The sequence below is a fragment of the Podarcis gaigeae genome, assembly GCF_964106915.1.
Source record: "Podarcis gaigeae genome assembly, chromosome: 5".
Lineage (NCBI taxonomy): Eukaryota > Metazoa > Chordata > Lepidosauria > Squamata > Lacertidae > Podarcis > Podarcis gaigeae.
The window spans coordinates 59963670-60015417 of NC_139681.1; the positions used below are offsets into that span (position 1 = coordinate 59963670).

Consider the following 51748-nt stretch of genomic DNA (forward strand, 5'->3'; position numbering starts at 1 on the left):
ATTATATATTACAATGTTTAACACCATTTGCAGGGAATGTGGGACACCTATGCAGATGAGGGGCAGGCAGCAATCACACAAAGACCTCTTGGGAAACAAAGAGGACATTGCTGCTGCTAACAGAAGGAATTTGCACCGTTGACAAGTGTGGTTTTTGAAGACTTTTTCTCAAAGAAAACTGAGCTCCAAAAATGGTTGTTGGGAGGTTCTAAAAGTTGAAAGTAATTTGTAAAAGATGAGCCTCTCTTTCCTATATCTTTAATGCTAGTTTCACTGTGACTGGTTTTACATGCTGTGTTTTCCAAATGAGTTCTCATCTGCAGTAAATTAATAAGGTAGGAGGATTCCCTATCTTTTCCAAGATATGTAATCTGGAAATTCTGAAGCCCGAAAGGCTTTTGAGTTGGGTTATCAAATAAATTTGTGGCTGATCAAGAAAGCCAGTGTGGTGCAGTGGATAGCCAAGGTCCCTTTATATGACTTTGGGCAAATCAGCCTCAGTTCCACATCTGCAAAATGTGACTAATAAGGGCCTGCATCTTAACACTGTTGCAAGGCTAGCAAGCATTATACAGATTACAAATCCTGCTTTGCTTACAACTATAAGGCACTTACCAGTAAAAGTGGTATATAAATTATTGCACTGTATAATGGCTTCTAAATGATCATAGCTGTTAACACTGGTGAATACTTGATGCGTGAAATTGCTGGGATTTGGGTCTCCCATCCAAATGGCTTCACACTGTCCTCATATGAGCCAATATAGTTGCACCTACAGTTCAGAATATCAGAGGGAGGGGCACAAGGTTGTTATTTTGGCTTTTTCTTTTTAAATAGAAGGAAACGCGACATACTGGAAACATTTGAAAAGTTAATTCACATATCCAGGAACCTTAAAAGCATCCCATGAAAGCCTTCCATACCCATGATCAAAATATTCAGTGGCCAGCAGAGGGCAACATGGTCTTTCTCATTCTGATGCAACTGAGGAGCACAAGTAGTCTGAGGTTGTGCAAATGCTATACCTATAAAGCACATTTGAAGCAGATTCTTTCCTTCTAAGGATTCTGGGCACTGTAGGTTACTTTTCACAGAGTTACAATTCCCAGGAAACCTTAAAAAACTACAGTGTACAGAACTTTATACAGTGGTACCTCTGGTTGTGTACTTAATTCGTTCCGGAGGTCCGTTCTTAACCTGAAGCACCACTTTAGCTAATGGGGCCTCCTGCTGCCGCTGTGCCGCTGCTGCATGATTTCTGTTCTCATCCTGAAGCAAAGTTCTTAACCCAAGGTAATATTTCTGGGTTAGCGGAGTCTGTACCCTGAAGCGTATGTAACCTGAAGCGTATGTAACCCAAGGTACCACAGTACAGGACTTTCATTGCACTATGTGTTTGATTATGGCCATTGCATTTACCATTTTTACGTATCTGAAAACTGATGTTGATTAAACTTAAAAATAATACTTGTTGGGGAATATACATAAAATTGCGCACATTGCACTGTGTGTGTATCTTGATGTTGTCATATATATTTTAGCAAGCAGCTTTTAAAATTATGAAGGCTGGAAAAAATGAATTGTGACTTGAACCAGCACAGAATTAGTTCCTTTTTTTGGAGGGGGTGAACTTGAATGGTAACTAATTCCTTTTAGGAGCAGGTGAAATGGAATGAATTTCTTGTTAAAATGAACTTTCCAAGCACTGATCTTGGTAGTCTTGAAGGAATATTTTGGTGTTATATTTTCTGGTTCCTCCCTTCAATCACTACTCCCCCCTGACCTTTTCCCACCATGACAAGTGTATAGGTATTTCTGTTACCTATGCATGCACATCATAGACCAGAAGGCTCCAATGCCTGCCCACCCCTTTCTAGAAGAGTTTTTTTTTTTGTCCATAGTGCAGTTAAATACTAGCCATTTAATAAACAAGAAGGTTTAGGCTCATTTCATGTTTATGGGTATCACAAGAGATGGATCTTGGAAAGTTCATCAGTCAGCCTTGTTGACATCTCATGTTCGATATCTCCACCAGCTTTCACCCAGCCGAGGTCTGCCTTCACCGCGGCGTCTCCCATTGGGCAGCTCGTGGCACAACCTTCTTATGCAGGGCTTTACTGTTGGGGACCCTGTCAGAAGCCTTTTGTACACGAGGGCTGTCCACAGTGCTCTGTCTGAGTTGGAAATGCACCTGGAAGAGAGAAGACCACGCTGCCATTCAGTGCAAAGCCACCTCCTGTATCATGTGATTCCTGCATTGGTTACTTGATTAATTACTTAATTAATCCAAAACAGGTGTAAAATTAATCATCCCAAGATAGGATATGTCCGTTTAAAGAGGAGCAACTCAGCAATGTCAGAGGTGCTGATACTAGGGTGGCCCTGTGTCCTATTTGCTGTCCTCTAAATGGGCTGTGCAAGTGATGCCTGGGCTCTGAGCTGAGAGGGAGCCATCTCAAAGCCCAGTCAATGAGGCACTGGGCTTTTTCAAGGATGTGTGAGGTTCTGACAGAGTTCTGGAGTCCTGCCACCTCCTTTTCAAAGTCTAATCAGCACCTTCCCAGCTTTGGGAAGAAGATGGGAGGGCTCTAGCACCCTACCAGAGCCTCACACCTTCTTCCCATGCAGGGGACTTCCTTATTTGCCTTTGGGAAGGCAGCGCAAGGGCTGGACGGGGGGCCTCCAAATTTTGGCCTCACACAGACCATCATAGTATTCAAATCCACCACTACACAGTCCATGATTCAGTGATGGCCTCAAATACACGAAATGCTATGTTTCAAATGCTTGAAGCACAAGAACATGGGTGACAAGGTCTGGCCAGTAACAAAGCTCAGTGAGTTTAAGGGGGAAAGTGTTTATTTTACTCTTTGATGGGACATGGATGTCTTGGCTAGGGATCCAGAAAGTCAGCAATAGGTTTCCATCTCTCCTTCCACCAGCAGGTGGCTCAGCCGAGCTCTGATTCACAGCACTGCCTCATCGCTCCACTCCCCGCCCCCAATACGCTACACCCCCTTGCAGGGTGAGGGTTTCCCTGGCAGTGGAGCCTCTCAGTAAATCATCAGAAATGCATTAAGAGCATTCCAGAAAATCTGGCTGTCTCCTCTCTTGAAATGGGGTGGGGCTAAGCTGAGGAAGATCTGAAGCTCACAGAGAAGACGGGCACCTCCACAGAGTCACAGGAGGGCTGCAGGCTGTTTGAGTGGCAGAATGCAGCCTTAAGGCCCAGGAGGTTGGCAAGCTGTGGAAGGCAGCTCAGTGACTATCCTGAAGGGGGTGTTAGGCTGCCTTTGCTTCCCCAACATCACAGTTAAATGCCCCTTGAAGTATATGGCTCATTTCACTGAGATCAGTCTGGGCTTCCTAGTCCCAAAAGCCCAGTCCTGTGCCAGCCCCAAGTCACAAGGGGATGGTAAACAGGGACAGTTAACGCAGAGAAATGACCGTTCTAGCACCTCAGGACAAAAAGAATGCCCAGCCCCCACACTCCAGCTCTGCCAAAAATGGAAACTTGCCAAACTTCCTTCTTTTGTATGGAATATGGTCGCTGAGTTAAAACACAACTGTGTTACACAAGGTCCCAAGGACAAATAAATAGCAAAGCAAAAGGTCAGGGGTGAAGAACATATCTAGAGATTCTCCAACTTTCCATTGCAGACTGGCAGGAGGCCTTCATTCTCCCTAACTACACCCCCTGCTTCAAATACAGTTTTCCAAAGCAGCTTAATAGAATTTAGAGAGGCTATTTGCTACTTGTAGTTCTACGGAACAACAGAATTAGAGCTGAGGTTAAGAGCGCTGTGTAACTAAAAAGCACCCACAGCCTTTAATCGGGGTGGGCCAAGAAAAGATGCAACAACTATTTTATATCTTTGGACAGACATTACTTAGCACTCTACCAGTTCCAGATTTGGGGCTGGGTATTTCTAAATGGCAACAAGAGTGCTCTGAGCAGCCAGTTTAATTTCCTACAATGCCTGAAGGTATCACTATGTGGGGAGAAACGTGGAAAATTTAAATGGTGGCTAATATCAGCCACCTGGCTACTTGGAACTCTGGGATAGAATTAATATTTTTAAAAGGGGGGCATGGGGCAGTGTCAGTGCTGGAGAACTGGGGCCTTGGCCTAAGGCTGTCAGGTGCTGACATGGCCCCAGGTAGCACAGCTTGAGGAGTAGGAGCTGCATGGTTTTCTCTGCCAAGGCTCTAATGGGGCAACTGGAGCACAAAGAGATGCAACCTAACATGAGTGGTCTGCTTTAAACTACCCATCCTGGATTTCTGTACATCCAATGAGCAGGTCATAGACAGGGCTGAGTAGGGCAATAGTTAAGGGAAATGCTGGGAGGTCTTCTCCTTACCAGTCCGGAAGAGAAGGTGAACTTCTGAAGCTGGGCTGGGCTAATGCTTTCCCATACTCTCAATGTTTCCACATTTTCATTAACCATAATTCCATGACCCAACTCTCATAGGGGTGCAGGGAAGGTTTCTTCCCACTATCTCCCAGGCGGCCCTACTCTAATTCAGGCCTGAAGGCCCAGCTTAGAAAAACCTGGCACCTTTAACCTTTCCCTGACACTCACCACCGTGGGTGCAGCTGGGCCCACCGTCACCGTCACTGTCTGTGGCTGGTATCCATCCGCTGATGCAGTGACTGTGTAAGTCCCAGGCAGCAGCAGCCGGAAATAGTCACCATGTTCTCCTACCAGAGAGAAAGAGGGGCTGAGAAGATACAGAGAGCAGAGCCAGAGGACACCACTTGGGCTTGACTTGCCTGGCCTCAACCACACAATTAGGGAGTCTTAGAGGGGGGGAACCCTGGCCAGAATCAGGGTTCAGTTGGTCCTGATTGTTCCTCTAACAAAGTGCTGAATTATGTATCTGCCCGGTGACACTCACTATGAACACAGCTCAAACTTGCAATGTGCTCTGTGCCAGGCCAGAGAACAAGTTTATATGTTTGTTTGTTTGTTTGCTTGCTTGCTTGCTTGCTTGCTTGCTTGTTTCACAATATTTCCACTTACGGAAATCACTGATACTTCCCTGCAGAAAGTGCAGGGAAGGGCAGGGGTTAGCACCCCAAAATTTCAATGGGGGGGATTCTTATTGAGCTCAATGGCCCACTGCTACAGCAGTAGATTTACTGCATCAGTGTGTGTGTGTTGGACTAGATGAACTCTTTGACTACTAAGATATTGAAACTGGCTGCCTAAGAGACCATAAAGCTATAGGCATAACCAGTGCTTTTTTCTGGGGGTACACAGGGGTATGCATACCCCTATACATTTTGTGAATCTTTGTACTTTTGCCATTTATTGTATTTATTTTTCCCAATTTGAACTATAAAATGGTGAATTTCTTGAGTCAAAATGAGAGTACCCCTAAACATTTTTTTTTTTAGAAAAAAAGCACTGGACATAACTCATGGCCTTTTCTATTTTGTTTTTGCTTGTTTTTATATGAGAAGCTTATACCCTTTATAGCCCCTGCGTGGGGCACTTGGTCACAAGGAATAGATGTCTTCACAACAGACTCTCAGAACCCCTTTTAGTTTTCCAGAATGACTCACTGCGAATGTTGTTAACGTAATGCAGAAAGCAGAAGAGAGTCACTTTCAAAGCAAAAGTAGTTTTATGAAGGTTTTTCTTTCAGATTATAAATGTGGGACATACAAATACAGCAATGCCATTTAATTACCACCTATGATAATAGTCTGGCCTGTGTCAAGCTGGGTACCGACCTGAAGTGACATCATGGGCAATTCCTTTGACTGAGATGACAGCACCTGCGAGCCTGTTGTTGTTGTCATCGGACACCAGACCTTTGATGCCCTGGTGAACCTACAAAACACAAATACCAAACAAATAAGTGGATACCCTTAGAACTGGCGTAAGGGAGTCCACACTGCCTAGATCCAGAATGCAGTGGTTTGGCTTGCCTAGCTCTGTGAACCTCCCTGAGACCTCCAGGTATTGGGTGGTATATAAATTCAATGGAGAAGAAGAAGAAGAAGAAGAAGAAGAAGAAGAAGAAGAAGAAGAAGAAGAACTCCCGAGAACAGAGCTTGACCCACACCCCACAAGTGATGCATTCTAGCTCAGTGATAAAGCACATGATGCAAATGCAAAAGACCCCAAGAGATCCTTGGTATCTCCAGATAAGGTTGCCAAAAGCCCTGCCTGTAACTTTCAGTACAGTGGTACCTCGGGTTAAGAACTTAATTCGTTCTGGAGGTCTGTTCTTAACCTGAAACTGTTCTTAACCTGAGGTACCACGTTAGCTAATGGGGCCTTCCGCTGCCGCCACGCGATTTCTGTTCTCATCCTGAAGCAAAGTTCTTAACCCAAGGTACTATTTCTGGGTTAGCGGAGTCTGTAACCTGAAGTGTCTGTAACCTGAGGTACCACTGTACTGAATTGGATGGACAAGTGTTCTGACTTGGTCGTGATCTGGTGTAACCAGTGCTTTTTCTGGAGGGATGCAGGGGTACGCATACCCCTAAACATTTTGTGCATCTAAGTTTGGCCTTATTGAGGGGCAGTATTTCAATATGAGTAGGAAAATTAAAGCACCCCTAAATATTTTTTTTTAAGAAAAAAAAGCACTGGGCATAAGGCAGCTGCCATGGAGCACTGGAGGTGAGTCTGGGGAACTAAGGCAGGTAGTGCTGATGAGAAATTTAGCTAATGGGCAAAATAAAAACTGACAAATTGCCAGATCAGCGTCCGCACCATATTTTTAAAATGGATCCAGGGGGAAATGAGACAACTCTGTAGAGGGGTTGGGCAGGATTTCACCCTGGCAGCTTTCTTACCTCCTCTATGTAGGTGATAAGTGCTTCAGCATTTTTCCGCCACTCAAACACCAAACTGCTCTCTGGTGGGAATTTTTCGCAACTCAGTTCAAGGGTAATCTCAAAGCAATTGGTGTGCAGATAATTGAAATCTTGCATCCCTGCAAGGCAAAGAGATGAGGATATTGATTTGTTCCACAATGGGGCTGAATGCAGTCCTCTCAGTCTGACCCTTGGGACTCTCCCCAAGCCACACCCCTTCCTGGCTCTGCTTGGTTGGAGAACATGCCCTTGTCCTCTGATGATGCCTCTTGCTTACCTGGACGGAAGATGGAGAGGGGCGTGCGAGTTTGTGCAGAAACCAGCCTGCTGTACAAAGGTAACATTTATATCCAGTGCTTTCGCACCCACTACCAACATGCATAAGAAGAAGCAAGTTTCCCCTCCCCTGTTTGATAAAATCACCTCAGCCCCTTGCTGGATTGTGGGGGCCAGGTAAAGAGACGTGCGTAAGTTCTGGTGTGTACAAATGTCTGAGCTTTGCAGGGCTGGAATGTTTTCCACGTTACAAAGGTAAATTTCACATCCCTTTCTGTGCTCACTTTGACTCTGGCCCTGTGCACCACTGAAATGTGGCCTTCAGAAAGGTGCCCATGAAGGAATGTGCCCCTTAGAGTGAAAAAGGTTCCCCACCCCCACATTTCAGGAACAGATGGAAAAACAAATATATTACAAAACAGGCTTCTTTAGGCACAGGCACCATTGGCTCTTCATCTCCTCTTCCAGTGTACAGAATTTCCATATGGGGTCACATGTATTGTTTCTTCCCTCCAGAATTACCTAGCTGAGTCTCTCCCTTTCCTCTTCTCCCAATCTCTCCATCCCCCATTCCTCCTACATGGGCTATTTTGAATGCCCCTGCCTTTCCCCCTTGGCCTTACCCTTGCTGAGCGAATACCAGGAGGCTCCATTGGTGATGCCATCAGGAAAGATATCTCCACAATTTGTGCCTTGGTGCATCGTTCCATGGGCATATGAATAGCTTTTGGCCAGCTGTAAAGAAAGTGCCAAGCTAGTCATAGATTCCTACCCACTCAGTTTCATACGCATTGCAGGGCACAGGCAGAATCCAGATTCAAATTCATTAATTTGTGAACACACTTTGCAACATCAGTTCCCTGTGCTTCCCATCAAGAAGACCTACACTCCAGCACTGTTCAGAGCTAACAAAATCCAGCACCCAGGGAAAGTGTCGTGGCTATTATGTCTGCTACCACTCACCTTCTGGAAGAGGCTGTCATCGGGAGTGGGGCTGTTCTGTGCTTGCCAGACGCTCCGGCTTCTCTGCTCTTGGGATTTATCATATGGGTAGTTGGCAACGACGGCACCACCATGGAGATTGGCCGAGAGAATGAAATTGTAGCTTTTCATCCACTGAATCACAGCAAGAGTCTCTGGTTCCACCTGCGAAGGGGGAGAAGCAGGGAAGTCCAGGCAAGAACCACGTCCTTATTTCCAGCATTCCCAGTTTGGTACAAACATGGGGCAGAGTCCTGCTAGGACCATACCCCTTCAAAATGTAGAGGTAGACTTCCATGACTGAGTGCTCTGCCATGTCAAGTCACCTGGTGTTGGAAAGCTATCATATCAAGGAGAAAGGTTCTTGCATGGCCTTCCCCTTAATGTGTTCATAGCCAGGTTTTTGAGGGTGGCCTACATAAAACACCTTCAGTGGTCTTCCCCTCCAGCCCCCCCCCCCCATGTTTACTATATGGTGATAGCAGATGTATTGCATCCTGTGGAAATTAAAATGGAGGCAGGAGTGAGTCCTCCCTAGTAGGCCATAGGTGTGTGCCAGGCTGGAATGTGCCACTTTTATATGGTCTGAGGAGAGGTTTTTATGAAGAGGATCTTCAAATATGTGATTACCCTATCTGCATTGTGAAGTGGTACAGTCCAGGAAGTACATGCTTTTCCTGAATGGGTAGGTTGGCTTCTAGTGAAAGACCAAGAGAATGGCTACTCACACAGAGGCAATTAAGGTTTGGTAGACAGCCAGAAGGTCATGTGAAGGAGTAAGTCTGCCTGGTGATAACAGAACAAAAAAAATTTCCTTCCAGTAGCAAAAAAATTTTTTTTGTTTGTTTTGTTTTGACTATGGCAGACCAACACGGCTACCTATCTGTAACTGGTGATAACAGAGACATGGAGATAGCTCCCTGATTGGTCAAGCTCTCTCAAGGGAGTTATAATTAATGGCCTACTAACTGGAATGTGTTAGTTCAGTATTTCAATCGTTCAGTGTGTCAGTGAGTGTAGGAGTTGTGAGTCGTGTCAGAGACAGCTAGCTAAAGATCCGTGTTCTGTTCCTGTAAATAGTCCACTGTGTATAATAAACACCTAACTTCAAAGTTCCTGGTTCCTGCTTCGTCTATCCTGTCTGCATCCAAGTTGCCAGTTGCTTCCGTGGATTCTGTGTTTATTCTGCTAGGTCTGGCTAAGGTCCTGCAACTAGTCAGAAAGTTGCAAAATACCAATAGGTTTTGCCAATATGGCAAGGGGAATAAATTTTTCTTCTGCATCACTGCAAGAAATGAACCTTGTGGACTTCACAGCCCTCACTGGTCGGATTGGTGGGTGGGATGAAACCCAAGCACCCCATATGTCCGGCTGCAGCCATGGGTCGGTGGCACTAAAACAGAACATCCAGTGTGCTGGATATTGGGAGTAAACTGGGAGGTGGATATTGGATGTAGCAACACTGGAACTAATGTGGGAGTTGAGGCAAAAGAAGAAGAGAAGGATCATAGAGAGGGGAACCTGAACTGCCACAGCCCTGGAGGGGTGTCCTAAAGCAAGTGTTGTTTTTGTGAAGCACACCCAGGCAGACAAGACATTGAGTGAGTCTACAGTAATGTGTTACCTGACTCCTCCAGTTGTCTGGCAAGGGTATATGGTGGTTGGGTCCACCCTGTTTCTCATTGTAGTACATGACAGTATTGAGGTCAGGAAAGTTTCGGTTAAGGTCGACTCCATTGGCATTGTTTCTCCCAACGAGGTATCCTAAGGGACTTTGGCTCTAGAGAAGAATGAATGGTAAGCATGTGAGTTCTAGGCATGGCTAAGTGCACACCAAACCCCACCTTGCCACTTTTGTTGGTATATGTGTCAATGAGATTTTCAGGAAACACAAGGATATACAAAAATCTCTGGGCTTCTGAGTGTTAATCCCAGCTGGCAGGCATCTTCTGACCCTGTTTAACATTATCAGCAGCCACCATCATTTAAATTAGATTAGAGTTTGATTTATTTGCTGCTTTCCAACAGACTGTTGCACTCAAAATAGCTCAGAATCCACAGAATCCCCTGCCTCCCCTCCCAGCAGTGAATCCTCATATTTTTATGGTCAGAAATTCTTGCATCTATTTGTCCCCTAGACAACGGAACGGGGAAGCCCAATAAAGGAAAAAGTAATGAGAAGAGCAGCATGACCAATCTGGGTCTCCAGTGAGATTAAATACTTTACTAGGCAGTGCTCCAGGCCCTGTTCAGTACAGTTTCTGTTTTGGCATTTAAAGGCTAGGAATTACTGACAGTACCAGAGATGAAACCAATGCATTCAAATCAAGGAGCTCTGGGAATATATATTGACACCGCATGAGTTTCATCAGAAATCCAGTGAGAGTGGAAATAAATCAACGCAATAGCTAGACCAATAGCTCTGGGGCTTGCCCATGGGGCTTTGCTTTTAGTACCACTCTTGACAGATGAAACAAGTCCAGTATCATTAAATGGGCTTTCTAAGCATCTCGGTCTGCTTTGGTTGCCCATCACCAGAATGCAGTGGAAGGGCACAGAACTTGTCTAGAAGCCATGACTAAATCAAATCCCTAAGAAAAAAACTCCAGTACTACTAGCTTGGCTATTACTGTGCTATGAAGGGTCAATGTGTAGGCTGACCACTTAGGCAAAAGCATTGCTAGGTACTTTAAAAAAATCTTGGGGCACAGACTCATGACACTAATTTGCCTCTGGGCAAATTAAGAGGGAGGGTGACTGTGGTCTCACCAGCACTGTGTTCTGCAAAGTGCCCAGTAAAGCAGAGGTGGCTGACCTGAGGCCCTCCAGGTGTTGTTGGACTTCAGTTCCCATCTGCCCCAGTCAGTCTTTCCAATGGTCATGGATGATGGGAGTTGTAGTCCAACAACATCTGGAGGGTGATAGCTTAGCTACCCCTGCTGTAAATAAAGTAAATACACACATACACAGAACCTTTTAGAAGGAGTAAAAGATCCAGCAAAAGACCAGGAGCTCAGGACCCTAACAAAACCCATACACTCATTCATTTAAAAGGGACATTAAAAAGAGGGATTAAAGTGTACATATACTAATTCATATCTATAGATGCAACTTTAGAAATAATTATAGTAATTTAAACATGAGTTGGATCCAGACTAAGTTAGTTGAACTTAGTTCCCATTGAAATAAATGTGACTTAAGTCATGATTATCTTAACCCATTGATTTCATTTGGATCCAAGTTCAATGATGGGTATGAGCTGCTAGTGGAGTCTGATAGACTTGTCCTCCGTGACCCCACCTCCTGCATGTTTCCCCCTCTGCTATTCCTCCCTTTGCCTCCCTCAAACAACCTTCTTCCATCATCACCATGGCTACTGAGATAAGGAAGGGATGCTTGCCTGGTACCTGGGCAGCTGCCACCTCGTATCCATCTGGGTTCATGGTGGGCAAGAGGTGAATGCGCGTCTCATGGATGAGCTGCGTGACGCGCTGGTTGCCATGCCGATACTGTTCACACAGGAACTCTGCGAGCTGGAGCAGCAGTTCCCGGCCCAGCACTTCATTCCCGTGCATGTTTGCCACATACTTGAACTCCGGCTCCACTGGGAAAGTGAGAGATTTGCTGATATTAGAACAGTGGCTGGAATAATACCCAGGGTTGGTTGGTGCTCTGGAAGCGTAGACACTGGGAAGAAGGCGGGGGCGCATGTTCCCCGTTGATGTCCCACAGGGATTAAACTCTAGCTGTGCCCTTTTGTGCTGCTGTGAAGAGTCTCTCTGTGGGGGTCATCCACCATCTACTGCAGGCTTCCCCAACCAGTTCCAGCCAGCACAGCTGATGAGCGTTGGGGTCTAAAACATCTGGAGGGCACCTGGTTGGGAAAGGCTGATCTAGTGTATCACAGAGTCACAGACAACTGCTGATGCCTTAGGCCATTTCGTGCCATTGGTCAGCCGAGCTTGATGCTGTTTACATGAACTGGTAATGGCACTGACTGGGGATATTCTGGCATGCAAAGCCATTGACAATGACAAAGCTCTGTCACTGAGCTGTGGCTCTTCTCCACCTTGCTGAACCCCGCAAAGAACTGTGGAGTCAGGGTGGCGCAACCCCTGGGAATCTGTGCCCCAAGAGAGTTGCAAGAAGCAATGGGAGTGGTGTAAATTTTGGGGTGGGGGAGAAGCATTTTCTTTGATTCAGGACTGATGAGAGGGTCCATTCAAATCAGAAAGGTCAGGTTCTCTCTATGCCCTTATTTCGTACAGCCAGTTCCCCCCCCCCTTCCCAGTTCCTTCATCTCCTCTCACTGCTATGTCACATTCCAGACTTCAAAAGCCTTGAGGGGTTTTAGACTGAACTGCAAAATCAAATCAATCCTTCATCTTGTCCTGGCCTCAAATTCTTTTCTCTAAAACCACTCCCCCCCCCATAAAGCGGCCCCTTTAACTCCATATGCAAGACAAGCAGCCTTCAGAGTGCAGTAGGGAGAGGGCTTCCTCAGGCTGCAAAAGGACCCTACCTGCTGCTCAACCCCACAGTCAGAGATGGCACTATGGGGTGAAGAGGACAGTTAAATTGCACATTGGAGAAATGGAAGGGCGGCGTGCTTGCAACAACTTTCCCAGTCCCAAAGGAAACAAAACAAGGTCAAAGGGAATCCTAACGTATCCAGACACCTCTTGTGCAATCTGGCATCTGCAGACAGCCCTTTCCCTTTCTTATCCACTCTTCCTCAGCTCCTTGTCCCTCTCCTGTGTCCCTATCCTCTACCCAAACAGACAGCCTGCAGGCATTCTTATGGTACCTCCTGCTGGGTGTTTATTATGGGGTTGGTGCTATAATGATCCCGTTGCCCATTTGCAATATCTCAACAACCTGCTTGCAAATGAAGCACCCATCTAGAAGCATCCCTAGCCAACACTGTATACAGTACTGCTGAGCTTGGAGAGAGAAAACACAGCCTCACATTCAGCCTGAAGCTCACTGGCTTTTAGCGGAATTTGCCTTGCAGGGTTGTTGTGCAGACAAAATGCTGGGCTGAATGGCGAGGAGAGGGGGAATACAGGCGGACCATTTGATACTAATGACCTTCCCACAATAAACACTTGCCTGGAAGCACACACACAAAAAAAGTCTTGATCAATTAGAATCAGTTCATGTCAGTTGAAATGCCTGAGTAAATAAAACTGCTTTTGCCTGACTCTGAAATGATAGCAATATTATAGGAGATGAAACTCTTTGGGGAGGGCATTCAACATCCAGGGCATCATTGTCAGATAAAAGTCCCCCCCCCCTTGTTTATGATCATCTCACTTCCGATGGAAGAGGTACTTGGAGAAGGACCTGAGAACTCTTGCCTCTGTCTGACTCTGGTGCCTGTCGTCACCTAGCTATTGGCCTCAGCATCTACCTAATTCACTGCCCTTGCTTCTTCCAGAGGCATTAGGCTCCACCAAAGCCACATCTGCCATAGAAGTATGAAAAGCTAGGCAGCCCCAAAAGGAGGTTTCCCACACCAGCCAAGGTTAACCATAAACTTCAAACCAGTTCCTTCAGCTCTTCTTCCTAGAATCAGAGTTGCGCAGCAGGTAGTGATCTGGACTTGAACCCCGGGGAGCTGGATTTAATTTTTACCTCAGCCACAGACCTCGGACTGCTCTTGGGACACATCTCTCTCCCTCGATTCCTCAAGTGTAAAATGAACAACAGACGAAAAGAAATACATGCCAGGTCGCCATGGCGAGTCTCTGTCAGCTGACACACGGCTGCATCCTGCACAGCTCCTCCTCCCCACAGTCTCTGCTTGCCCTAGCTAAGAGTGCCGTGGGGCTGGGCTTTGCTGGCCACAGGGGTTCCTGGTTAGAAGCCAGGGCAGCACTGAATCTCACTACTCCGGAACTTGGCATGGGGTTGGAAGCACACAAAGAAGCAACTGCTCAGCCACGGGAAAGGGTTACAACCCCAGGAAAACACTTACTGGGCTCATGGATGCCGGGATAGTCGCTGAACTCCAGCACATAGAGGTGGCGGCCCTGGACGCTGCGCCCAATGCTGTACAGCCTGGTAATGTATGGGCAGGCACCCTTCACATCAAACAGGGCTTGCACCAGCTCCTCATAGCGGTGATGGAAGAAGTTCACTGAGGCTGCCACCCTCGCCAAGAGCAGGACCTTTCCAAGGATCCAGAGCCACTGAGACATCCTCCTGTGGGTGGGCGGCATGCAGCTCTTTGCGCCGAGGAGATGTGAGCACAGCCCAGGCTCCCTGCCTACCAGGAGCTAAAGTGCAAACTCAAACCAGCTCTCTCCAGTTTCACAGCCAAGTGCCAGCCCACTGCACCTGCCGTGGTCATGGTGGGAGGGCTATCTCAGTGAATGCCCCTCACAGCTCAGGAAGAATTTACAACTCGGAGCTCTTCTTGTGTGCTTTATGTCTGTCTGTCTCTCTCCCCCCCCCCCCACCACCCAAAGAGAATCCTTCCAAGCTTCTGTACATTTGGAAAGTTGTACTGATTCCTGTTCATTTATTAACTTGAGGGTAAACAGGGCCCTAAAGCTGCCTGGCTCTCATTGCAGGCCAGGAGGAGCCTGATCAAACTCTTACAAACAAGGGGCGCATTCAGGAGCTGAGGCATCTTCCGCTGAGGGCTCCAGTTGTGCCAGGACTTGGCCATTTTGCAGCTCCAGACCTGAGACTTGGGACTATAAAGAAAAGCGCCTCTGAGCATGGAGAGTGCCTCCCCGTCTCCACTGAGGAACTGCACCCTGTCACACCACTTTTTCAGGATTAAGGCGCAGGGCTTCCAAAGCACAGCCGGCATGGGCCCTGGCATCTTTGTTTTTAGAAATTAAGCCCTGGTATGGCAGACGGTTTGAAATGCCACAGCCCCATGGACTAATGATGCCAAAAAAAAAGAAGCCACAAACTAACAGCGTGTCAAATAAGGTGCCTTGCAGAGTGAATGTGGCCAAGGACAGAGGGCAGCACATTCTGTACCTGTGCCTCTGTCTCCCTTGAAGTAAAGGATTTACTCCTTAGCCTTTTCTTCTGTCCTGCAAGACAATGGGTACAGATTTTTCCTCCAGGTTTGCTCCTGAAGCCTTTCTCATGAATTAGTATAGCCGCAAGGCAGCAAAGGATCAGAGTTTTCCTTCTCCTAGATGGGCTGCCTCACTTCCATCTACCACATGCGCAGTAACCACCTTCTCAGACATTGGACTCACTATTGGTCTCATCCACTAAATCTTCCAGGGCCTGTCTTCAAATGCAGGGGAACTTCCTATCTCACTGAAGGTTTGAGACCCATTGGCTACCCTCACCTAGTTTAGCCAGCCAGTTTAAAACAACTTTATTATGACTTTTAAACAATGTTGTTCATCATTATTAATTTGGTTCCCTTAGCTATCTCAGCTAGGATGAAGATCACTTTGGTTCCCTCCTCCGATCATTCTCCAGATATGGACGGGGTGGGGTGGGGGGTGAGTGGAAAGGCTGTCTTCCCAGGTCATGGATAAATGGATGAGATTGTTTTCTGGGAGTAATCAATAGTTCTCTTTCACATTTGAGTAAAGCTCAGTCAGTCTGCCAGTCAATACCTTATCTGCTGAAACCAAAGGTCAACAGCAAAAAGGAAAACTTGACACAGGAAAATAGAAGTCAGGTGCAATTCAGCAAAAGGAATATGATGCATAATAGAAATTTACTATATTTAAAAAACAACACTTTAGCATCATCTTTGATAAGATAGCTCAATACCAAATGATCACCCTGACGGAGTACAGCAACAGATAACATACTTGTCTCTGATTTACTCAGTGTCAGGGACCTCAAGTTCTCTTCGGGTAATGAAGCAGAGGACTCAAATCCAGAAGGGGACTGGCACATAGCACATGCCCCAGAAGTGCTGCTGCTTGATGAGCCTACAGGGCCAGCCACACCCACCCACCCACTGGACAGAGATTGTAGCACTGCGATCCTCAGACCTTGCATTTATTTGGTGATCAGATGGGATAAAACAAAGCATTGATCAAGTGTACTGCTGCCTCTCCCGAAGTCTGCTTGTTCATCTGCAGTCAGTTGTTGCCTTTCTACTGAGCTTCTAAATCATCAAGGGGGAAAATGGTCTGCTTTTTTAAGGCTGCATCCAAACAGCTAATCAGGGCTCACCAACCTGCTTGTCCTGTCCCTAGAAAGCATGGGTCCAAATGGCTTTCCGCTTGGCCCATGTTTTCTAGGCACAGGTACCAGAGCTTTTCTGTTTGCCTCCCTGCTTTCCCTGGGAAAACCCACTCATTAACGCTGAATCAGAACAAACATTTATCTGCAGAAAACCCAATTGGTGTTTGTACCGATTTAGTGGTAAAGATCAGGTTTTCCTGGGGGAATGTAGTAGGAGAAGCAGAAGTCTGGACGAGCCCTCAGCCTGTAATTGCGGGAATCAATCTTACCACCTTTTTGTGCATTAGCACTGGGATGCTGAATTCCCAGTCCTTCGCACCGATTCATGACATTACTGGCCAACGGGACAGGAAAAAGATAACCGCCACACCCCTTTTCTTCTCCTTGCTGAGAAACTATAAATGCAATAATCCTTGCCACCTATGGCAGGTATGGTCAAGTCCTGCTCCGACTGTGAGGTCATTCCTTTTTCTCTGAAGGCCACTTGGTTTCTCTTCTAATAGCACCATCCCATCCCACCTCCTTTGGAAAATTACAAGAAAATTACACTGGCATTAATCAAAACATCTTTAATATTTAATACAAATACAGAGCTGTACACATGTGTGCAAAGTGAATAGTTGGTTTCATTTGGACCAGGATGCCAAGGCTGGGGTTTAACTGTTCCCAGAGACCTATACTGTTGACATAGGAGGACGCATTAGGAGGAGTGTGCTACGTCAGGCCTCAGTGTTCAGAATCCACACAGTCTGTAGGGAGTGGTCGCCTGCAGATCACCTTGACTAATCCATTCAATTAGCAGGCAAGTCGACCAGTCAGCACAAGGCCTATTGCCCAGGTAGCAGCCATGGCACTTAGGGGAAGAGTTCCTCTGGATAGGGTGTGTTCCGCTGCTTTCTCCTGGCTGGCGATTAGTCGTGTGGACAGCCTGTTTTCTCAAAAGTCTCGAAGAGGGGATCTTCCCCAGGAAATGACATGGCAAGTGCTAGCTGATTCGCCATGAAGGTGACAGGTGCCGCCGGGAGGTGGGTTTTTTTTAATGAATGACTGTTGACATTTCCAATGGAGCAAAAGAGGATGTGGAACCCTGAGAGCAGCTGGTCCTTCCAGGCTAGAATCTGTCCCGGCCTTGTCCAGCCGGCCTTTTTTTGATTTGGTGCCCCCCTCCCCCACATGTTTCATCCTAGGGCTGAGGCAATGCACAGAGGGGTGGACCTGAGAGAAGCAGGTGTTCTTCATACGGCATGTGATCCCCACACCAATCAGCTCCCCTCCCCCCACCAAGGATCAGGGTGGGAGGCGGATCTCCAGGATGGGGGAAGATGACAGAAGGAAAGCACACTGCTCTCTTGGCATCTGTCGGTGGCTAGAGAGAGTGGTGCAGAAGGCCCTTGTACAAAGTCAGCCATTTCAGCAGAACACTGGGCTCTAGTGGTCTTTGCTGTGTTTTTGCTGTGGGCTAGGCCAACCCCAGTTCTAAATCACTTCCTTTTTCAGGCACTTTGGTTTGCGATAGCTCACGTAGCCTATGACGAGCAGGCAGACCACCAGAATGGAGCAGATGGCCATGAGGGTAATATAGCTAGACTGAGACAGCGGTTGTGTATAGGGCTGCTCCGCGGGGATCATGTTGGTGAGGTTCAGCATGTAGCCCAAAGTCCACCCGGCGTCACTGCTGCCAATCTGAAATAGATACGAAAAGAAGAGGGAAGGGTCACTAGCAGCAGGAGAGATGTAAAGCACAGAGGAACTCCTAAGGGAGGAATGGGGGCAGTGACACATTTATTACGATTACCGTATTTTCGCTCTATAAGACGCACCAGACCACAAGATGCACCTAGTTTTTGGAGGAGGAAAACATAAAAAAAAATATTCTGAATCTCAGAAGCCAGAACAGCAAGAGGGAAAGCAGCAATCCCTCTTGCTGGTCTGGCTTCTGGGATAGCTGTGCAGCCTGCATTCGCTCCATAAGATGCATACACATTTCCCCTTACTTTTTAGGAGGGAAAAAGTGAGTCTTATAGAGCAAAAAATATGGTAATTAAATTTGTATACCACCCTTCATCCGAAGATCCCAGGGCGGTTCACAACAGAAGAATACAAAATACATAAAACCCCCCAAAAATAAACCAATAACACATCCCCCAACAAACACATTTAAAAAGCAAGAGAATGCTAATCAGCCAAACCCCTAGTGAAGAGAAATGTTTTCGCCTATGTATTGCAGGTGCCAGGCAAACTTCCCAGGGAAAAGCATTGCACAAATGGCAGGCCACCACAGAAAAGGCCTGTTCTTCTGCTGCCACCCGCCGGGCCTCTTGCAGAGGATGCGCATGAGGAAGGGTTCAACAGTGGAATTTGCTGCCAAGGAGTGTGGTGGAGTCTCCTTCTTTGGAGGTCTTTAAGCAGAGGCTTGACAACCATATGTCAGGAGTGCTCTGATGGTGTTTCCTGCTTGGCAGGGGGTTGGACTCGATGGCCCTTGTGGTCTCTTCCAACTCTATGATTCTATGATTCTAAGGGTCTCAGATGATGTTTGATGAGTCTGGGTTGGTTCATTTGAGGAGAGGCGGTCCTTGAGGTATTGCGGGCCTGTATGCAGCTCCCTCTCCACCAGTGAGGAAGGGATGCTTCCCAGCCCTCCCACTCCCCCCCCCCCCGCCATTCCCCAGCTCCTGTCTCTGCATGCCAATATACCTTCCCCAGGAAGTGGATGCCCTGCCATTTCTCCTTGGTGAAGTTGTATCTCTGGCTGAGCAGCGAGAAAATGTAAGTCGCTGAGAAGCAGTATTCGCTCAGGTACTTCTCCTTTACTGCAGGAAATTCAGCCTTCACCTGGACAGAGAGAAAGGAAGACGGTTTATTTCCAGGTATCTTCCTTTTCCTGGAAGCAAAGTGCTCCATCTTTCAGATTTATACAACCATGCCTGGAACAACCATGACTGAGCTGTGTGTTTCTACATGAAGTTCCCTTTCATGTGTCAACAGAAAGATAGATAAAAAGATAGATGTGATTTTGCTTTAATCTTTGTACAGTGGTACCTTGGGTTACATACGCTTCAGGTTACATTCACTTCAGGTACAGACTCTGCTAACCCAGAAATACTACCTCGGGTTAAGAATTTTGCTTCAGGATAAGAACAGAAATTGGGCTCCAGCGGCGTGGTGGCAGCAGGAAGCCCCATTAGCTAAAATGGTGCTTCAGGTTAAGAACAGTTTCAGGTTAAGAATGGACTTCCGGAACAAATTAGGTACGTAACCAGAGACACCACTGTATTCCACTTTTCCAGCAACAAATATTGAGCTTAAAGGGGTTCACAACAATAGCATCAAAAATTAACAAACATTGCAATCACTCTCTCGGTATGTGTATATTCTTTGGTGATCACTGGTAGCCAAGTAAGATGGTCTTCCATGAACACGTATATATACTGGCAAATACAGCTCTTAAATTCAGCAGATCTTGTGTTAGGACAAATGAGGCTGTGGGGCTTCTCTTCTACAGCCAATTTTATTCTGGATTTGATGCATCAAGCAGCACTAATGCCAGTAGCAGCTTGTGTGCTGGGGAAGAGCTGCCCTCCCGACTCCCCTAGTGCTGCAAATTGCCTAGGCAGGGCTTGGGCAGTGGCAAGGGCAGATCTGCCCAGGAAGGCTACAGCAATGCTAGTGTTGGGTGCATGGCTCCACACCACCAAACCAATCATGACTGATGCCAGTTGGAAGCCACACCTCCTCAGAGTCAAGATTCACATTCCTCCCGGTTTGGGGAAATGACATACCTGATTCCAGGGTTTGGAGCAGAAGTTCTTTACTTCTTCTATTACTTGGTCCATAGGCTTTTTCGTCGCATTTAGAAAGTTCATTACGTAGTAGAAAGCAGAAAACGCCTGAAGAACAAAAGAAATGAACTTGTTTGCAAAAAATGCCAATGAAATGGAGCCCAGGGCTCTGCCTCCATCAGTCCTCACTAGTCTGGGGAGAGAGATTTGCAGGTACAGTGGTACCTCAGGTTACAAACACCTCAGGTTACAAACACCTCAGGTTACAGACTCTGCTAACCCAGAAGTAGTACCTCGGGTTAAGAACTTTACCTCAGGATGAGATCAGAAATTGTGCAGCGGCAGCAGCAGGAGGCCTCATTAGCTAAAGTGGTACCTCAGGTTAAGAATGGTTTCAGGTTAAGAACGGACCTCCGGAATGAATTAAGTTCATAACCCGAGGTACCACTGTAGTTGGCTATGGGTTGTAGACAATGAACTCCCACTTCATCTAATCCGGGGCAAAAGTTAGAAGGCTACAACTCCCTCAGCTCTCCATATAGACAGAACACCACGTGGCCTAGCAAACAAAGTCAATCGGACTGCCTCCTGTGCATCTCTCTCACCAAAAATGAAGACATCTTTATTTTGAAAGACTTTTTATGCCTAACATCTAGGCTTATTGCTGCCATTTTATCTTCTACCCTGGATGATTTTAGGTTGTGGCGGTGCCTTAAATGCTCTTTGCTGTTTGCTTGTACATGTACTTTTATGATTATGTGTATGGTTTCATGATTATGCTGTGTACATTACTCTGGATATGTTTAGCAGAAGAGATAGGTAATCTCTAGCTCACTAACTAATCAGCTATTATTATCAACAGTTCTTTGCTGTCTCCAACATAAATGACCCAATATTTTCTGAGGGTAGGCAGGAATCCGCCTTATACTATTGACTCATCTGGCTCAATATTGTCTACTCTGGCAGTGGCTCTGCCTTTCACATCCTAAGGTGCAGGCTCCTTTTACCTGGAGATGCCAAGGATCGAACCTGGAACCTTCTGCATGCAAAGCATGTGCTCTACCACTAAGCTAAAGCCCCTCTTCCCACTGTGAGTTCCCATCCCATCCAATAGCAGTAGAGCCCATGGACACTCCCCATGCTTCATGCCCAGCAGGCCTTCTCTCCTGCTGCTTATGGAGCTGTTCTATGCCAATAAGTCAGGGGCCAGCAAACTTTTTCAGCAGGGGATCGGTCCACTGTCCCTCAGACCTTGTGGGGGCTGGACTATATATTTTTTTTGGGGGGGGGATGAATGAATTCCTATGTCCCACAAATAACCCAGAGATGCATTCTAAACAAAAGCACACATTCTACTCATGGAAAAACACCAGGCAGGTCCCACAAATAACCCAGAGATGCATTTTAAATAAAAGGACACATTCTACTCATGGAAAAACACGCTGATTCCCGGACCGTCCGCGGGCCGGATTTAGAAGGCGATTGGGCCAGATCCGGCCCCCGGGCCTTAGTTTGCCCACCCATGTGCTAAGTCAATCTGTTGCTTTAACTGGGGGCTAATGAAATCTTAAGAAACCTTCATGTTCTTGTATGGTTAAGTGTAGCTCAGCTGGACTTTGCCACCTAGTGGCAGACAGAGGAAGATAACAAATTGGTGCACCTAGCAGAAAAACCAAGCAAAATGTCAGGGGAAGAGTGAAAGAATCCGTCTGTCCTTTGCCTCCATGTAATTCCTGCTCACATCATGGCTACCAGGCTACTGTTTAAATACAAGCCTACACTAACAGGACAGGCAAATTGCACTCCAAAAGTCATTCCTCCAGGGTAAAGCCACCAGTTTCTGCCTGGTGGAGAGAGGCAGGTGCTTATATGTACTCACCCCAAAATCCCCAGATACTGGAGGCAAGAAAACACCATTAAATGAGCAGCTGGAGTAAGGACAGTGGACAGTATTGAAGATTTTCTCAATGCTTGTCAGGCACTTTTCATAATCTCCATCGCCCTCAATTTGGAGCTGTGAGGAGCAGGGTAGGGTGATGTTTGGAGCTGTACAGGGGCTTTTGCACAGGTTAGAAATATTAAGCGTCCTCTCATATCCTTGGTGGAAACATGGGTCTCTGATTCTGCTACTCGATGAGTCCTGCAGTGAAAAGAAGAAAAAGGGTGGATGGGTAGTTACACACACCGGCAACTAGTTATGACACAAGACAATGAAAAACCTGGATCTAGGCAGGAATGGGCTCACAGCAAGTAATATCCATATTGTTACTATATTTGCTTTTGCTTTTTTACTTTATTACCAAGTTAACAAATCAAAAACACCAATGGATGGCCAGAAAGAAATATGTCAGGAAAAATATTGAAAAACATGCATGTAGGTCAGCCATTGGGAACCTCTGGACTAGGAGCTAGTTTCAGCCAGCAGGGATCCTAATTTGACCTGCAAGGCTATTTCCCCCAAACCACACTCATCTGCACCACATTGTGATGTCTGGCATGGGCAGGTAAACTTGTGGCTTCAAAGGAGCAATCAGGAGCTTACATGGCATTCCTGATTATCCCTTGGAAACTGAGGCTCTCTAACAGCACTGAGTGGAGCTGACTGCATACCCCTTTAAAGTTGGCAGATGCTGTTTGGATTCCACCTAGAGGTGGACATGTGTCCTTTGTAGAGAAGCTCTGCAGACAGTTTTTCTAGCCTGCAGAGGAAGAATGTCCATTTGCAGGTAAACAGGCAAAGTGGGACCGAGCGTCTGCAGCAATCAGCTGATTGGTGCTGAGAACAAGGCCCTTTAAACTTGTCGCCTGAATTCAGAAAGATGCCAAAGTGGCCCAAGGAGTATGGGGGAGGTAGGATCTGGCCCAGCAGCTGGACAAGGTTCCCCACACCAATGTAAGTTGTTAAGTGAAGAAGTTGTAGGTGCAGTGGGACAGGGCTGCTTTGGTAGACAGCGCGAGTCAGTCTGCTGTTCCTCTTAATGTTCCTGTATAGCTTTGACCTTGCTGCCACCCTGCTCTACTGCTTCTGGTTTAGTACGATTGCAACCAGAATAATCTTCAGATTGATGAAAGCTGGACACAACAGACTTGGAAGCTGGGCATGCAGCTTAAGAGTCACCCCAAACTTACCAGAACGTCTTGGAGCAGCTTGAGCCGGAGTGCTTGGTCCTTCCCGTAACACAGAAAGCTGTGCGTATACACAGTGTACTGTTTGCCGTAGAGATAGAAGTTTGCTGTATCTGCTGGTGACTCCAGTGTCTCCTGGTCTGGTACAAAGGTGATCTGTGTGGAAGCTCCACCAAGATCCAGTGCCCCTATGGTTCCAGTTCTGAAGAAGATGCGGGGCAGGAATTTTGGCCAGATAGACTGCAAAAAGAGCACACCAGGAGGGAGAAAGCTGCATGAGCTTGTCAAGGGACAGAAGACCCAGCTTGTGGGAAATGCGGCACAGGATGCGACCCAGGAAAATGGAAGCATGGAGTCAGGGTAATCGAATGGTTAGAGGTGTGCTAGCACAGGCAAGAGGTGGGTTAGTAAGGAATAGACATGTTGGGAGAAACCAAGGATCATTCAAGTATGAGATACAGTATGGGAAGGCCAACAATAGTTTGTTTAAATTGCAGGGGGGGCAGGTTGTAGACTTCTTAACTCAGCATGCTAGCAATATGTATTTCAGCAAAGAGTCTTGTGGCACCTTAAAGATTGAAGCCCATTTATTCAGGCCTCTCGTTAACAAAAGCATGTGCCACAGTCAATCTGTCCATCTTTAAAAAGCAGCACAAGATGCTTTGTCGTTTTTGCAGCAATGCATTATATTCCATACTTAACAATTGTTTTGGTGATTTGGATGGCACTAGAGTGTTTTGTTTTGTTTTGTTTTGTTTTGTTTTGTTTTGTTTTGTTTTGTTTTGTTTTGTTTACAAGAGCCATGATCCTTTAGGGGCAATCTTTTGAGGGATATCTGCTGCTTGGTGGGCAGGTGCCAGAGTCAAAAGGGATGGGCTATTCCTTTCCTTCTCTCTCTGCCACTTCCATCCTCCCCCCTCCTCTGCCACCGCCATGAAATGAGCTTGTGGGGTGCATGCAGCCCTTGGCCCCAAGTTTTGCCATCCCTGCTTTAAGGAGTCATCACTATTAAAATGGAAGTAAACATGGCCAAGCTTCAGGGAGAAGTGTTTCCTTTCTGGCATGGCATGTTACCTCTTTGAAGTTGCCCAGCAGGTAATTAATGGTGATCCAGCCATAGGCACCTTCTTCCTCACCAGTGAGGATCCTGGCACCCTGGAAACGGAAGGGGTATGAGCGCAGGGTCTCCTCCACTGCAGAGAGGACCTTTTTAGCCGTGTCCTCATTCTCCAGTCTGCATGTAGAAAAGAGGGATAGGAGTTACGTTGTGCTGTCTTATTATATTGTATTTTTATCATTCACCACTGCCCTGGAAGCTGTTTGGACAAAGAGCAGCTCATCAATTTAAAAAAAAATTAATCTGCCAGTGTTCCCTGCTACTTGAGGCCAGATGTCTGATAGTTCCATTTCCTTCTTTGGCTTTTTTAAAATGCATGTTGGGAAGTGGCCAAGAAATGATATAAGATGTGCATGTTTGTGACAATGGATAAAGCAGATGTTTGGATATGACATGCAAATTATGAAGAATGACCTGAGAGGTTTACAAGGTGCAGATCTTACTTATATCTGGCTTATCTAACATTGCTCTAGGGCTGGCACCTTCAGCCCTTTTCTGGCTCCTTCCATACTACTTCCATGTGATTTTACAAACAGGAGCGTGGGCGGGGGGAATGTATCACAGAATCATAGACTTGTAGAGTTGGAAGGGACCCAAAAGTCATCCAGTCGAAGCCCCTGTAATCATAATCAGAAGCAGCCTTCATTCTTCCTGACCAAGAACACCTGATATACCAGGAGGCTTTGCAAAAGTCGCCTTCATAATCTTCGCAACTATTGCAGCGTTGGGACTGTGGATTGGGCACAGAATAGCTGTGTGAGCGAATGATGGCCATTCTGGAGATCCTGATTTACCCAAAGCTTATGGCAACACCTCTGGGCATCACAATGTACAATAGTAGGTGAAGGAAATGGAGAGATGGTCTCCTTCCTGTGCTTGCTTTTATAAGCTGGGGATCCAAGCACACAGAGCAAATTAGGCACTTTGCATCAGTGTGTCCTGGCAGAGATACATGTACCGGTTTGAACTGTCATCTACAATGGTACCTCTGGTTACAAATGTAATTTGTTCCGGAGGTCCGTTCTTAACCTGAAACCATTCTTAACCTGAAGTACCACTTTAGCTAATGGGACCTCCCACTGTCATCACGCCACCGCCACGCAATTTATGTTCTCATCCTGAGGTAAAGTTCTTAACCCAAGGTGCTACTTCCAGGTTAGTGGAGTCTGTAACCCGTAGTGTTTGTAACCCAAAGTGTTTGTAACCCGAGGTACCACTGTATATGGACCAAGCTGAGCAAACAACAAGGGATTGAATGCAGCAATGACATGTTTGTGAAATGCAGACACTGTGCGGTGCCGGTATGTAACTGAATCTTCCCAGGGGTGAGAGGAAGAAAAGACAAACTGGGCCAAGTTTGAGTATCCCTGTCAACTCCAAAGAAACCTTTGAAAACTGTCATTTGCAATCTCACCCCTAGAGAACATGATATTTCAAAGAGCGCAGATTGTATCCTCCTTTGGTACCTCAGCAGCCGCATGCCAGCTGTTGCCCCCAAGTAAACTGGCGTCTCTGGGTGTTTCTCTTTTGGTACTATTTCCTTTGCCTTATCCATGCAGTGCCTTAGGGGGACACCAACTTCTCCCACACGGTCAGCATAGCCTGAGATTCCTGGACCTGGGAGAGAAAATGCAGAACTTTTGTCAGCTAGTTTTAGTCTGGTGTTTTCCTGAGTGTGCTGTGTTCCAACCTCTTCACTCCACTATCATTTCAACATCCTATTAGCCCCAACTTTCCCACTTTCTTACCATCCACTTCACAGACATGCACCTGCTGCACAACTCCTGTGTCATTCTCCTTCTCTGCCGGCCATTCATATACATACAAGTTGGTGTGAGAAGAACCAGCATCCAGCACAATCCCATACTGCAGAAGAAACAAAACCACAATTTTTGCTTAGCAAAACTCAGCATATTGGGAAGATGTGATGGAGATGCATTTCTGCTTAAGCATTTAATTATGATTTGTTTCTCCTAGCTACCATAAAAGCCAGGTGTGTGTGTGTGTGTGTGTGTGTGTGTGTGTGTGTTAAGCAAACATATCCCTCTCATTTCCTATCTTTTTGCAATCAATGTTGTATTTGCAAATAAATTAGATTCAAGTCATTGCATCCTTCAGATATGCAAATATGGCCTTTACTCAAAACTGGGACCTTTTATAAATCTTGAGTGATCTGCTCACATGATTGTGGTTTCAGACATAAGTCCATCTGCGCTGAATGTAAGATTTTCAGGCCTAAATTGAGAAGCCATGGTAGGTTTTTAAAGACGCACCTGTCTCTGGACCTAATTTTACCCTTAGCAGGCTGTGCAGGAATTACTAACATTATCACTAATGGTTTTTTGTATTGTGACCAATAGGAAGGTATTTGACTTGACATGGGAACAGGGCAGCAGAGATGTTTGGTAGAAAAGATGAATCAACCAGACCATAAAAGCACAGCAGGGAGGGAGCACGAAGAGTCATGGTATCTTGTAGCTCAAGAACTCAAGCTAGTGCTTCATAAACCTTTGAAACCTGGAGCAAAAGTGTTTCGTTTTTGCTTAAATTTGAAGGCACTCTTTACCCTTCTATTCTGAAAAATACATATATCTTTTCGCAGATCACCCATAAGAAGAATGGACCAGGTATCCTTCTTGCAAATGCAAGTTATATTATTCAAAGTTGCTTCCAGGTAACCCACCCTCCTCTTTGCCTAGGCAGTCAGGACACAGGTGAAGAAGCATACTTTGTGGGCAATGATGAACCTTCTGGGATTGCTCTGTAGCTGCAGTATGGATAGCATAAGAGAACCCTAGTGCATCCTTGCTCCCTCCCTCAAAATGTTGCCACTACCGGTAAACTGGCGGAGAAAGGGAGAGATTATTTCTGTTCCAACATGCACGGGGAGCGGTAGATGCATCCAACATGCTCCGTTTTTCGCATTAGCCCTTCCCATGCTGTACTAGTGCAGGGAATCACTGGCCTAAACCATTCACAGTGCTTCCGCAGGAGGCTCTCCTGTGACTTACCTTCCTGTTCTTGGTGGCAGAACTGTTCTGCGTGACAGCCACAGTGATTAAAGCAATTATAGCCACTATTAAAAGAAATCCCATGGCAGCATATTTTGGATGGAAACGCTTGCACAGCTTGGCACCTGCAATCGCAGCAAAGTGAAGACGGCATTACAAACCACACAGCATAAGAACACCTCTCTTGGATCAGGACAGTCAAAGGCCCATCAGGTTCAGCAACCTGCTTTCCTACAGTGGCACCAGATGCCTGTAGGAAGCCAACAAGCAAGTGGTGTATGAACACAGCAGTCCGTTCCCATTCATGGTCCCCACTGCAACTGGGGATCTGTGAATCTAATCCTCTTTTACAGCACGTCTAATTTAGTGGCCATCACCACATCTTGTGAGACAGGATTCTGAAGCCTAACTAGGTGATGTATGAAGAAGCATTTTCTTTTGTCTTTCCTGAATCCCCCACCATTCCGCTACACTGGATGACCTTGGGTTTCAGTATTATTGAGAGCTGGAGAAAAACTTATCTCTACCCACTTTTCCCACACCCCTTTTATGCACCTCTTTTGCTGGTCCTCCTTGCTCACCATTTTCTTCTAAACTGAAGAACCCCGCACAGTGTAATATTTATTGATAAGGAAATTGTTCCATCCCCTTGATAATTTTAGCCACAATTTCCTGCACTTTCCCCACCCTTTCACCAGCTATACCGCAAGGCTGATTGTCACTGCCTGATCTGATGCAGCTACAGAAAAGGAAGCAATCCCACTCCTCTTTGACGCTGGAACACAGCTCGGCAACGCTGGCCAGGAATCAGCTGCCACTCACCCCACTGCTAGTCCAGATGCCAGATCTCTGCCCAGCTGCACAAGCCTCCCCGGCTCTGCTTTTATTTTTGGTCTCTGTGTTTCTGCAGAAGCTATTCCTGGAGTTCTAAAATTCCACAACAAATCAGTTCTGGGCTCTCCAGTCTGATTACACTGCTGCCAACAATTTGAAATGGATGCAGATTCTGCCAGAATGTCTTTCAGGGACTGAAGCACATTCAGTGAATGCAGCACTGTCAAGTCATGGGTTTTTGAAAATCCATAATAAGTTAAATGGTTATGCTTTATTAACTTAACACTTTATTTTTTAATAAGTATACTTCAGACTTATTAGAATCTTCCTTTAAGGACAAGCCTAAAGATGGGAAGAATGATTCTCCTTTCCTCCTTCTCCTGCCAGCAAGTCTGAAGTCAGTGCAGTTGTCCTATTGTACACAATGGCAGAGTTAGAGCTTTAATGCAACAGAACAGGAGTAGACAATGCAACCTCTTCCACGTTGTGGACTACAACTCCCATAATCCTCAGCCAGCGTGACCAATGTATGCTGTAGTAGCCCATAACATCTGAAGGGCACAATATGGCTACCCCTGCAGTAGAACAACTGGTGTGTGGTATATTTAATAAGTATAAGTTATTTTAACCCAGTTGCAAAATACTGGCTGTTAGAGCATGCTGTTGCAACCTTAGATACCAAGCATATTGTTTTGCTAGCTAGCAAAGAGGAAATAGGAAATAAAAGTTGAAAATAGAAACCATCAACAAAAGAGGAAGGTGGTGTTAGTTGGCTTTAAAAAGCTTTGGTTATGAGTTTGCTGTCTGATTACGGTGGGCTTATCCACACTTCCTCTTCTCCTGCTGCTTCCCCTGGGAAAACTACTCTTTAGTGCTCATTTGGAGCAAATCTATTGAACATGGAGGCAAAGAGAAAGGTAGAGCGATGAGATGCCTTCCTGAAGATGAATAACCATGGAAGGATCTCCCACCTCATAGGAGTGCCTCCTGCTTGCTTATACCATGCATGCATTTTTGTAAATGAAGCAAGTACTGTATGCCACCATTTCCCCCAGTGCTCTTTCATCCAAAGGAAACTCATAGTGCAAATCTACATCTGTCTACACAGTTCCATTGAGTTCAATGGAGCTGACTGCAGATGTATATAACAGCCTTCTGCAACCAACTGGCCTCCAGATACTTGGGACTATAGCTGTCAACTTTATCCTTTTTTAAAGAGAAATTCCCTTATTCCGAATAGGATTCCTCGCAAGAAAAGGGAAAAGTTGACAGCTATGCTTGGGACTGGAGGGCATCAGGTTGAAGAAGGATTGCAAGCTAATCCTGGTTAGCTGGAATGCCTCGCTACACAAAGCAATGGTGAGAGCACAATATATAGGCTTCAAGATTATCATAGAGAAGCAGAAGTCCTTTGAGAAAAAAGATCAAAAATAACATGCATATGTTACCAGGCTGAGAGAGGGAATACAGAAATAAGTTCTCATTTGTTATCCTAAAGGCATCAGAGCCACCTCTGTTGGAGTACCTGGGTTTTATATTAGCCACAACTTAGACCCAGCAATATTACAAAGTCAAGATTCAGCATGTGTTAAGTAATAAAAGAAGAGAGAGCCTCTGGGTATGGTTGAAGGGCCTCTTTCCTGCACTGAAAGAGAGTTGGACTTGAGGACCTCTGAGGTGCCTTTATAACCATTAACTAACCCCCACACGTCCGACACAAAGGGCAGGACTTCCAGGTCAGCTCAAGCTACGCATCTCTCATTTTGGAAACCAAGGTTCACGGTGCAGCATTTTGCCAAGCAGGCAGCATTTGAGGCCCCTGGCTGAGGTGATTTGTAGCAACAAATAAGGCAACTAAATTTAAACCCTTTGAAGGAGAAAACAATGCTTCCCAGTGTCTTCCTTCCCACCCCACCCCCTTTGACACACACACCCCACTGAGAATAGGGGTGGAATCTATTCTTGTCCTTGGAGCTGCGTGGTGCTGGCCGGGGATGGCAATTAGCATGGTAACGATGCCTCGAAAGGCTGGGAAACGGGATGATTAAATCAGGCAAGGACTCCAGAGCAAAGGGAAATCCCAGGGTGGCGGAAAGCCATCTCCTTGGCTGCCCAACAGAATAGGAGGAAACTGGGCATTGGGCCTGTGGGGTGGAGGAGAAGGAGGAAGTGGCTTAAGTGCCGCAGTTGCACATCAACACTCCCTGTCTGGCTGGGATCAAAGATTCACCAAATTAACTGAGCAGAGAGTCAGGGCCCTTCCAAATGTGTGTGGGGTTTGTGTGTGTCTGTGTGTATTCTGTAACACGTCACTGGTGCAATTATAGTGCATTAGTGGAGGGTTTATACTGGCCCATCCACACAACGTTCTCCTATGTTAGTTTTTCTGCTATGCTCCCCCAGAATTACAATATTATTGCTGTCTGGAGGGGCTTGCGCTATAACATGACAAAAGTGGGATAATAAATCCCTGGAACATTTGTAGTACAAAAAATTACAGGAACATACAGGACACACAGCATTAGAAATAAAGTGGTAGGTCCACCGCGAAAGTAATTTGGTGAGCAGCCTTCCACTTTTGTTCAAATTAAGTTAGTGCTTACGTTTGCTCTGATGATTCGAAGATAAGCACCTGGATGAATATGAAAATATAACAGAAGCACAACAATCCCTTTTACGATCAGATCACATTTCAACACACTCTCAAGAGTTATTAAATATATATATATATTCAGGTTCATTTAACAAACAGTAACATTAACAGAACCGAAGGCAGACTTACAGCTCATTTTGTTCCTTTTACAAACAGTATCAGCAGAGAGATCTCATTACAATCGCACCAAATAAGAACGTGCAGATATCTCACAAAGAAATGCAGCAAGCAGGGAACCTCTAGCTATCATTCCATAAAAGGAAACAAGGTCTCCTGCCTACATGCTTTCCATCTGCATAGAAAATTAAGCTATACCAATCTGTAAAGAAGGCACAGGGTTTTAAGTGTTCTCGAATCAGTATTATTTCACCAGTAGTTTTTCAGCTGAAAAACTGTATTGAAGCCATTGTTCCTGAGATAAAGCATTTGCATGCATGTTTTCTTATTTACATTCTCTTCCGAACCCCACTTTGTGATATGCAAGTACTTGGAGCTATGCTCTCAATGCAGAGCTTAAGAACACTGCGTAAGATGTTCCTTGTAGGATCAGACCCACCTAGTCCAGCGCTCCGTTCTCACAGCCAAGTGCCTATAGGAAGCTGGCAAGCAGGACCTGAGTGCTCTCCTAACTTCCGATTACCAGCAGCTGATGTTCAAAGGCATATTGCCCCTGACAGTAGAGCTTATGTCTTCTTATATCTGTTGGAAGCCACCCAGAGTGGCTGGGGAAACCCAGTCAGGTGGGCAGGGTACAGTTAAGGTGCTGGAGGAGACTCTTGAGAGTCCCGTGGGCTGCAAGAAGATCAAACCTATCCATTCTGAAGGAAATCAGCCCTGAGTGCTCCCTGGAAGGACAGATCCTGAAGCTGAGGCTCCAATACTTTGGCCATCTCATGAGAAGAGAAGACTCCCTGGAAAAGACCCTGATGTTGGGAAAGATGGAGGGCACAAGGAGAAGGGGACGACAGAGGACGAGATGGCTGGACAGTGTTCTCGAAGCTACCAGCATGAGTTTAACCAAACTGCGGGAGGCAGTGGAAGACAGGAGTGCCTGACGTGCTCTGGTCCATGGGGTCATGAAGAGTCAGACACGACTAAACGACTAAACAACAACAAATTATTATTCATGCATCACCTTCTCTGTTTCTGATGCTAAGGCACAAGCTTGTGCTCAGGGCTCCACTGAAACCATTGACCTTCATTTTCCTCTTCCCTTCAGGTGGGAAACATATTGTAGCCTGAAATTCTCAGGAGTAAAATGAATAAAACATCAACTTCTTCTCCTGACAGAAAACCTTGAGAAACTGAAGGATTTTGAACATTTGGAGACCAAGTGCAGGTGACAAAAAGCTGAGGTTGGTGTTAAACAGAACACCCTTGCTCGTCCTTCCTGCCTCATGCATTCCATACATTTACAGCACACAGCTTCCTGCAAAGGCTCCTTAGGCGCTGTAATTTGCTAAAGTTCCCAGGGTGCTTTGAGGGAAGTTTTGAGCTTGAAATGTATGGTGCGTAAGCAGAATATGACGGGCAGGCTGCAATTCCAAGCTGTGAGGCAGCACCCGTTTCTATAGTGAAGGAACAGCTAAGATACAACCCCACACACAGACATACCGCACCCCAGTCCCCTTTCCCACAGAGCATCACACCGCCCGGAAGTGAGCACACAGGGGCTTTGTGCTCAGCGTGGAATCCCAGCTTTTCTGTTTGTGTTGGCAGCAAATCGAGGGTTTATTTCTGGCAAAATGTCGTCGGGGAAGGTTACAGACAGGAATTCCCTGTGACCCAGCCAGCTCGGCCTGACAATCCCCCCATTCACCACATCAGCACCAAGCGCATTCCTTCCATCTGGAGACGGTCCCACAGACTCGGTCCTTACTCCAACAGTGCAGACAGCAGCTCCCAGTGCGTCCCCCCAAGTCCTGCTGACACAAAGCTGGAGCAATGGCAGCAGGCAGCAACCCTGGCAGCAGAGATAACATCAGGGCAGGACTTTGGGGCAGAGGCCCCGGACCCCACACAGCAGAATCAGCAAAAGGGTCCCCAAATGCAACAGGCTTCCCACATTTTGAGAAAAGGATAGTAATACCCAAATGCCATTTTAAGAACCCCCTCCTAGAAAGATCAATTATTTACATAACTGCACCACTGCCAGCAGCCACGAAATCAAAAGACGCCTGCTTCTTGGGAGAAGGGCAATGACAGGCCTAGACAGCATCTTGAGAAGTAGAGATGTCACCTTGCCAACAAAGGTCCGTATAGTTAAAGCCATGGTTTTCCCAGTAGTAATGTATGGAAGTGAGAGCTGGACCATAAAGAAGGCTGATCGCCGAAGAATTGATGCTTTTGAATTATGGTGCTGGAGAAGACTCTTGAGAGTTCCATGGACTGCAAGAAGATCAAACGCATCCATTCTTAAGGAAATCAGCCCTGAGTGCTCACTGGAAAGACAGATCATAAAGCTGAGGCTCTAATACTTTGGCCACCTCATGAGAAGAGAAGACTCCCTGGAGAAGACACTGATGCTGGGAAAGATGGAGGGCACAAGGAGAAGGGGGCGACAGAGGACGAGATGGTTGGATAGTGTTTTCGAGGTTACCAGTATGAGTTTGACCAAACTGCGGGAGGTAGTGGAGGACAGAGGTGCCTGGCGTGCTCTGGTCCATGGGGTCACGAAGAGTCGGACACAACTAAACGACTAAACAACAACAAACCACTGCCAGGGATCTCCCAATTTTCATAACATGGGCTTAATCAATGACATTCTCCATCCCCCGGTTCCGTTGTGAGTGGCCCATTCAGGAAAATGAAATGGTTAGCCTCAGTGTTTCTTAGATGGTGTTGACAGCCAGATGCATTTGACATATGTCTTGCGGCTGGCATGTCACATGGGAAAAGATAACGGAGCACAACTGACTTTGACAATGGAGGTGGCAGAACCCTTGTCAACTTTGAAGCCTGCAGAATCCCACCGATACTTCTACTGTTTTGATATAGAAACCTTTTAGCAATGGAATTCACTGATGCAAGATGTGGTGATAGCATCTTTTTAAAAAAGGATTAGACAAATTTACAGAGCATAAAGTAAATAGCGCTTTGCAGAGAGCCAATAGCAACTGGGGAAGGGCAATTTTCAGCAAGAACCAACACAGGACACTGATCCCTGCCCCAGTTTGCCCCTCACCCTTGGATGCTTTTGCTTCAAAGTAAAAGAGACCAGCATAAGCACACTTAAAAGAAGCAGCAGCATGAATAGCTTAACATGTCCTTTGGCTTGAATCGCACTCAAGGGCAACCACAGACAAAACATATTCACAGTGATCTACTTGGGCTATGTATGGCATAGATCTTTGCATTGTGTTTATTTTCTATTGTTATAACAATTTCCCGTATTTTCCCGTGAATAAGACGAGGTTTATTTATTATAAAGAACTGTTAAAATTGGGGGTCATCCTATACATGGATAGTGCATAGGGGGACATGTTATTGGTGTTAGCCGTGAGCAGCAGATTTTAAGCGGCATTTGGGTGGGTGATTGTTTGCTGCAGCAATGCCTGCTGCTGCAGCAAGTGTGCATGCGATTGGCGGTTGTTGGCGGCTAACAGGCAGATCGGTGGCTTCGTCGAGTTGTGAGAATGGCAGGGGTGGTCAGGCGGGTGAGCGATTGTCGGCACCCTCCCCCCCCAAAAAGCTTAAGAACTCTGGCCAATCTTCCCCCATTTCCTTAATTTAGAATCCCAAAAAATAGGGGATGTCTTATACAAGGGGGCATGTTATACACAGGAAAAAATGGTAATTTCTGACTTATTTATACCATGGTTTTTTCCTGTGTGTAGATCCACTCTTGCAGAGGCCAAGGGGATCACCAGTACAAAGCCTTGAGAGGATGTGAGCAACTTTGTCTGTAGTGCAATTAAGGCTTGTTGTGGGTTACTGTGTGTTTCTATGGTTCTTAACAGCAAAAAGCTGAGCAGGCCTTTTTGACAATCTGAAATAGTTGTGCTGGGTAGCATTGCACAGATGCAAAGCTGGTGGAAAAGCTAAGATTTAATTGCTGCCTATGCTATCATGGAACAGGCTTTCAAATGGACTCTCAAGTAGTGTTTGGTCAGTTTTGTTTTGGGTGTTTTGCCATCAGCCCTGTAGTCATTGTTACAACAGTTTCATTTCTAGCAGATTCCTGGAGAACCAGGGAGCTGCCCTGAACCAATAGGAGAGAGCTTTCAGGGGCAACCATGTCAACCACCTGAGTCATTTGGGTATTCCAAGAGGAGAGTTGCCAACTTCTCCAAAATGCCACCAGAGCGGTCTGGAAACCTATTGGATCTAGCAGTGTCTAAGGGCAAAGCCGCCTATGCAGTTCTACACACTCTTGCAGAGGCCACACAATCCAACAATCATTTATCTCACTCTCAAGTTAATTCATTTTCCATGTTCTTATGTTTTGAAGCAAGGGTTCAGAGCCAGCAGTTCTGCATTGTTACTTGTCTCTCTTGGGCATGGAAATCCTGAGCAAATAATCCTAGGTAAGAACCTGGAAGAGGAAAAGGAATTATGTGTACATAAAATAATGTTTCCATAAATGGAAGTTCCTCCCCTACTTCCCATCTTAATGTTAGGATCCCCGAAGAATCTCTTCTTGGTGTAAGAAGAATCTTACTGGAACAGACCAAAGACCCAAGTAGTCCAGCAAATGTCATTTATGATTTCTCTCAGTTTTTCATTTTTCCAGTCTTAAGTTCAGTTTTCCACATTTCCACATCAGTTCGCAATTTTCTAAAAAGTCATGACAATTCATCAGCTTTTTTGATGTGTGAATTTCTCCTGTACACATTTTATGTGCAGTTTTGTCGAATATACACATAATATCCTTCCTCTCTGGTCCCTTGGCAAAAGCTCTAGTACACACCATGGTTTCCACTTGCCTAGAGTACTGCTACCTGCTCTTCTCTGGTTCCTAACTCCACTTTTCTCCTTTTTAAAAACAAGGTGCATAACAAATGGTGAAAAACTCTGGATAGCCTCTGTGATAATGTGTTTGAAGTGAATAGCACAATTCCTATGAATACACTGCACTGCACTGCACTGCAATAAAATGGTCACTTGGCAGCCATGGTAAGTTATGGCTATTGAGACACAATGCCTTTCAATGCACTTGTCCATTTCACCTTTTTTTCCCCTGCACAGGTGTGCCAATGGAAAAAAGTAAATGGAAAAGGTTACTGATATTTTAAAAAAGAAGTCCAAGGAGTGTTTTTGCCTACTATCACAAACCTTCCTAAAGTGGCTCAAGAAACAGCAAGCAAAAACCTGATTTGTCCTACCATGACAAATTATTCAGATGATCAATTTTCCATGTGTGTGGTATAGTCCAGGCAATCTCTCAGGCAGCCTGTCCATCAAAAAAATAGATTTCCAGTTTAAGAATTTGGGCTTTAATGGCTTGTAACGGGAAGAACCCAGCCCAGCAGCCCCAAGTCAAGCTCCAAACCCTCAGGCTGGAATGAAACCAGCCGCACCCCAGTCTGCCTTTCTTCTCCATGGACTTTGCTCTTTAAAGCCTAGATTGATCTCCAAGAGGTCAGCTTCCATAGTGGGACTTCCTAGAAACTTAGGAGGTCAGTGGATGTTGTTCAGCATGAATATCCTGCTCTGTGCTCCATATTGCTCATATTTCCATTCCAAACAATCATGAACAAAAAGTTCTGAAGTATTTTTAAACAAGAAGTGGTAGGGGGTGGGGAACCAAGGACAAGAGCCTATTGTAGGGCACCAGATGAAAGTCCTTATACAAGTGTGGAAGGAAGCCCCACATCACAGCAGCTCAAGTGGGGGGGGGGGGAGAAGATCTTGAGAAAAGGTTGCCAAATGAAATGAATTTTCCTTTTTTGTGAATGAGCTCTTACACAGAGACCCATTTGTTTTCCACAAGTAGCAGGTGCAGTGATGGTGTTTTGAAAAGAGACCAGAAGTCCTAGAGTTTGGAGAAGTCATATTGACAAATGGCTTGTTTGTCAGATGTATACCCCACCTTTCTTTCAAAGAGCTTTGGACAAGATGGGATTTCTTCCTAGTCTACACCCAGTTATGTAAGATTATTGAGAGACACAGACAGCATAAGCCCAACATTTTGCTCTTGAATCAATGGAGAATGAGTACTTGGTTTTGCTACATAATCCACACACAATCTAAATCTACTGCCTATTTTTTTCTTCCTGAAAAGTTCTTCTTGGGAAACTAGTCTCATTCTGAAAAGAAAAGCTCACTGCCGATTGATTCTGTATTACCATTGTTAATATTTCAGCTTAAGAATATACAAGCTTTCCTGGCCGTAACACCATTTGTTCTGATTAATTTAATTTCAAACAGTGCCTCTTCTTTGAAAACGCACATTGTCGCAAGGCCATAAATCTGTGTCTCCTGCAATCTTGGTTACATAGTGGGATACTTTCACAGACACACACCCTCTCACTATTTTATTGCAAGTCCATATTCTGTGAAAGTTTCCACAGTGAAGTAAGACACAGAATTATAATAGGTTTTTCAGTGGGCTGTTCCTGCTTCTTTGAGTATCTCTAACATTCAAACAAACTGCCACACAAATTAAGGAATGAGGCGTTTCAAAGCTCTGCTGCTGCCAGTAACTCCCCTGCTCTGATTACGATAGGAAGGTCACACAAGGGAACTTTTGGAGTAAGGGAGGTTTGGGAAGGTTGCTGTTTTTTGTTTTTGTTTTTTTTTAATAAAAAAACACAACTTATTATGTGACTTCACTACACTAGACTGATAAGGTAAGATTCCAGTCTCAGCCAGGATTTCAGGCTAATTCATGTGGGCAGACTTCCAATTCTGAGAAGCAGGGAACAAACGCAGTGCCTGCGCTCATCACATTCCTAGAACTGACTTTCCAACCCCAAAATAATAATGGCCAGTGCAGTATTTCAGTTCCAATAAGAAACAGAGCTAAGTGCTTTAAGACAGTGGTAGGCAGAAAGTAGATGAAGATCTACGACAGTTCAATAGGGCAACTGGAGTGGTGAAACCCCATCCTGCCACCAGCCAGTCCCCACCTGCCTGCCCTCTTATAAACTCCCCAGGAAGCGACACGGCCTCTTGGCTTCCTACTCCTCATTCTCACTGTTGTAGAACTCATCTATAGCAAAACTAGAATCAGTTGGCTCTGCCTGTCCTTGGCTGTGATTGCACCTGCCATTGGCTCTGACTCTACCTACTGTTGACTTCCTGCCTTCTACCCTACCAGTCTCAATGGACACTAGCCACCACTAGTCCTACTGATCTTTCATTCTTTCTGTATGTCATTAGCACTTGGTTCCATTTGGTAAATCATGGGGTTCAAGTAAAAAAGCACACTGGATCTGAGAAGCCAGAAATCTGCCCAGCTTTGCTTTAAGGCAGACTTCCTCCACCCTGGTGTGCCATTTGGGTGTTCTGAACTACAACACCCTGTCGTCCTTGACCATTGGGCGAGGCCAGCTGGTGCTGATGGGAACCGCAGTTCAAAACATCTGGTATGTACTGGGTTGGGGAAGCTAGGGCTAGCCAATGTGGTGCCCTCCAGATTTTGGGCTACAATGCTCACCAGACTCAGCCACCATAGTCCATGATTTAGGGTGATGAGAACAGCAACATTTTGAGGGCACCTGAGTGGTTACCCTTGGTTTAAGCCAAGTAAATATGCAACAGGCTTCGTCGCTAATAAGAGTATTCTTATTGCTGCTGATCACTATGTGTTACGGGGCTTACTCCCAGCAAAGTGTACATAGGATTATATCCCTAAAGCAGGGGTGGGGAAACTGTGATCCTCCATATGGAGTCGGACTCCAAGGCCCATCGGCACCAGCCTACATGGTCAATGATCAGGGGTGATGGGGATGAGTCGAACAACATCTGGGGGACACCAGGTTCCACATCCCTGTGCTAATAACTCTCCCACCCACACGGATGTCATTCTGATTCCCCTCTCCACAGATGTCGCACATGTGGTATCTGTGGAAACAGACCAAAAGTTACCATAGGAACGAGAGTCCCAAGGAACGAGAGTCCCGACTTAACACTTTCCACATGGGGTGGGGAACATTTGTTCAAAATATTATGTTGGAAACTCTTGTTAGTTGACCTTTCTGTCCTCCACAAACCCTTCTGGATATCCCCCCCCCCCCTAAATCCATCCATTTCCCTTGGCAGTAAATTCCATCGTTGTTCACAACAAGGTGGGGGGGGGTAGGAAGGCAGTTGTATTTTTTGGAAACATGATGCTTTGTTTTGTTTTGCCCAGTTCTTACTCATTTCTTATCTTCCATGTGAAGGGGGCCTTGTCAATAGGACAAGGTCAAGAAAATGGAAAGTTGCCAGGGTAGCACTACAAAGGAGGGAAGTTGGAAATCTTAAGCCAGGATTCTAAAAGGCACACAGGAGTCAAAGTTCTGCACACATGACAGAGTTTCTGAGGACCAAACTACACATTGCTTTAAAAGCTTTACAGCAGAGGCAGTCAACGTGGTGCCCTCCAGATGTTGCTGGACTATAACGCCCATCACCCCTGACAATTGGCCATGCTGATTGGAGGGGGCTGAACCAGTTCGGGGCACATGGAGAAGATGACAAACTTCTCTCCCCTTACACTGATGGTGGTGGTGGGACTCTCTCAGACCAAGGCTTGGACTCCCTTCTGGGCAACATTATGAGGGCTTCATGCCAGTGGTGTTTAGTTTAGAGCAGGGTTTCTCAAACTTGGGTCGCCAGCTGCTTTGGGACTACAACTTCCATCATCCCTATTTAGCAGGATCCGAGGTCAGGGATGATGGAAATTGTAGTCCAAACACAGCTGGAGATGCAAGCTTGGGAAACCCTGCTCTAAACAAAAAAGCCCCAAAGGCTGCAACTTACTCCTTCCCATTGAAGAAGAGAAGAGTTTGGATTTGATATCCCGCTTTATCACTACCTGAAGGAGTCTCAAAGTGGCTAACATTCTCCTTTCCCTTCCTCCCCCACAACAAACACTCTGTGAGGTGAGTGGGGCTGAGAGACTTCAGAGAAGTGTGACTAGCCCAAGGTCACTCAGCAGCTGCATGTGGAGGAGCGGAGACGCGAACCCGGTTCACCAGATTACAAGTCTACCGCTCTTAACCACTACACGACACTGGCTCCATCATCCTTCTTGAGGTGAGGCAACCAGAGCTATATACAGCATTCCAAGTTGGATTGCACCTGTATCAAAGTGTGTGGAAGTAAGTAAGAGGGTTAGGGCAGCAGTCAGGGAGAGAAATGTAGTGACACAGAGGGAAAGCACAGGAGCAGCTACCAGAAAGTGTTTCAGCCCAGAAAGTATAGAAAGAGAGGAGGGAGGTCAGAGACAGTTTAGGAGTTAAAGAAAGCTTGTTTAAATAACGTTCCTTGTTTTTAAATACTGCTGCCTGATCCTTATTGATAATCAACACCACTTAAAACAGCACCTTCCTGATGCTGAAGTTCAGAGGAAAGCGTGCTCTCATTCCTACATGAGCAAGCACCAGGTGCACCTCTTCTATGCATCATAAGGTAGCATCAGAGGTTACAGAAGGGAGGCAAATGGGGCAGCAACATCAGAGTCAGTAGCGTGCTCCCTCTGGTACAGCAAGATAACAGAGATGACACGTGCAAAAAGTTGTTTCTGCATTTATCTAGGACAGCCGATTCACCTTTTCCTGGGCCTCATGCAGGCCACCTAACAAACTGATCTTTGATCAAAGGATGGCAAACGTTAAAAAAAATGAAAAGCAAACACTGCTTCTTCTGTGAAGAAAGCAGAAAGGGTTTTTTCCCCCACATTGACCTTTCTCCAAGAAGCACCTCTAGTTCTTCTTAAAAGCTCAGGAATGTGATTGCCCAAAACAGAAATTCTGTACGCACATTTGGACCAAGCATACTTACCTTATTAGGGGCATCAAAGAGATTAAGATGCTGCTGCCTACATAGCAGCTTTATGTAACTGTGTTCCTGTCTGGTGAGGAAATGGGACTTAGTATAATCAGCTACAGCTGTTGGGACAGGAGTAGAAAGGACTGGAAATAATCAGTGTGTCTGCACTGCATGGGTGATCTGAGTTCATTGCCTCCACTCACTCACTCACTCATTCATACATCCTCTTCCAATTGTCTCCTTAGAGGATGATTTCCAGCAATAACTGCTGTAACTTATAGGAAGGCAGGAGATTAAATCAGTTAATTTGCTTAATTTGTCATTCTCAGGGTCAGTTCAAGTTTGGAGGGATGGGGGCCAACACAATTTATTTGAAAATTGCCGGGTACTGGTGTAATCTGTTTCAGAGAAAACGACAGTGTTAGTAGCATCACATTGGGAAAATGGCAGAACTTCCGCATTAAAACTATTTTCTTTACATCATTTTACACAGAGTTATATTTTGCAGGAGGTAATGTGGACTAATTTGTCTGGGGGATTTTCTTTTGATTCTGTGGTGGTAGTCTTTTCTGCTACCGCCACAGACTCAAAGGAAAATCCTTTGTTGACAGCCTTCTGTCTCAGGAGACAATGGAGGACTGGCCCTTGGTGCGTGTGTGTTTGAGAGGTCAAGCTGTTGGATGTCGAGACCGATACGGGAGAGACATGTTTTGTTGCAGCTGAGGCAGATGAAGGCGTCCAGTTGGGCTCTTGCAGATGCACTGTACTAGAGTGCCAAGACTCGAATACAATCAAGAACAAAGGACTAAACTGACTTAAATCCAAATCACCTTATTGGTTTTTGGTATATAAGCAGTTTTAAATACTGACCAAAGCGTTCCTAACATATGACACCAGATGCTAAACTTCCATAGCTTTTGTTTGCTGTGCATTTTTCATATTTGGTTCTAAATGTCCCAAAAAACAATACTCATGCTGTGTTTTTAATTTTTTCAAATTAAGAGCTACCCATCAAACTGTCAGCAAGCTTGTCTCACTCTGCAAGCTGCTTCCAAAGCTTAAATGGGGCAAGCTCTGTGGCACCACTGAGCACCAGCTTCCACTTCTGCAATGCCAAGTGTGCATACTAGAATATAGGCAGTATACAGCTCTGCAATGGTGTCTTATTTCATTTATTAATTTGGATCCTACTCTTCCCACACTCAGGGAGGCTGAGAACAATGTGGTGTGACTGCATTTAAGATATTTTAAATGATAAGACAACAGAATAAAAACTTGGTGTGAATGGATGTGTTGTAAAAATGAAGGGGCAGTCTCTGCAGGATTTTTATGATAATCCTGCTGGAAGGGGGCAGAGGAGGGACAAGTTATTGGTTGGGAATGGGGGGGGCTTCCTGCACCACTTGTAAGTCAGTGGCTATAGGAATGGGTCTACATAGATAGCTCCTATGTCCAGGGTAGCACTGATTCTAATAACTGATGGTATTTTCCTGTAGGGGTGCCAAGCATACAGATGTTTTTAGTTATGAGCGCAAACTTCAGTACTCCTAAAATCTGCAAGTACTCCTTCACAATTCAGATTACAGCACCGCTTAGAGGTGGAGTTTCAGAATTTAACAAACTTCAAAACACCATTGCAAAATACCCCTAGTTTCAGCTCAGCCACTGGAGAGGAGCAGCGGAAGCTTCCTGGAGACTGAAAGGTGGTCATTAGACACCGTAAGAAGAACAAAGCTTGTCCGGATTATTGCAACAATAGCTGAGTTATTTAAGCTGGCAGTTCTTGCAGCATTAAGCTAAAGGTTACTTTAAATATAAACAAAAACAAGGAGTTAACACTGCAAGCATTTTAATCTTTTCATGTACAACGAGGCCCACTCCGTAGCAGTACAAAACCATTTGTAATAATAATAAAAATAATAACAACGTGTGGTGGACAGTTAAAAAGGGCCAAGATATTTTTCCGTTCAGCCCCCAGGCGGTTTTTGAATGTTAGTTCTCAGGAAAGTCATGGTATTGTTTTCATTTAAAAGGTTCCTTTTAGGACAAGAACAAAGAGCTCAGAGATGGATTACTCCCATAAGGAGCATTATTTAGTATATTTACCCACAGAGGATAGACTGTTCCGGTCTATGATAATGTTTGAAAGCAATTCTATTTGCAATATCATTGACTTGTTTGATTTTGCTCACAATTATTCTTAGGGCATATGGTCCATTGTGTTAAGCACACCACATGCTAATGTTGGCAGGTACAACTCCCAGGCTCCTCAGAATTGTTAGTTGTGAGGAACCTGCTTCTGATAATCACCTTGGTGAGGCTGGCAGCTAATCTGAAGCCCAGAAAGATGGGAGGAGGTGATAAACCAAAGAAGAAGAAGAAGAAGAAGAAGAAGAAGAAGAAGAGCAGCAAAGATGTGTTCCCAATTGTTCCAACACTTCAGGGCCTTCCAGAGGAAGTATTTTTCAGGAAAGGGGGTTCAGTTAAACTGCACAGGCTAGCTCCACCACACACCAGCCGTGACCCTCAAAGGACACAAGTTGAACAAGTATGAGCATAGGTCCTATGTGTGTGCCAACAGAGGCTTGTCAGTGTGCAAGAAGCGCCCTTTCTCATCCTCACCAAACGCACAGCTGGGGGGCATGACCCTGCTCCCCCTCTGAGGCCACACCCACAACAGGCAATATAAACTCTATGATACCACTTTAACAGCCATGGCTTCTCCGCAGAGGATTCTGGGAACTGCAGTTTGTTAACTGCAGTTTATGGAGCTACAATTCTCAAGAGTGGTTTAACAATCACTCCTTCTTCCCAGGGAACTCTAGGAAATGCCGCTTTGTGGCAGGGATGGAGTCTCTTAGCAACTCACATCCACAGTTTCCAGGGTTTGTTGGTGAAAGCCAAAGTGTGGTAAAATAGAGCTTTAAATGTGTGGTGTGGATGTGGCCTCCATGTAAGTGGGACGTTCATTTGAACACCCCTTGGGCAAAAACAGCAATGGTGCTCTAAACCACTGTGCCACAGAGGAACAGCTGGCTTCAGGTTGGGCATTGATGCTGCTGTCTGTGTTGCAGGCCTTGCTGCTGCCCCTCAAGGAGAGCTGCTGGACTGCCTGCAGAGCCACACCATACACTTAAGGCACACGACTTTCCCCAAAGAATCCTGGGAACTTTGGTTTGTTAAGAATGCTGGATATTGTAGCTCAGTTAGGGTAAACTACAGTTCCCAGGTTTCTTTGGGAGGAAGTCAAGTACATTAAATGTCTGGTGTGTACAGTATATGCAACCGCAGGAACTTACAATGACCAGCAGTGGTCAGCAGATGCAACAGATAGTTCCTGTGCCTAGATTCTCAGTAAGGGGTGAGTAAGTACTGCTTTCTATTTTGTGTGTGTCACCAACTCAGGTCCCCTGTCTCTGGCGCCACAAAGTCCTCCAGTATTAGAGAATATAGTCACCCTGGGTTGTCTTTAGCATATGCACCACTGGGGTGTGAAGATCTGCCCAGCGCCCCCAAATTTAGTTTAGCCACCACCAAATTAACTTTTATCGAGCTTTTTCTGGAAGGGGGGAAGCAAAAGTTGTTGACCTTTTTTTAGGGGGGCGAACTATATTTGACGCTACGGAGAGCGACAAAGGAGGGGGGCGGGGGCTCTTTCACTCCATTGCTTTTCACTGCCACCGATTGAGAGGGACAGGTATACAGTAGGTATACATTTGGCACTCCACAGAATTCGGTTCCCCCAGGTAAAGACGGCTCTGTAGTCACCCATGGCATGTATGGAGCTGAGGCTCCTGTTGAGTATTTGCATCTTGAGTCCTCCTGAGACTCCTGAGAAGACATGGGTTAGCAATATGCCTTTCTTTACTTTGGTGTTAGCCCTGGCTGTTTACACAGAGTTTTGTGCAGCGTGCCATTTCATCACAGGCCCCATCATCAAAATCCCCACATGTGTGTTCTAAATTCTTTAGACATGAGGACAGGGTGATATAACCCTATGTCATGCAAGATGCGTATGCTCCTTGGATGAGGTTTGCAGACCGGCGGTGGTGTGCTGTAACGGACTGTAGAGAGTGAATCAGAATCCTATCCTCCAGGGAATGGAGGAAGAGGAGGCACACCTTCAAAGATCTGAGCATCAACAAAGATCTCTTTCTCTGCAGTTTCTCGCACTGCCTCTGGACATATGCTTTCCAAACAGCTCACTTTCAGATAGTTCAGGTTACAGGGTCGCTTTGCACCCAGCCATTTCTAAGCATTGGTCACATGTTGCTGGCAGATTCTCTGAAAATGCTAAAGACCAACCAATATCATGTTTTATAAACAGCTTTGTATTTAAAATCTTGCCTGGCAGTCAAAGGAGTTCAGGATTTCCATGCAGGTGGGAGAGAGAAATGGAGGGAAACACTGCACCATCCTTCTTCTCCAGCCTGCTTGGTTTCTGTTCTACCTACAGAGAAAGGAACATGCCATGGACTAGCAGAGGGTGGGGCAGAATGATCCTGAACTATTCAGAAGCCTACAGTCTCTGACACTGGAGGAAGAACATAGTCATCAGGTTTTGCTGTTGATTGCCTTATCCCCCATGAATTTGTCTAATCCTCTTTTAATGCTAAGCAAGTTGGTGGCCATTCCTGCCTCTTGAGTGAGTGAACACCATAGTTACGCAATGCGTTATGTGATGTGAAAATGCACACTGCTGGCCTCATAGTGGGCCACTATAAAACTTTGCAAGCTAATAACTTTGTGGGTTTATTTACCATACTGTTTTGTACTGTAATAGGACACTATGTCGGCTCTTTTAAGAACCCGGCCAACATTTCCATTACATTTCAATGTTGTTATGAAATGCTCCTGAAGTATGCTAAGAAGCATGGCAAAGTTCTTGTCAGCTCCTTCCTCATAAAAGACAAATGAATGCTAAATTTTTCCAGCTGCGCTTCACATTGCAGAAATTGAAAATAATGTGAATTTTATATATTGCATACTGCTGAAGGGGTTTTGGAAAATGGTGGTGCGTTCCTTCCACTCATGACATTTTGTGGGCTTATCATTCTGAAAAGCTGGGGGGAGGGATATACAGGGTTTTAAAAAAGCGTTTGAATTTAGCTCAGTGTCTCCTCTCCTTCTCATTTCTCTCTGCCTTCTGCTTGAAAACGAGACATTTGACACCCTGTCATTTGGATAATGATCATGAATAACAGCCTCTGTTGTTTATTCCAACATGGGAAAGAATTTTTTTTATATAAGAGAAGCATCATCACGACTTTATCAGCCTCTTCCAACCTCCAATCTGTTTGGGTTCTTGCAAAGGACTTGATGAGAACAAGATAACAATTTTGTGGGTTGTCTAACCTGGGAAGCAGACTATGCAGTAAACACTTGCATGATGACTATGTAACATCTAGTCAGACACAAGCAATTAGGGAATTGGTTTGCCAAACACTTAGCATATTTGAGTTCTGCTGTTCAGTGCTATGGGGAGTTTCTTGCTCTCTAGAAATGCATCTTTCATATCCATGTGGAGAAAGAAGGCAGTTTTGACTTCACCACATACTACGAGACACTCTCTGCTTGGTGTCTGGAGTAAGTACTGTCCACAAAGATGCATCTTGTGGAGACCACCCAGGAACACACAATTTGCATCTCCTACAGGCACAGTATGACTCCGGCAGGCACAGTTATGTTGAAGACACCACTCCAACAGGATCTAGCCCTCTTTGCTTTCCTCCTGAAAGCAGCAACCAGTTGAGGCAGATACTTCTCCCGCCCTTCTCTGATGCTCTGCAGTGGTGACCAAGAATAGTTGCATGCAATTGCAACAACTTGATGGTGAGTTTTCCTTTTCCTCATCTCCAGAACTGACAGGGTTCAAACTCAAGTGGGACCTAAATGCAGGGTCTGAAAACTCAGTAACAAGACTTGTTATTAACATAGTAGTACTGGAAATTTTATCTGACAAGACTTTTACCTATCTGTTCATCATCATCATTAAGAGCTGACCGAAGGAAAGAGATAGGGGATTTACAAGCCAGACTTTCAGGAAGTCTCTAGAATACCAACGTGGTAAAACAAATAACATGACAAGACCTGAGAGATCCCTGCTGTAGACAAGAGGTTCTAAGGTTTGCTTGTTCTGTGTTCTAAGCAACCAAGGAGGTGAAGCCTCCCTTAAACTCACCATCATTTCACCTAACTGCACTGAAATCTTCAGGCAGAGGCTGGCCAAGCATTTGTTGGTGATGCTCTAGAGCTGCACTTTCTGCATCCAACAAGTTGAACCAGGTAGCCGACAAGATCCCCTCCTGCTCTGTGATTCTGTCCTCAGATTTATCTTGCTTTAGGTCCTGGGTCTTTCCCTCACTGATTTGTCAGGAGCCCAATTGGACATCTTTCACTGTACAGTTGGTATTGCACGACCATTATGGTGAAGAAAGGTCACAGTCACAGCATACATTTAAAGCACATTTATTCAACTTTAAGGGTCATGGCTTTCCCTAAATAATCCTAGGAACTCTTGCTTACTCCTCACAGAGCTACAATTCCCAGCACCCTGAGAAGAGGAGGAATGAGGGAGATCACCTCCCTATCCTGACCCTTTCAGGGAAGAAGAAGAGAAGAGTTTGGATTTGATATCCTGCTTTATCACTACCCGAAGGAGTCTCAAAGCAGCTAACATTCTCCTTTCCCTTCCTCCCCCACAACAAACACTCTATGAGGTGAGTAAGGCTGAGAGACTTCAAAGAAGTGTGACTGGCCCAAGGTCACCCAGCAGCTGCATGTGGAGGAGCAGAGACGTGAACACGGTTCACCAGATTACGAGTCTACCGCTCTTAACCACTACACAGCTCAGAGGCAGATGAGGAGAAAAGTTGGGAAATCATGGGAGAGCCAGAGCAACACCTGGCTGACACGTTGTCATTAGAAAGCTTTCCAGACCCTCCATCTTCCAGAACCTGGCGAGTCTTAAAAGTAGGAGAGCAAAGAGCTTGAAGACAGAGGGCACTTAGCATCAAACGTAGAGGAGGTGATGATGATGATGAATGAGGAAGCGGGAGAGACAGGGAGGGTGAAGTTTCACTCGGGACAACACCATTATCCAAGAGGCTGGGTTCTATAGCCTCTCTATGTAAAAACGGAAATAAAAAAGGACTGTAAGAAACTTTTCCTTGTCTTTATACTTTCCTGGGCAATCAGCCGGGAGCCACTGACAGCATCCTGACACACCCTTAACAAACTACAGTTTCTGGGATTCTTTAGAGGAAGCACTGTGCTTTAAATCTCAGATTTGAACCATACATTAAAGGGAACCATGGTTTGCACTAAGTAAAAAGGTAAAGGTAAAGGTACCCCTGCCCGTACGGGCCAGTCTTGACAGACTCTGGGGTTGTGCGCCCATCTCACTTAAGAGGCCAGGGGCCAGCGCTGTCCGGAGACACTTCCGGGTCACGTGGCCAGCGTGACATCGCTGCTCTGGCGAGCCAGAGCCGCACACGGAAACGCCGTTTACCTTCCCGCTGGTAAGCGGTCCCTATTTATCTACTTGCACCCGGAGGTGCTTTCGAACTGCTAGGTTGGCAGGCGCTGGGACCGAGCAGCGGGAGCGCACCCCGCCGCAGGGATTCGAACCGCCGACCTTTCGATCGGCAAGTCCTAGGCGCTGAGGCTTTAACCCACAGCGCCACCTGCGTCCCATTTGCACTAAGTACATCAACACTATTTTCCTACATGCATTTCCCAGCTGCTCAGAGTCTCAGTCTCTAGATGCAGTGTCCTCTGGAGGAGGAATAATGGGCATAACTGTTAGGGTTGCTGTCAAGGGTTGGCATTGCCAGGCATCTGCAAAGGGGCCCACACCCCATCAGGGGGCCAGTTGATCCAGGAACAGGCAGATAAAGCTGACGTGATTTCATCAACAGAACCTCACACCCGTCTCAAACTTCTTTGTCAGTCTTACAGCAGTTATCCTCTGGTTACCGCATCACACAGAGGTAATCACTCAAAGGGCAATTTCATAGAAGTTAAGACTCTTCCCCAGAACCTACAGGAAGAGGTTAGCAAAGTATGTTCCTCAAATACATGAGCACTCGTTTTCTGAATACTTCAAACCAACTTCTGACTATTACAAGTACCTGTTGAGCAACATATTGGGATTGACTTTCTCCTTTTCTTATCTAAGGTGATTGCTGTGGAGAGAAAGGAGTGGGAGGGAGAAGCCGCGGCAGTGTCACTCCAGGCAAATTGGATTTCCTTTCTGCCGCACTAATCAGTCATGGCGGAGAGGGTTTAAAGAGGGAAACCCCATCAGCATGAAGTAAAGCTTCCCCTCGTGGCTCCTCTGTTTCCTGTCCCAAGGGGAAGTGGAAGGCCACGAGCCAGGAGACCACAAAAAAGGAGAAGAGGCTTTCTTGCATCTGCTGCAGGCAAGCCGAATGGCACAACTTTCTGGTCAACAAAGAAAAACATATCATGTGTGGGAAAGGTAACTGCCAGCAGAAGAAACCCCCAATACAGTCATGACTGAAGAATCAGCCTTCTGTGAGGGAAAAAAGATTACTGCTATCAACAATGCAACTTATAGACAACTCTCACATTCCATTTGCTCTGGTCCTGTTAGCTAGGGACGATGGGAGTTGTAGTCCCAAAACATCTGGAGGGCCGAGTTTGCCAATGCCTGCTCTATAGTCCTATGAAGAGTGCCATTGTGTACATTTGTTACTACCGGCGGACCAATTTCTGCTTTCACAGCTTTCCAGCTCCTCCACAACTCACACCTGTCCCTTGATGCAGCCACTGCTTTCCACCAGCACTTTTTGCAAAACAAACAAAAGCCACTTTGCTCTGACAGCAGTGAAGCCAGAAAAGCCTGAGCTGCTTTGCATTCCCTTCTCAAGTGACTGCAGCAGCAGGGGTTGTGGATTGCATCTCCCACCAGCCTCAGCCAGCCTGGCCAATGGTCAGGAATGATGGGAGATGTGGTGAACACCTGGAGGGCACCACGTTGGTGACCCCTGCTGCGCACGTGCACATAGGGAGAAAACTGCTGTACACCAGATCAGAATTTGATCCTGTAGCCCGGTAGTGACAGTAGGTCTCCAGGGTCCCAGGCAAAAAGGCTTTCCCCATGACAAAGGGTCTGGAAACCAAGCCGTAGGAGAAATAGTTGAGGTCATTGGCAATGTTTAGCCTGGAGAAGAGAAGAACGAGAGATGATAATGACAGCCATCTTCAGATACCTGAATGGTGGAGCAAGCTTGTTTTCAGGAGGATAGGACCTGAACCAATGGATTCAATTTACGAGAAAAGAGATTCCAACTCAATATTAGGAATAACTTGGTGGTTGTAAAAGCTGTTTGATAATGGAACAGGCCACCTTGGAAGGTTGTGAACACTTCACTGGAGCTTTTTAAACAGAGTTTGGACGGCCATCTGTCAAAGATTCCTTAGCCATGATTCCTGCATTGCAAGGGGTTGGACTAGATTATCCTTGGGGTATCCCTTCCAACTTTACAATTCTATGCCCTTGCCCTATGCTCCCTGACTCTATAACCAGAAAAGGCAAAGAACAGAACCCAGGACCTTTTGCATGCAGAGCATATGTTTCACCACTAAGCTACAATCCTTCCCTCTTGGATGCAGCGATGACACCTAGAGTGGCAACCCTAGACACATAAAAGCACATCAGAGCTTCTCTCCCAGAATCTGTGTCACACATTATTTTGATTAATGCAATATGGAGTGCCAAAGATAACACAAAGTAGCTGGTGTGCTGAAGATGGAACAGTTGAATTGCTTGAGTAAAAACACCCCAAGGCAGCGCTGTGTCCTCCCCACACCCTCTTACCAGATAATGGTCATACATACAAGTAGATCTACTCCATCTCCTTCATTCTCATCAAGGATAACAACAACCCTGCGTGGGATACCCTGCTCCATGTCATCACCTTACATGTCCCAATTACCAGAGTTCATTTCATTGGTTCCTGACCTCCCGAGGCAAGGTCGCCCTCTCTCTGCTACAAAAACAACCACACAAACACACACACTTTCATCTCTCGCATCCCACACAGCGCAAACTAGGAGCAGAAAAAAACCCCATGCCACTTTTACAGACTGGAAGGAATGCAGAAAACCTGCATGTTTCAGGGACTGAACTAAATCTCCTTAACGGTGAACTCATCACCTCGGGAAGCAACACACACACACGAGAAGGGACAGGGTTCCCCAGGGAGCTTGTGCAGCCTGCGCCCCCTCCCTGCTTGCTGGGAGACACATTCGGAAGGAAGACGCTTCCACGAGCTCCCTCTTGAATGGCAAATCCGAATGACTATACCCTCCGCATGAATATTCATGAATTCCTCAAACTTTTTTGTCTGAGTGTGTCGAGGCTGACATCACAGCCCGGCAGAGCTGCCAGCAAAAAAATCCTTCTCTCGCCCCCCCCCCCCTGCCGCCTTTCAGTTTCTTCCTTTGGGGGAGAGTAGGGGGTGGGGGAGGGAAAGGAGGGGGGATGCCTGGCTTCTTTCTTCTCCTTCTTTTCTTCCCCCTGTTCCAATTCAGAGCGACTTATTTTGGTTCCTTACCCTTTGGCTCGTCCATCACTGCCTCCTCCTGTGCCCACTTCCCGCTCTCCCCTCTCTCTCTCTCTCTCTCTCCAGCCTCCTTTGCTCAGCTTCGGTTGGCTCTGCGAGGGGCACATTCGGCGGGGCTATTTAACGGTCCAGCACTGTGGGTGGGAGGGGTTAGCTTAACTCCGCATGACTCAGAAGGAACCTAGAAGCAGGTCAGTGTTGTGCTGTGCACTCACACACAGTTAAGGCACACACACACACACACACACACACACACACACACACACACGATATCTCAGGGTTGCAGCCTGCTCTAGTCCCCCAGGGCCTCAAGTGCCACACACCTCTTTTTTGTTGGCAGCTGAGGTGCCTTTTCTCCAAATACTAGCACGCTTTGCCTCCCCAACTTGGAGAGCTGCAACCAGAGCAGATAGATGCATATCTATCTCCTTGTGGCCGG

General features: G+C 45.9%; 2 protein-coding genes across 6 annotated transcripts; both read right to left on the minus strand.

Moving 5' to 3' along the window:
* Nucleotides 1-1901: 1901 nt before the first annotated feature.
* On the minus strand, nt 1902-14555 carry CPN1 (carboxypeptidase N subunit 1). Of its 4 annotated transcripts, none has more exons than XM_083740060.1 (9): nt 14076-14555; nt 11503-11699; nt 9720-9875; nt 8078-8260; nt 7738-7849; nt 6818-6957; nt 5744-5843; nt 4587-4705; nt 1902-2191 (listed from the first exon to the last, which is right to left on the minus strand). In XM_083740060.1, the coding sequence occupies exons 1-9, from the start codon at nt 14317-14319 to the stop codon at nt 2060-2062; spliced, it is 1383 nt and encodes a 460-aa protein (XP_083596186.1). In that variant the 5' UTR covers nt 14320-14555; the 3' UTR covers nt 1902-2059. The 4 variants fall into 4 exon arrangements, with proteins under 4 accessions (XP_083596186.1, XP_083596188.1, XP_083596189.1 ...); XM_083740062.1 differs by lacking the exon at nt 14076-14555 and adding an exon at nt 13733-13918; XM_083740063.1 differs by lacking the exon at nt 14076-14555 and adding an exon at nt 13746-13873.
* Nucleotides 14556-16830: 2275 nt separating this feature from the next.
* ENTPD1 (ectonucleoside triphosphate diphosphohydrolase 1) lies at nt 16831-51453 on the minus strand. Of its 2 annotated transcripts, none has more exons than XM_083741630.1 (10): nt 51301-51453; nt 27313-27437; nt 26050-26167; nt 25768-25918; nt 24259-24418; nt 23188-23424; nt 21938-22198; nt 20059-20166; nt 18974-19111; nt 16831-17959 (listed from the first exon to the last, which is right to left on the minus strand). In XM_083741630.1, the coding sequence occupies exons 1-10, from the start codon at nt 51314-51316 to the stop codon at nt 17753-17755; spliced, it is 1521 nt and encodes a 506-aa protein (XP_083597756.1). In that variant the 5' UTR covers nt 51317-51453; the 3' UTR covers nt 16831-17752. The 2 variants fall into 2 exon arrangements, with proteins under 2 accessions (XP_083597756.1, XP_083597757.1); XM_083741631.1 differs by lacking the exon at nt 51301-51453 and adding an exon at nt 28135-28304.
* Between the last annotated feature and the right edge of the window lie 295 nt (nt 51454-51748).

Excerpts from the sequence above, each read along its gene's own strand:
- CPN1 (XM_083740060.1), bottom strand. The coding sequence starts at position 14,319 with ATGCCGCCCACCCACAGGAGGATGTCTCAGTGGCTCTGGATCCTTGGA. Across the intron at positions 11,700-14,075 it reads TCCCGGCATCCATGAGCCCA|TGGAGCCGGAGTTCAAGTAT; the intron begins GTAAGTGTTTTC and ends TCACTTTCCCAG. Across the intron at positions 4,706-5,743 it reads TGCCCATGATGTCACTTCAG|GAGAACATGGTGACTATTTC; the intron begins GTCGGTACCCAG and ends TCTCTCTGGTAG.
- ENTPD1 (XM_083741630.1), bottom strand. Across the intron at positions 26,168-27,312 it reads CTGCCACCAAGAACAGGAAG|TATGGGATTGTGCTGGATGC; the intron begins GTAAGTCACAGG and ends TTTCTTCTGCAG. Across the intron at positions 23,425-24,258 it reads TGCTGGGCAACTTCAAAGAG|TCTATCTGGCCAAAATTCCT; the intron begins GTAACATGCCAT and ends CTCTTTTTGCAG.